General features: G+C 32.7%; 1 protein-coding gene and 1 long non-coding RNA gene across 2 annotated transcripts; one reads left to right on the top strand and one right to left on the bottom strand.

Annotated features, from left to right (window-relative positions):
* Nucleotides 1–1,958: 1,958 nt before the first annotated feature.
* On the bottom strand, nucleotides 1,959–11,406 carry LOC143055702 (uncharacterized). The gene is made up of 6 exons (XR_012972139.1): nucleotides 11,249–11,406; nucleotides 6,169–6,466; nucleotides 5,436–5,509; nucleotides 3,370–3,454; nucleotides 2,949–3,170; nucleotides 1,959–2,021 (listed from the first exon to the last, which is right to left on the bottom strand). It is a non-coding gene; the product is annotated as an uncharacterized LOC143055702 (long non-coding RNA).
* Nucleotides 11,407–16,237: 4,831 nt separating this feature from the next.
* Nucleotides 16,238–22,342, top strand: LOC143054528 (uncharacterized). Its single transcript, XM_076227550.1, has 3 exons — nucleotides 16,238–16,324; nucleotides 18,179–18,275; nucleotides 19,909–22,342. The coding sequence occupies exons 2-3, from the start codon at nucleotides 18,201–18,203 to the stop codon at nucleotides 21,547–21,549; spliced, it is 1,716 nt and encodes a 571-aa protein (XP_076083665.1). The 5' UTR covers nucleotides 16,238–16,324; nucleotides 18,179–18,200; the 3' UTR covers nucleotides 21,550–22,342.
* The last annotated feature ends 49,747 nt before the right edge of the window (nucleotides 22,343–72,089 follow it).

Below are 72,089 nucleotides of genomic sequence, written 5' to 3' on the forward strand. Positions count from 1 at the left end.
AAGAACAAATTTATAAGATTATAACTTATAAATATTAATATATTTACAAGTGTCAATTATTTTAGCTTGATATTTAATGGTTTTTTCAATTGGCATTTAAGGTGAGATAACTCTGAAACAGTGCATTTTCTGAAGGAATCTACATGGCATTTTGCTATTTTGAATTTTAGCGGGATAAAACCGCACGATGACCCTAACTTTTCTTTCGATATTCTCAAAGCAATTTCTAAAAGCTATCTTTTCGTATTTTATTTTACAATTCTATCATTGAGTTTACCTTCTAATCACATACTGATTTTTTCCCTGTATAATCCATACAAAATGTGTCATTTTGTTTCAACATGTAGCTTGGGAAAATGCGCGGTGACCTATCATTTTTATTATATTTTTGAACATGTATCAATAGATACTACGTTTTGGCAAACTATGAATAAATTCTATCGTTTTTAATTTAGACTCCTATACCACTTTATGGATAATTTTACACAAGATATTTATGTTTTTTAACTTTAAAAATCTTCTTAAATAAATCTAGTATAAAAAAAATATTTTTTATTTCCTTGTACGTCAAGAAACATAGACACTATGGCTAAAATGGAACATATGGGTAAAATACGTTTGTTTGCTTTTGGAGTAAATATGACAGATTCAATGAACATGCATGGAAATGTCATTTTAACGCCACTCATTAATATATATTGAAAAGCAAAAATAATCCTTAATGAAAGATTTAAGCAAAAATAATCCTTAATGAAAGATTTAAGCAAAAATATAACAGGTGAGCCAGTCAGGCTCCTGTTATATAATCCTTTAAAAAAAATCTTCAAAGAATAAACCTTCCAAGAAATAAATGTCAATATTATGTGCTGACAACTTTAAGAAAATATTAAATGTATGTGAGCATATGCTGTTTACCAATCAAGAAAATAAATGCAACAAATTGACCAATGTCCTCTTTTTACTTGTAATTAAATATAACAACCATTTTTATATTAAAAATGGCCTGTAAAAATGGTGAGCACTTTATCAAAATCCCAACTGTGTTATTCACTTCCTTCTCATTCAAGATAATGTACACGAATATCACAGATATAGACACGTGCATTATATGTCAGTTTTAGTTTGTAACCCGGACTTGTTTTTTTCTATCGATTTATGAGTTTTGAACAGCGGTATACTACTGTTGCCTTTATTTATATGTATATTATGTAGAAATGGATGATGAGGGACAATTTAAAACTATACGCACAAGAGATTTCCCCTACAGGAATATTATTTTTCTATTGTAAATAACAACGTCGGAGCAGAACCTGTATATAATGTGGATTAATCTATTTTAGCTGATACCAATTGTCGTGGATTTAGGAAAAAATGTATTATCGTGGATATCTGATTTCGTGGTTTTGTCAAAATGTTTGCGATGGTCAATTGAATTCGAGGTTCACCTTTATCAATTAAATCGACGAAATTGGTATCCAAAGATAATAAAAAATCCACAGTAGAGAACATGTTTTTCAGATAAAATAGTATTCCATGCTTCTCTTTCATGATTTCTGTGTTTAAGGGGTTCTGTTCATACAGGATTCATCGATCCCTTGATTTTAAATGGTAATATTCAAGTCATTTGATTGATAGTATAACATTCAATCATGTTTAGTCTGACCGTTTTTGAATCACAGATGACCTAGGGTATATACCGTTTGTTAGTGCCACAACCACACCTAATGCCAGTAATGTAGCTATAATTAAAAATATTTCGGCGCACTTGATTTCAGTACAGTTTTAGGCGAGGTTCTTGTTGCTCAATAATTAGGTTTCTGTGTGAAGATTTAAGGCCTATGGTGTGTCTTTTTTCTTAAAGATTTATGATTTATTATTACCAATTGCGAATGTATCATACAAAAGCAGCAATATTCCACTAGCAATATTATTAGAAAAATCAAAACAATCAGTATTTCATAAGCAAATTTTAATAAGACTATTGCATGTATCTCTACATCTTCTTTCTAATCTTTAAAAACCTAAAAAAAAAAGTAAAAACAAAAGCATAACCATGTTATCTATGATAATACCTTTTCAACATGCAGATAAAATATGACTCAAGTGTATACCACTGACGAATTGTGTGTGCTATCAACCTTATCGAATGATATTTAATTCTAATGTTTTATGCATCTTTATCATATGTTTAGTAGTAAATACAATAGTTTTGTATATTTGATAAATAGCCTGCTGTTTAATCCATATCGCGCAACTTTGATGCGAACCCTTTATCGCATACCCTTTATCACACCCTACCCTTTATCGCACCCCTACACAAATAGAGACAATACTAAACAAAACATTTTTAAAACAACAGCATGCAAATTGTAAGGTTATCCAGGTGCTTCGGATAAATAATTGAGCAGTTCTTTTAAGGCCTTTGAAACAAGACAAAAGTAGAACTGAAGGTAACCCAGTGCTATGGATCAGAAAACAGTTCATATACTATAATACTCTTCTGTTGAAATATATGATAAAGCGTATAATACATGGCAAAATCCGTATCACATGCCGTATCACCCTCGACCAGTATCATCCCTCGGGTCTAAAGGCCCTTGGGCTGATATTGATGTCTCGGGATGATACGACATATGATACGGATTTTGCCATGTATTATTCTCTATTTATGATTTTCTATTTTTAAAGATATTTATTCTCTATATAAAAATAGTAGTAATACATTAAATGGACTTACAAAAGTTACGTTTGAAATGCATTTGATTGAAGTTTCTTTTGCACTATAGCCACTAGCGTATTTTTTTTTTAATTTCGTTATTTGTGTTTAAAATATGTTAAATGTATCCCATATGTCTTTTGCATTTTCTTGATAATTAAAATCATTTCTCTCTATATATATACATATTCTATATATATAATTTGTATCAATAAACGTTATGTGAACTTACAAAAGTTACTTTCACAGATGTAGTAATACTTTGTCGAGCAAATATGATCAAACCAAAGTCTGAGTCCTCTTGATCCATAATTGTAAGCAACACAATTGTATGAAGTTCCCTTTGCACCATAGCTATTAGTCCATGGTTTGTACGTGGCACGTGACTGATCGAAAGTCCAACGCCAATCTCCTTCCTTCAGGTCTGTCAATCCGATCCAATAATGTGCAGATTCTATAAAATAAACATTGACAAAATTAATAAATGAAAATTATAGAGCAATGTTTGAATAAACTGTTGATTTAGCGTATAATATTCGCACTACTTTATCATATTTAATTAAGATATAAATTTAAGAATAAGGTGTAAGAATTAACTATTAACTGTTACAAAAGTAATGTTTAATAACGTATATTATCAGTTATGCACGCACTGTTGGGTTTATTATCAGTAATCCAGGTATTTTCGGAAGAATCGTCGACTTTTACGATGTATCCACCAATTTCCCTGCATCGACGCTACAACGAAAACAAAAGGTATAAGTAATTTCATTATTTTCTTCAAAGCTACAGATTAACTATCGTGTTAGTTAGGTTTGATCCAGTTCAATTTGTTTTCGACATAATTTGTCTTTTTATACGAATAAAAAGATATGTACGTATATGTCCCCGAACCAAAGATAACATTAAGGGAAATATGTTTTGTAAGTTAGTTTAGAATGAACCTGATTGCACTTTGGACATTGAATATCAGAGTGCAATGCTTTTGTCATAGAGGTAGTTTGAAATGATCATGGGCGCAATTAGATATCTTGACTGAACACGACCAGGCGTACTCTCTCCATGCAAACTAAATTAATTTACATCGACGGAATTATGGATATTTCTTCTGTTTTTGTTTTAACTATGCGTTTTATTTTGTCGTTACTGTTTTTCTACGTTTTGTAATGATATAAATTGGTTATATACTAGTCAAAAAAGGAACGATATACATGTTTGAACACTCACTTTTTATATTATATTATATTATAAATAGGAAAAATGGTTAAAATATCCAATGAAAACCATTCCTAAGCAAATCTAATGCATATGATTAAAAGAATCTGACCTAATTGGAAAGTTAGAAAATACCGGGTTATGGTACAAGTGTCACATTTATTTTGCAGAAAATGAAGACAAAAGTCGGCACTTAATTTCGAAGATGAGACTTAAGTATTCAGATATCTGTAAAGGCATCCAAAATTTTAAGCAGACCATGTTTTAAAAGTTTTAAGTTATAATATCTTAAATCATTTTTTTTTAATTTTTTGGGTGAATATATGGCTTTTTAAATAACAAAAATTGTAAAATAATAAACGTATTTGGCTTACATCACTGGTTTTATAAGAGGAAAAATAACACTCTGTAAATAAAAGACAAATTGAGCGATTATTTATCTGGCTAAAGTGCATCTATTTTCATCATATATGGGAAGTACATTGCCTTGTATCGTTTCTTTTGTTGACTAGTATATACCAATAAATATAATGTTAAATAATTTGTTTGGTTTTTTTTTTTTTTTCTTTTGCGAGGAAACTTTGTTTACAAGTTGGCAGCTTCGACATTGTTTTATGATGATATTTCTTTGATTATAAATTTGCTTATGATATTCTGTTACTTCACAGTAATTGATTTTTTCGCGTCTCTCCATTTTAAGTGAGATTTTTTTTTGTTTCTTTAAAGGATGTGATGCGATGTAAAAATTTCTGGATCACTTTTATCAAACAGTTTTTTACAGGTTTAGTTGATCAATATTGGTTTTTTTCTGTTTAAATGATAATGAATACGGTTCTTATCAATAGGTGTATATATGTATGTATAAAAGGGAAATGTGGTATGAATGTCATGAGAAAACTTTTCATTAGACACCAAATGAAACAGAGATTAACCACTATAGGTCAAAATGCGTCCTTCAACAATGAGCAAAGTCATACCGAATAGTCACCTATAAAAAGCCCCGAAATGACAAATGTAAAACAATTCAAACGAGAAATTTCTGTACAAAACACTGAACGAAAACCAAATATATTACACAGCAACAAACGACAACCACTGAATTACAGGTGTATGTATGTTAATCAGTTGTTGGCATGATATATGTTATGCTATTATCTTGATATATGATGAAGATTTAAATAAATATGTTAATCAGTTTAATTGAAGTCTGGAGAAAATTTCATTGTTTTAGCAATACAGTAATATATATCTTTTGGATTGCGTTGTGCGTTGAAGGAAACGACTTATATTGATCCCGTTATCATAAGATGTATAATTATGTTATTATTGTTATACATATTGTTCATATACACTGAGTTTGTTTATAAGGACTGGTTACTGTGAAAGATCCTTGAGTTGGCTTTAAAGGAATGCCATAAACAGCACACAGTCCTCTGCAAAAGATTGGGTTGATCAAACTGTAAGCTTTTGTAAGAACCAATGCTAGCTACAAATGATAACTTACTTCTGCTGTAAACCAATCAGATTTTTCGGCACTATAAAAATAACAATGTCCGTTATGTTTCACCCACTTCTTTTCTAAAAACAAAGTTAATTTTATTCGAAGAGATATACATGACGAAACCGGCACCAAACGACCCAACGACATCAAAAAGTCAACACATAGCATTCAACAACAAAATGGTTTATATGCAAAACCTAAATATTAAACTAAGTCTAAAACAGTTGAGAACAATTCATAAGGCGGCCGCATATTAGGCAAATACCTTCAGTAGATAGCAGAGATCGGTCCTATACTTAGTTATGTACGAGACTAAACTTAGTTCTGTTCCCAAGCACATCAAATAAGCGACTACATTTTTTTGTATTTGCTTCATAGCTGAAGTCAGTACTTCTATGTTAACATGAAATATTGTTCATATGGTCAGAACTCTAAATTATTAATTATCAAACTTCGAAATTTTTTACATAGTCTGGATTTTCTAAATACACTAGGTACACATTATTTTAGCTGAATTTTCCAAACCTTTTTGAATTTGGGTTCTCAATGCTGTTCAAATTCATAATTTATTGACCTTGTTCACTTGTTTCATACGAGCGACACTGAAGAGTCTTGTGTTCACGATCCGTTTTTATAATAAGTACTTGCAGAAAGGGTTTTTTTACACTCCTCTATACCTTTAATGTACCTTTTATGTTTGATAGTCTTTCACCAAATGCACAAAGCTAAAACTTACTTTTGAAATCTCCCATTAGAACTTGGAGGTCACCATCAAGGTTCTTTACTTTGCTCCCAACATTACTTTTTAACGTTCCTAAATGACTCTTTAGGGTATTAAGGGTTTTCTGAATGTCGCTCTCAATTGTATTTACGGTACTTCCAAGATAAGTTTCCAGATTGGTCAGAGCTGTTCTTGAGTCGTCCAAGTCGTTCTTAGATTCATTAGTCAAACAAGGTAAATATAAACCAATTGCATATGTGCATAAACAAACGAGAAGAACGGGTGTTAATGCATACATTCCTGGTTCTTTGCTCTACACAAACAGAAACAAAATAAATATACGATGAACAACATAAACTCCGTTGCGCATTTTCTAAATTATTTAATTGAACTTAGGGAAGCTCAGTAATAACAATTCTTACTGATCCCCTATAGGATATACCAAAAAGAAAATATGATCCCCTACAGGATATATCAAACAGAAAATATGATCCCCTGTAGGATATATAAAAAAACAATTATACTGCACTCGTTCTATTTGAGCAGTCAAAATGCGTTGACTGTATATTTCTATGTCATATACAGTCACTGACCCGATATCACTTTTCCTCATGAATATTTAAATAGAAATTGCCGAAATAATATTGAATTATCCATACGACCTCTTCAACCTGTTCTTGTTTCAAATGCATACAACGATGCGTGGAACAACTCAACATTGTTTCTTTTGCAATTATTGGAAAAACATATTTAATTTGTTAATATTTTTTGTTTGCAACCTATAAATCATCTGTCAGTTCAATGTCTGTTGGTTTTGGTCACACATCGTTGTCGATATCAATATACATATTGTAATGGATTTTGATGCGACCGTCAAATAAGTGAGAGGTTTTGCTAGCTTTAAAAATAGGTTTAATCCATCATTTTATACATAAGAAAATGCCTATACCAAGTCAGGAGTGTGACAGTTGTTATCTATTCGTTTAATATGTTTTAGCTTTTGATTTTGCCATTTGATTAGGGAATTTCTTTTTTGAATTTTCCTCGGAGGTCAGTATTTTTGTGATTTTACTTTTTAAAAGGACACAGTTATAAATACTTAACCTGGTATGATAGACAAAAAAAAAAGAACACCTCTGGACTCGCTTAGCATATCCCCTCTTGAACAAATTTAGGAATCTGACAAACCAGAAAAGTGTTCATACGTTGCAACTCATTGATTTCAAACTGATGATCAAACATAAAGTCATTATGTAAGGTAGTTTCTGAGAAAAGTAACAGTAGTTAGGCCGTTAGTTTTTACGTTTGAATTGTTTCCTATTATTAACCATGGTTTCAATTATACAAAGGACCGACATGACAAAATGTGAAACAATTATAAAGTGGGACGATATAAAAATAAGGACATTTGGTTTGATTGCAAATGAGACAATTCGTCACCATAGTTTGAATAACGAAAACAAAGGCAATAAATTAAAGGTCACAAGACCGCCTTCAACAAGGAAAAACCTTAACGTATAGTCAGCTATACAAGTCCCCGACCTAGCTGTGTTGTCTACATTAAACAATCCATGACTAATGTCGGACAGAAATGCAAATAAATTCTTTTGTGAGATTTATCTTTTGTGTTTCCTTTAAGGTGGTACCCAACACTTTCACTAAAATCAATTTGGCTCGTTTAATTTTCATAAAATTTTCACAAAGAATTTACCTTGACCCTTTAACAAAAATATAAAAATTTCAAAAATTTTGAACCAACCATTTTATCATTAATATCTCAAAATAATTTAGTAGAATACTATTTAAGATGCTATTTTTTTTTATTATGTAGAAGTTTCTGTCCAGGTTTTGTAACATTTCAGAGAGGTTTGGCCAATATTTTATACTATTTTACAAGTTACCAGTTATATAAATTTTGATGATCAATATCGTTGCATTTCCAAAACACTGTGGCTGAACACCACTGAACTTTACAGCATACATGTAGTAGTAATTGGGTTTAACATTAACGTGTTACAGCATGCACTGCCATGGACCAAGGGAACATTTTACAAAACAAATGGTTGAATTACGACTATTTGTTCAAACGTATTGCTACTTCCCTTCAAAGTGCTCAACTATGATTTTCCAGTATTTTATATCATATATGCACATATTTGTCTTTGCATACACAGAAACCGGACTTCTCTCAAAATTTCAAATGAAATCACGGAGAAATCTCTACTGTATCGTATGTCCTTACCAATGCCGTTTTCTTTTTTCTTTTTTACATGTTTGGATGTGTTGTTTTGCAATTTTATGTTCGGACATTAAATAAGAAGGGCTTTGAAGATATATATTAAAACTGAGCATATGGGTATTCTAACGATGGCCTTCGAATGACCAAAAGATTGCGCCTAAATATTGGAAAAAGACATTAATAAAAAAAGGATTCCCCTCTTTCGACTTTCTAACCTATCAGTTCAGGAATCCTATGGATAATTCTTGTTATCATACCTTGCGTTAAAATGTTAGATTGTAATTGGTTAAACCAAATTAGGCCTCAATCATTATAAGAGTATCTGCAGTGATTATTATCTATTTTTACATGATTTTCAAATCCGAAGTAGAATCAGGAGAGCGACACAGGCTCTAGAAAGCCTCTAGTTAAATGATACAATCGTCTTTTTCTGTGTTTGTTCATCAGTTTAATGTTAACATATAAAAATTTAGATACATTTGAACTCTTTGATAACTGTTTTTATCACCAACATATTTTGTTTTAACTTCCTGATACTTTAGTGTTTAATTGGAATATCTATAAAGATTAGGGTAGGCATACGGGCCATCATGGTCCTACAATTAAACATAGTGCAAACTATAAGCGATCTTTAGAATTGTATTTTGAATGTATGTACTTAATTAATATAATTCTGTTTTGGTTTAAAATAGTATTGCTTTTTATTAGTTGTACAGCATTAAAATACACCAAATTCAGCAAAATTACTAAATTGCAAAATTTTACTTTTTGACATACACATGTTTGGAAATAATTGCTTCCTAAAATTCATCATTTGCCGAAGTCTTATTATTTTGCTTAGGGTATATTGTATATAACCATGTTTATGGGACCCTTCATAAACCGGTCATAAACATTTGTAGACGTATGTAATTGTGTGATCTCAACGGGAATATGCATACCAGTTTAAATGCTTAGGAGACACATATTCTAAAGTAAATCTGAAATGTCATCTATATGCTTATAGCCTTAAACGTAAATTCAATGGTTTAAAACTACTGAACGTGCTGGCAATTTGACAGCATAAGATAACACATTTAAATATCAAACATTTCTAGAAAAACAACATTATTGTTAAATTCCTGCCAAAAATGATGAAACAGTTATTGTTTTTAAACCTTAAAATCCCGAACCTTGATGGAATTTGATCGTTTGAAATTTAAAAAATCTTCAATCAATTTGGCTTACAGCCATCAAGTAAGAAAGGTTTTTGGTAAAAGACCCGAAAGTGAATAGGGAGATACTCCTTTTTACCCGTTTACTTGCTTCTTCAATAGGAAGATTGGAAGGGCGACCAATTATATGAACCTTAACAGAAAGAATGAATGTGACATTGTCGATCTGGTATGATATGCTTTTACGCTAACGATTCAGGTCGTGCTGGATCACGAAAGAGGGGTCCCTATCTCGAACGATAGAGACAACATCTTTTATAATTGTGCCTGCACCTAAGGCCGAGCTCAGGGGCGGATGCAGGAATTTTCGAAAGGGGGGGTGCTAACCCAGGGCACCCAGGGCAAAGGGGGGGGGGTGCAAAACATATGTCCCGATACAAATGCATTGATCGGCAAAAATAAAGGGGGGGTGCGCACCCCCGGAACCCCCCCCCCCCCCCTGGATCCGCCACTGGAGCTGGGTACATTGTGGAATTAAATGTGCGAAAGGTTTTCTGCAGAACGCCAAAAACAATTATGGTCGGATTCTGAAGTATTTTGGACTTGTTCGAGTAAAAACATGAGGCGATTAACTGACACCACTCTAAGATCGTTGATATATATATATATAAAAAAAAGTCCCTAATGAAATCAGAAGAGGAGACACCGTAATCAAAAGAAATTAACATATTTGACCTAAATTGGATATGTTACACAGCATGTTTGGAAAAAGTAAATATGAGCTAAGGAGTTTCCCTTAAAATAAGTTTTAACAACATTTATATCTTTGAATAAAACCTCTAGATAATTTTACAGAACATGTTTGGCAAAGGTAAACTTGAGCTAAGAGAGTTACCCTTAAAATATGTTTTACCTACATCCTTATATATCGTTGAATAAAAGCTCTAAATATTTTTACACATGTTTGGCAAAGGGAAATTTGAGCTAAGGAGTTTCATGTACCCTTTAAATATATGTCACCTAAATCTATATCTCTTAATAAAACCTCTGGTAGCAAAATATATTTCTTAATAGCCTTGGCTCAAAACTTAGTATTAATGCAAACTCTGAAACTCTGATTATTTGGCATTTTTCCCAGTTCTAGATTAAACACAAGAAATTTGAAGCTACAAAGAAGACCTGAAGCACAGTTGAAGGAGCAAAAAGGCTGATCCAATTTCCCCCTTTTTGAGGCTACGAACAACGATATAATTTTTATCTTATATTTGAATTCATTTTCCCACACATATCAAATTATTGTTATGCGTTTACTTTTCTACATTGGCTAGAGGTATATGGAGAGGGTTGAGATCTCACAAATATGTTTAACATCGCCGCAATTTTGCGCCTGTCCCAAGTCAGGAGCCTCTGGCCTTTGTTAGTCTTGTTTTATTTTAATTTTAGTTTCTTGTGTACAATTTGGAAATTAGTATGGCGTTCATTATCACTTAACTAGTATATATTTGTTTAGGGGCCAGTTGAAGGACGCCTCCGGGTGCGGGAATTTCTCGCTACATTGAATACCTGTTGGTGACCTTCTGCTGTTGTTTTTTTCTATGGTCGGGTTGTTGTCTCTTTGGCACATTCCCCATTTCCATTCTCAATTGTATTATTCCTTTTTACCATTATTTACAAATAAAGAATTAGTATTCAGAATACTTACCAACGTCAGCTAGTTATCTATTAGAAATTACTAAAGATTCTGTGCAATCCTACTTCACAATGGTTTGAACTCCTGTTTTACCTGGCAAAATGTTGGGCAAAACTCCATTCTAGGAAGTTCATTAAAATGTAATTTTATCTGCTGTGATGAAGGTTTCGTGCAGCATGCACTTCTGCCGTCTTTTCTGAAGATATTACATTTCATTGCTATAAGGAAATTTTATATTTTCTATTGTTGTTATTGTTTTTATTCTGCTTGTTAAATTTGTTGGTTTGGTTGGGTTTTTTCTTTTATATAAAATATTCCTTTTCTATTTGATATTTAGGGGATAATGTGACAATATTATCAACCTGAATATAAATATTTATTATTAAGGTCTTTCCTTTTACAAAAGGGAAAGACCTTACTGTATTTCTTCTGTTTATTATTATTATTATTAAGGTCTTTCCTTTTACAAAAGGGAAAGACCTTACTGTATTTCTTTTGTTTATTATTATTATTATTCTTCCGTTAAACTTTGACAAATTTAGCCGCGTTAACCGTAAGACGTGTCGCTTTCATATTCACACTTTGTATAGATGTCATGAATACCTATCTGGAACTCACCCTGTGAGTCGAAATATTTTGTCGGTTCGGAGTAATCCCTCCGAAACCCAAAAACCTTGTTATCGTTCCAACACCATAACCGTAATAGGTAGAAAAAAAACAAAGGGTGAAATTTGTTCAGGACCAGACCCCGGTTCTTCGTTACATTTGGATCGAAAAGATTCAACGACTCATTGGTAGGGTTATGCCCCTATGAAAATTAACCCGTGTCGGTTGACCACCAAAACTCAGAAACCGCAAGTCGTAGACACCTAGGATCTTCACCATTCATCATGAATTCATGTATCTTTGAAAAACACCTCAAGGTCAAATGTGTATGTTGACCTTGATCTTTGACCTCACACCTTGTTATGGGATAATCTCAGAAACTATTATACTTACAGAAGTTTTAAATAGTGGAAAATGTTTGGGTCATTATGGCACAACTTTGTTACATTTTGACCGAAGAGATTTGACCTTTTTTTAAGGGGCATAACCCCTGTTTTAGGTTTCTGGAAAGACAAAATCAGCTTTTACTATATAACCAAAGGTCCTAGACCCTTGGGGTCTTCAGTAATGGCATTGGGGACTAATGACCTTGACAAAGGTCAAAAGGTCAAAGGTCAAGGTCATGTCCCAGATAGCGAATTTAGTGTTTTTAACCTTATATAAAGGATTTTTAGTGTGTTTTGGAGCTTTTTAAGGTTGACCTTGACCTTTTCAATACATTCTACGTCTGTTGGAACATGTATTTTACATTACAAAAGGAAAGACCTCTCAATTGTTCAAGAACAATTGACAGTTTAATTATTATTATTATTCTTCCGTTAAACTTTGACAAATTTAGCCGCGTTAACCGTAAGACGTGTCGCTTTCATATTCACACTTTGTATAGATGTCATGAATACCTATCTGGAACTCACCCTGTGAGTCGAAATATTTTGTCGGTTCGGAGTAATCCCTCCGAAACCCAAAAACCTTGTTATCGTTCCAACACCATAACCGTAATAGGTAGAAAAAAAACAAAGGGTGAAATTTGTTCAGGACCAGACCCCGGTTCTTCGTTACATTTGGATCGAAAAGATTTAACGACTCATTGGTAGGGTTATGCCCCTATGAAAATTAACCCGTGTCGGTTGACCACCAAAACTCAGAAACCGTAAGTCGTAGACACCTAGGATCTTCACCAATCATCATCAATTCATGTATCTTTAAAAAATACCTCAAGGTCAAATTTGTATGTTGACCTTGACCTTTGACCTAACACCTTGTTATGGGATAATCTCAGAAACCATTATAATTACAGAAGTTTTAAATAGTGGAAAATGTTTGGGTCATTATGGCGCAACTTTGTTACATTTTGACCAAAGAGATTTGACCTTTCTATAAGGGGCATAACCCCTGTTTTAGGTTTCTGAAAAGACAAAATCAGCTTTTACTATATAACCAAAGGTCCTAGACCCTTGGGGTCTTCAGTAATGGCATTGGGGACTAATGACCTTGACAAAGGTCAAAAGGTCAAAGGTCAAGGTCATGTCCAAAATAGCGAATTTAGTGTTTTTAACCTTATATAAAGGATTTTTAATGTGTTTTCGAGCTTTTTAAGGTTGACCTTGACCTCTTCAATACAGTCTACGTCTGTTGGAACATGTATTTTACATTACAAAAGGAAAGACCTCTCAATTGTTCAAGAACAATTGACAGTTTAATTATTATTCTTTTTGTTCCGCCAAACTTTGACAAAATTTCCCTCCGTAACCGTAAACCATGTCGCTTTCATGTTCACACTTTGTATCGGTGTCATGAATACCTATCCGGAACTCACCCTGTGAGTCGAAATATTTTGTCGGTTCGGAGTAATCCCTCCGAAACCAAAAAACCTTGTTATCGTTCCAACACCGTAACCGTAATAGGTAGAAAAAAAACAAAGGGTGAAATTTGTTCAGGACCAGACCCCGGTTCTTCGTTACATTTGGATCGAAAAGATTCAACGACTCATTGGTAGGGTTATGCCCCTATTAAAATTAACCAGTGTCGGTTGGCCACCAAAACTCAGAAACCGTAAGTCGTAGACACCTAGGATCTTCACCAATCATCATCAATTCATGTATCTTTGAAAAATACCTCAAGGTCAAATTTGTATGTTGACCTTGACCTTTGACCTAACACCTTGTTATTGGATAATCTCAGAAACCATTATACTTACAGAAGTTTTAAATAGTGGAAAATGTTTGGGTCATTACGGCGCAACTTTGTTACATTTTGACCAAAGAGATTTGACCTTTTTATAAGGGGCATAACCCCTATTTTAGGTTTCTGAAAAGACAAAATCAGCTTTTACTATATAACCAAAGGTCCTAGACCCATGGGGTCTTCAGCAATGACATTGGGGACTAATGACCTTGACAAAGGTCAAAAGGTCAAAGGTCAAGGTCATGTCCCATATAGCGAATTATGTGTTTTTGACCTTATTTAAAGGATTTTCAGTGTGTTTTAAAGCTTTTCAATACATTCTACGTCTATTTGAACATATATTTTGCATTATAAAAGGAAAGACCTCTCAATTGTTCAAGAACAATTGACATTTTAATTTAATTTCCTATTTCTAATAAAATGGTTGGATCCGCCCCTGACTTTTGTATGTCTGTACAAATACTGGATAAATTTTAAGCAATATAAATAATCCATTGGTTTAAAGTTAACTAATGTATAAGCAGTTTAACCACTGGCTAACACTATCCCAACGTCTTGAGCAACCCAGTCCAGCACTCAAAGCGAACACGCTTACATGAAAGCAACGAGGCGTATCATTGGTTATTGTTGCCATCGGGTTGTTGTCTCATGTCAGTCATGGTCTCTTTAATAAATATCCCGCTTCTCCTTGAAAAAGAAATGTTCAACTTAAATTTGATTTCCTTTCATAACGTCTACTGACTTCTATTGTATAGAGAGCAAATTATATAGTTCTGTAATTAAGCATATTTGAAATACTTTAGTAAATAGAATTATTTTGTGGTTGCAATCATGTTTAACATCGCCACATTCGATATATCTTCTTCTTCTTTTGTTACAGAAAACCATCAACGTACTGATGTTTACTTTCCGGTGTTTGTCTTAAGCTGGGGCTCTGTAATTCAGTAGTTGTCTGTGGTTATTATCTTGTTATTATTACATTGTTTCTCAATATTTTTTTAACACAACAAGGCCGTTGGTCATTGCTTTTGAACTGTTTCAATTTTTGTTCCTAAACTTTGCATAGCTTTACTTACTGTATGCCTAAAATATAAGGTTTATGGTATGTTCATTGTTGAAGGTCGTATGGTGATATCCATGTCCTTTAGTGTTTGGTGTATATTTACACCATTCCACCATTGGCAATCATAACATATCTTCTTATTTTATACAGAGTTTTCCTAAATGTTGATTGGGGATTTTTTTTTATCTTTTCTTTCGGGAGGGGGGGGTTAATTTATATTTGAAGGCCGCACACCTAGCTAAATCTTAATAAAGTTGATTAAATCCACGTTATTTGAATATAGTCGTTTCGCTGGCAATCTCCTTATTTAACATCCATGACAAACAAAGCAACTGAACTTGACGAATGTATAGTTCTCTACGAGATTTGCGGATGCTGAAGTATATTTGATCAATTTTAAATACAGCCAAAGGGCGACAATTCAGTTTCAACCATGAACACATAACTGTATGTTAATTAATCATTAGGATAAATCTGGATTGTACAAAATATTATTAAAGTCATAAGAAACGACTGACCGGTGAAAAATCATGTTATTCCTATTCTTGAACAAATGCATGTATATATCATTAACTTAAGTCTTCTGTGCACAATTTTATCCCTATTTGCATAAATTTCGTATTATCGTCAATTTTTTTTTTCAATCGGTCAGTGTTGTTGTGAAAATATGGCAGGTAATTAAAGTTCGTGTTTTGAAGCCGAAGTTTAACGATTGTCACCTGTTTGTCAACAATCAACAAAAAAACATTGATATTGAGCACGTGTTTAACATGTACAATCAGATAATAGTTTATTTTAAGGACATCCATTCGTATTGCGATCACCGGATTTTTACGAGATGGGGTCAAACTGAGGTCACTTTGCATACGGAAAATATGTCCTGAAGGAAGCAATCCAAAAAAAGTAAACCTATTCTAAATCTGAACAAATTAAAGAATTTTCTTCAGAAAAAAAGTATATGTACATAAGTTTTATAATGAAAACTACCCTTTGATGTTAACTTTTGTTGATTTTCTAATGTTAAATGTTTGAATATTTAAGCCAAGCATATGTTTTTAGTTACATGTATCGGGTCAACATCCGCGTGTATAGACAGTGATCCATTATCTTCGTTTTCGTAATTCTTTAAATAGTAATTCCGCTTACAAATCGGTTTAAATCATCCGGGATTAGGCAATGTCTGCGTACGAAATCTGTTATTAACAATTAATGTAACTTTGTTGAAACTGCAGCAAGTAAGTTGAAAATATCTTTTTTAAATGACAATTATATATCATTGGGGATATGTGTTACATATATAAAGCATTTCACAATTATTAACTGCACATTTTCACAATTAATTTGTTGTCCAAGATTTTCAAAAAAATGAGTTGATAATTACATACTTTTATAACTGAAAGTCACGCTCACATGAATAAGAACCTTTTATCTTTTGATATTTTCATTTCTCAAACATGTTTGTCATACCAGAGACATATATACACATGTGTATATATGTCTCTGGTCATACATATATATACTTGTAATATCGTATCCATTTTTTTAAAGAAATAAATAGAGTTTTATGAAAGTTTTCAGAGAAAAATGTTTATATAATATATAATATAACAAAATTACTCTTAACATTTTTTTTTCTGACCTTTCTAAAATAAATAATGTTTTTTCATGTTTTTCTGTGTGAAAGTGATGCTATGAGATCTCATAAAATCATGTCATTCGGCAATCCTCGGTAGAATCCGCTAGATGAGGGTACGGAATCGGCCGAGTTGAGACGAATGAAAATCATGTAAATCTATTCTCTGGACCCTTTTGTAACTTTTTCCTGTCTTCTGTCTTCTGTATTTGTAAATAATTTAATTTTGGATGTAACACGTCTTCTGATTGGCTGACGTTATTTTGTTATGAGCCCATAGACATAATTTTGTCATGTGACCGTGACGTCATCAACGTTTTTTTTATGGTTTTCTACGGTTTAAAATGGAATTTAGAATTAAATTATAAGAAATGACTGTAATATTTTTTCTGTCTATTCGAATTAACATAAAAATTGTTTTTTTATGTTATTTCTTCATAGACAGAAAAAATATTACAGTCATTCATTAAATATATTTTGATAAAGGCGAACTAAAGGGACTTTCAAACTAGATAGGACAAACATCATGTAAGACACAAAATAGAAAACTAAAGACTAAGCAACACACACCCCACAAAAAGTGGCACCGCTTTTATCAGTGTAATATTTATTTATACTGATATTCTTCTAAAAATGATTAAAAGTCGTGATTACTATTTATATTACTTACTTACTTACTCCTTGCTATGCCTTATAGCTAAATAAAATGATATCTTTTTATAATTTCTTTAACATAAATATAATATATAAATATTATTTCTCTTCTTTGAATATTTGACATAATTATTTTAACATAAATATAATATATAAATTTTATTTCTCTTCTTTGAATATTTGATTACGTTAACATACATATATAATGTTGATTCATGATATAATGATTCGCTGATTACTTATTTTCGTTGATAACGTGGATACAGGTAAACCACGAAATTAGATGTTCAACGAATGAACAATTATAACAGGTTTGTATACAGACTCAGTGGCGGATGCAGCCATTTTAAAAGGGGGGTCCCAACCCAGAGTAAAAGGGGGTTTCCAACTATATGCTCCCATTCAAATGCATTGATCGGCCAAAAAAAGGGGGGTTGCAACCCCCGGAAACCCCCCCCCCCCCCTTTGGATCCGCCACTGAGACTTTGGAAAAAAACCATGAAATTAAATATCCACGAACAAATAAGTTTCCGTAATGCAAAAAAAAATGGTACCCACGAAATTAAATGAATACATAGTATATAAAATTGAGAATGGAAATGGGGACAACAACCCAACCATAGATCAGACAACAACCGATGGCCATCAATGGCCATCAATGGGTCCTCAATGTAGCGAGAGACTCCCGCACCCTGAGGAGTCTTTCAGCTGGAATATATGTGTATTTTAGGCTTGATAAAGTGTTTGGCAATCGCAATGCGAGATTACTAATAATTATTTATCTTTTATTTTGATATTGTAGGTAGTTTGTACAGACACAGACGATGCCGCGTTTAATTGTCATCTTTACCATCACATTTCTGTTCCTCGATATTGTCGTCTCCAGACCGAGGCTTAAGGTAAACTACCTCATACTTATATGATTACATTAGATGTATGTTTCATTATAATACGTTATTCTGATTGGCTACACTGCAATCTCGCATTATTCCTGAATCAACTTCATTACACAATAATTTATCATTCACGATGACACGAAGTCCCACTATAAAGTGCACATGTAAATTAATTAAAAACTTGATAAAAATCGTGTTTTCATGATCCTAGCTAAAAAATGTAATTATAAGTATTGAATGCTTCTTTTTTTAAATTCATTTTTTAAATTGACCGTGCGCACATCTTTAGAATGAAGCGCCTGCGCTTCATACAAAATGTACTTCGGTCAACGCTTTTACATCCCAATGAAGTTACAAAAAGAAGCATTCAAATCTTAAATGCTGTGCATTCCCTGTGGTCTCAGATCTCATGTAACAAACATCATACAACGCGTTTAAAAATATCGTTGAAAGAAGATAACTTTCAGACTAAAGGTCAATATAACGGTCTCAGATCTCGTGTAACAAACATCATACAACGCGTTTAAAAATACCGTTAAAAGGAGATAACTCTCAGACTAGAGGTCAATATAACTATTGGGAATAGTTTGCTACTAGTTCACAAGTGAGAACGAGCTAGTTTTTTAATAATGACACATGATACCAAGCAAGATGTGATTTTGATTTAGGGTGTCAGACCAATAATTCAAAGTCCCTATCATTTCGACCAAAAACTGAATTTTTTACAACTTTTAAATATTTTACATAAGTTTAAATTCATAGAAACCAAGTATATCCAGGTTTTTTTTTGTGAGGGAAAACTACTTTTACATAGATTTACATTGAAGTAAGTGAATATAATATGGACGGATCCATATGGAACGTATTGATCCAATCAAAAGTTCATGTTCTGGGGATTGGGTGAGGGGGATCTCTATGGATTTTTTTTCCGGACAATTTTTTTCTCTCAGGGAGCTGAGGGTAAAACAAACATTTTTTTCTCAGGGTAAAAAAACTAATTATTTTTTTCTTCAAAAACTGGAAACAAACTTTTTTCCATAAAAAATCTAAAGCCCCCATCCCCCGAAAATCAAATGGTGGCTGCCTAATTGATAAATGTCTACCTATGTTATAATGAACTCTGCGTTTCCTCGACGCACTATTACTTCTACTGAAACAAACATCACAATATGATTTCCTGTCATAATCAAATCATTTATAAGTGTTTAATAAGACGTAAATATTCATAGTATAAAAAGATAAGTAAAAGGATGTTACAAATAATAACAACATTGTATAAATACATCTAACCCGATTATAATCCAGTCGTTATTTTCCGACTCATTACCGATCGCTGCATCGAAGGACACTAACCCATATAGGACTCTGAATTATTCCAGTTTTAAATACATCCATCAGATTGGTCAAGCATAGAGGGGTTAACGAGATTTGTTTCAATAAAATGAGCTTTCTGGACTCCATTTTGCAGTAAATATTTTTGGCAGTATTCCTGTTTTAGAATGTATATTTCTTTTTGAATAGCACCCCTTGAATCGTATTTTTTTATTTTTATTATTATTATTAATTCTGTCAGTGTACTTTCGTAGTTGTAACTACCACAAGTTTTAATTAAAATGCATTTTTTTTTTTCATCCAGAGAACCCCGGACTTTGAACCGATGCATCTCTTTGTTGAAAAACAAGACGAAGGCGAAAACAATGGCGAACAATTGCAAGTGGCTGTCACTTCTGAACAAAATAATATAGATAGGCCGATACGTTATGATGACGGACCTTTATTTCCACGTGACTTCCGGGTTAGCCAAGAAGATGAACCTAGTACCGACGATCCTGTACGATTTGATGATGTACCATTGAATCCAAATGATAACCAGTTACAGCAAGTAGAGCAAAACGAAAATACTGACCCAAACTATAATGAAACGCCGACACGGTTCAATAATGGTGGATTGACTGCTGACCTTGAGCTAAACAGGCCAGAAGATATACAGTTAGATAATGAGAATACACATCTTAACCAAGTTGGGGACGACTCGCATTCGCAGATAGACAACGGTGGGTTGTATCCAAGTAACTTGCAAACGAATGAAACGGACGATAGTCAAATAAATGAAACAAAAGAACAACCTAGTACTGACGCTCCGGTGCGATTTGACGATGGACCACTGAATCAAAATGACAATCAATTGCAGCAAATAAGGCAAAACGAGAATACTGACCCAAGCTATAATGAAACGCCGACACGTTTCGATAATGGTGGATTAACTGCTGACCTTGAGCTAAACAGGACAGAAGATATACAGTTAGATAATGCGAATAAAGACTCTAATCAAGTTGGGGACGACTCGCATTCGCAGATAGACAACGGTGGGTTGTATCCAAGTAACTTACAAACGAATGAAACGGACGACAACAAATTGAATGAAACAAAAGAACAACCTAGTACTGACGCTCCGGTGCGATTTGACGATGGACCACTGAATCAAAATGATAATCAATTGCAGCAAGCAAAGCAAAACGAGAATACTAACCGAAGTTATAATGAAACGCCGACACGGTTCGATAATGGCGGATTGACTGCTGACCTTAAGCTTACCAGTCCAGAAAATCAAGAGTTAGATAATGAGAATAAAGATTTTAAGCAAGTTAGCGACGAAACGCGTTTCCAGATAGATAATGGCGGTTTGTACCCAAGTAACTTGCAAAGGAATGAAACGGACGACAACAAATTGAATGAAACAAAAGAAAAACCTAGTACCTACGCTTCTTTACGATTTGATGAATTAAGCGAAAATGATAATAACGAAGATGCTGTTTCAAGAATCACTGACATTTATGGAGAAAAAGCTGACAAGTCCGAAAATGACGACATTGATTCAAATGCTGATAATTTCAACAGGATGCGAATGAAACGATTTATCAACCAATTTGAGGAAGATGATTTGAATGATTTAGATATCGATGGCGATAAAAATAACGATATACATGTATCATTAAAATTCGATACAAATTCAGCCGATCTCTATGACCAAGGGAATAACCAAATGGACAATGAGGTTGATCCTAATGCGAAAGTATCGGATAAGGACGATACTGATGATTTGAAGGCAGACGATACGGATAATTTCAATGAAAACGATATTGATAATCCTGATGAAGAAGATATCGACGAAGATGATGTCAATAAAGATGATATCGATGAAAATGATATTGACGAAGATGATATCGATGAGGATGATATTGATAAGGATGATGTCAATAAAGATGATATCAATTAGGATAATATCGATGATGATGATATCAATGAAAATAATATCGATGAAGACGATACTGGTAATTCCAATGACGAAGATAATGCTACCGAGCCTAAATAAAGAATTATTTTTGTATTGGTTAATTTTGTACAATCTTGGTTTTTTTTTTTAATCCATTTGACTCCAGATGCTAATGATCAAACATACTAGATGCTTTATAAATGTTATTTAATGAATACTTATGTCATAACACAGTACTACTGAACGTTGCATTAAACGCCAACCAATCAATCAACCAATAATAAAATTGTTGTCTTGTGTTTCATGTCTTGTCGAATAAAGTAGAGTTATCTTTCCTAGAACTAAAATATTACTGTTAAGTTAAAAAAAATCCTGATACCAGGATTTAAAATGTGATCGCCGGACTTACGCTTTGTCTACAGCGCTATTGTTGTAATTAAACATATCTAGACACCAGGATTAAAATTGTGTACGCCATACATGCGTGTTGTCTACAAAATACTCATCAGTGACGCTCGAATCAAAACATTTGAAAAAATACTTTGGTTATTTCTTATTGTTGTAGTTCAACCTTAGTTCCTTTTTTGTCATAGGATTGTTTTTTAAGTTAACTGTTTAATTTTTTCGAGGTTTCCTTAGATAGATTATTAAAAGAAAAAAATGTTTGCGGTGTATAAAACTTAATACTTTGGAGGTGGCAAAATCAAGTTGGGTTGCAGAAAAGAAAGAAGCATGCAATTGTTTCAAGAATTGAATACATAAAAACTAATAAAAAAAAAGTTTCTGCAGACAAACATAAAGTTGTTAACGTATTCGTCATTTCTGGCCAAATTTCTATGGGTAGCTCCTCTAACCTTCCTGAATCCATCCCCCCTTTTTTATTACATCAATGTCTAGTATATTAAGAATCGCTAGTACTTCTTTTCCGTATAAACAAGGTTCACAATAATTTGCCACCATTTGTTCTTAATAAATCTACTACTAAGTAATAACATTATTGACAAATATGGACCTGTTGTTATTTTGTTCTTAATAAATCGACTACTAAGTAATTACTACACTGAAAACAAAAAGCAGAATGCTATGTGATAAAATCATGTTATGTTGTCGGCATGAGAGACACTGCTTAGTAAACCTCTCCACCCGATATCTTGATGCCATAACGACGAGATCTAGCATAAAAATATTACAATATTTACTCTTTTAATCTCCTTTCACTTTTTCTTGGGTTAAAGTGTAGAAGAGAAAATTAAAATTTTTACCATGACATATAACTATTGTACTGTATACAAGCTTGGAAACCCTGAGCTCAGGTGGGGAGTCCATTTTCAGAGATTTGTGATTTTGAAAAAAAATATTGAAAAATTGAAAGGCATAAAAATGGTGTAAAAATTATCCTTAGAGTAAATTGTGAAACATCTAGCATTGACTTGTTATCAAAACGTGTCTACGAAATAGAAATTTGTTTAGGGAGGCATAAATCACTAAACAAATTTAAGTTATACAATCGTTAACTATTATTTTATCGTAGGACATGTAGAAAAATCCGTGCGTTCCGAAAAAAAAAACTTAACGTAAGCCATTTTTTTAATATCAAACCTGGCTTTGTCAATACCACACTTATTTCTTTATACCGTTAAGTAGTCATACTTGAAAAATATCCATCTGTTTTCAATGTTGTCAATAAAGTAATGAAATGTTATGCTTATCTTAGCATGCTTAGGGTGGGAGGCATAAATCAGAAAACGCATTTGAAATATACAAAGTCAATCGTAGTATTAATATATCGTAGGGCATGTAGAAAAATCCGTCCGTTCAGAACAAATATGACTTTTTTCAATACCACAATTATTTCTTTATACCGTTAAGTAGTCATACTTGAAAAATATCCATCTGTTTTCAATGTTGTCAATAAATTAATGGACGTTTTCGTTGTCGTAAAGCAGAGTGTAACATTTTGACTGCTGCAGTCGCCAGCAGTCTAATGGCCGTTACAAATATCCTTGTATAATTTGTTATTATAAGATAAGTTTGCGTGTAATGGTAATTTTCTACATAAAGTGCCGTATAATTGACCATGAAGGAAAGTATTTAATTAAGTATGATGTTTGTTTAGTGAGGAGATGTTGTGCGGTCACTTTGACTCCACTATAGGCACAGAAAACAAACTGACTTGACATCGCGACGCCTTCTTAAGAGGGCCCTCATGGGGTTTTTGATTATGTGATTACTTGGCCGTTTTTTTAATGATTATTTGATTATTAAGCCAAATATTTCATGATTATTTGATTACCTAGGACTGTATTTTTAGTTTATGATTATTTGATTACTAAAGATAAGCAAATATTTAATGATTATGTAATTATATTGGCAAAAAAATGGTGATTATGTGATTACTAGGACCACCCCCCCATGAGGGGCCTCTCTTAACATTCCAATGTTTAATGTGTCAGTGAGAAAAAACCATTCGAATGTGATGTGAAATATATGCAATAAGACAGCGACCAAAAGACATTTCTGGATTTTCCTTTACCACTCTAAGACATTCATTTTTTTTACATAAATAAGGCCGTTAGTTTTTGTTTGAATTGTTTTACGTACATTGTCTTATCGGGGGCTTTTATAGCTCACTATGCGGTATGGGCTTTGCTCATTGTTGAAGGCCGTACGGTGGCCTATACTTGTTAATGTCTGTGTCATTTTGGTCTTTTGTGGATAGTTGTCTCATTGGCAATCATACCACATCTTTTTTTTTATTTATAAGCCCGAATTTCCAGCTACTTTGTAGCTGTGGTCTTATCAGACAGCATGATGATGTCAATTGCCCCCAGATCATGCATCATGCTGGGTTTGTTGATCTTAATCCCCTAGATAACTGGTCACATACATACTATATTACTTTCTATATATCATTTTCAGTACAGTTACAAATGTGTATAAATGATTCCTAGTGAACATGGTGAATATTAATATAGAAATTGAATAATAAAGTTGAACTAAGACATATTTTCTGAAACAAATGAACCAGTGTTTTATCGGGGCCTTTTATAGCTCACTATGCGGTATGGGCTTTGCTCATTGTTGAAGGCCGTACGGTGACCTATAGTTGTTAATTATGTCTGTGTCATTTTGGTCTTTTGTGGATAGTTGTCTCATTGGCAATCATACCACATCTTCTTTTTTATATTTTGGATGCAAGGTGTCTTTTGTTTAATTTTTCGTAATCTAGAAAGCTGTGAATAAATTTGAATGTAATTTTAAAAGATTTGCCTTTGAACCAAAATTATCTAATGGTACACAGGAAAACTTATATGACGACTGTTTATGACCCGAAACATACACACAAACATTTGGTGGCCGTGGGATTAATACATTTTTCATCACTATAACCTACAACTTTATCACTCGACCCTGACGGTAACTTTACCACTCGACCCAGTATGGTCAGCCATGAAGTTTTAAAACTCGACGCAAAAGCTTAAGCATTCGACCCTCTGCAGCTTTATCACACAACTGTTACTAAAGAATTCTAACCTTGACCCTTAAGCTTTATCACACAACTGTTACTTAAGCATTCTAACCTTGACCCTACAGCTTTATCACACAATTGATACTTAAACATTCTAACCTTGACCCTACAGCTTCATCACACAATTGTTACTTAAACATTCTAACCTTGACCCTACAGCTTTATCACACAACTGTTACTTAAACATTCTAACCTTGACCCTACAGCTGTATCACTCAACCCTATATATTTAGCACTCGATCCTGATGCTCATGCACTCGATCTTGCAACTTTATCACAAGACTAGCTGTAACTTTATTACACGACTAGCTGTAACTTTATTACACGACTAGTTCTATCTTTATCACACGACTAGCTGTAACTTTGTTACACGACTTGTTCTAACTTTTTTACACGACTAGCTGTAACTTAAGGTGGTACCCAACACTTTCCCTAAAATTAATTTGGCTCGTTTAATTGTTATAAAATTTTGACAAAATATTTTCTTTGATCCTTTAACAAAAATATAAGAATTTCAAAAAATTTGAACCAACCATTTTATCAGAAAAATTACACTGGTTATATAGCAGTTTGATAAACACCAATTTTGATCATTGAGAAGCTTAATATACTGTTTACAACAAAACGTAATTAAAACGTTTAGATGATTTTACAGAGTTATCTGCCTGTAGTGTTAGGTACCACCTTAAGCACTCGACCCTGCATCTTTACCACACAACTATTTGTAACTTTATCACTCGACCTGCAACTTTATCACACAACTAGCTGTAACTTTATTACACAACTAGCTGTTACTTTATCACACGACCATCTTCGCTAGCAAGGGTTACAATCCACTCCCGTTCTCTAAAGAGAAGAGACAGGGAGTGGATCGTGACCCTTGGCTAGCGAAGATTTCACACGACTAGCTATAACTTTATTACACAACTATCTGTAACTTTAGCACTCGATCTGCAACTTTATCACACGACTAGCTGTAACTTTAGTACACAACTAGCTGTAGCTTTATTACACAACTAGTTGTAACGTTATTACACAACTAGCGGTAACTTTATTACACAACTAGCTAAACCTTTAACACTCAACCTGCAACTTTATCAGACGACTTAAGCACTTTTTTTTAGAACGTCTTCGTCATGATAGTGATATTAAAAAAACATAACTGCTTCTGTCATATAAAAGATAAGATATAAGATGCTACAGAGTAAATATAGTGAAGAAAAGACTAAATATCTATTGCTTAGTCAGTATAATATACTAAACTGTTCACTTAATTATTTTGTTCAATCATGCAAAAAGCTATAATAACTAAATAATGCACTTTCAAATTTTTATTTTATAACATTTTAAGAACTATTAAGGATAAACTGCCAATAAATAATTAGCGAAAACTACTCATTAAGATCATATAATAAATGAAGCGAAAGACTCTCATGAATGGAAACACACACAAAAGTATTTTTATTCATAAAAGGGAAAAGTGCAATGCAAACAATCAATAGATTGTACGTGCGTCTGCGCAATGCGAAATTTAAGTGCATTACAGTAGTTTATAAAACGTTGCACGAATTTTTTTTAACGCAAGTTTGTCCTTTTGCATGATACTTCATATAAGGGTATAACATTGTATTATATTGACGATTAATTCACTCTTTTTCTTGAATAATGCACATCATTTTCCAGGAATTATTATGAAATATAAGTATTGATGTTCTAGATGGATGTGTCCGGTGCCTATACACAATGCAAAACGAATTAAAGTATAATTTATAATTAAGAAAATTTTATCTGATTGCAATTTTCATTTGTGTCATTTGTCATTTAGTCATTTGTATTATATCAAGCCTTTAAACTGAATTACTATATTCAATATTTGTAATTTATTGTTGTGTCCATGTGTCTGGACACAAAATGCATGTCAACTATATTTTGCACCGGAAGCTTGCCACTAATGACAATTTATTACAGAAGTATTTATGTAAAGAGTCGATTAGGTAAAAAAAAAAAAAATAGAAGACATATTAGCAGAAAATGCAAATCATGCAATATAAGATGGTTTAGAGGGGATTAAGGTGGTACCTGAAACTACAGGGAGATAACTCTGGAAAATCAGCTAAACGTTTTAATAACGTTACAACGTTTTGATAACAATTATTTCCGATAATGTGTCTGGTTCAAGTTGTTTTTAATTTTGATATTTTTGTCCAAGGATCGAAGTAAATATTTTGTAAAATATTATGAAAATTAAAAGAGCCTGATTAATTTTAGTCAAAGTGTTAGGTACCATCTTAAGAGAATAGAGAATATCGAACTAAATTGAATACTACAGAAAATTTGACCGACAAAATAAAGAATACTAAAAAAAAGTAGGCCAAAAGATCAAACAATTGGGAATAATGTGGTGCTAGAATATATAGAATAGATAAAATGGGCCAAAAATATAAAGATTAGAGAAAAAGCATGTGCAAACAATATAAAGAATATAGATAATGGGCAAAAAATATAAAGAATATAGATAATGGGCAAAAAATATAAAGAATATAGATAATGGGCAAAAAATATAAAGAATATAGATAATGGGCAAAAAATATAAATGATAGAGATAATGGGCAAAAAATAGAAAGAATAGAGTAAAATTACTTCAGAATTTAATACAGATTTGAAGCCCCCCGCCCCTTTCCACCCCATTCAGAACCTCATACACAGAGCCCATGTTTTAATTTTCCGATATTCGAAGTAGACCCGAGTTGTCATAGAAATCTTAATGATAACTATGTAAATTTTGGAAAAGATGATTTATGAAATCAGAGGCCCCGTATTATAGAGCTGCAACCATCAATCTAATTAAAAACCGATCTCTCATCGCTCCTGTTTCTGATATGTCGCGTGGGAGATCTAACGAAACCCGCTTTGAGGTCACATGTGAGCAACCTCGTAGGTGTGTCTTTTTCGACCAATGAAATTGAGTCTTCCAAGAAGTTTATCGTAAGGTATGTAACTCATTTTATTTACGACGAAATCGTCAGTCAAAATAATTCATAAACTTTTTAGATTGGCTTATTAATATGTCGTCAACTCATTTGCTTACACTATAAATTCATAACTTCCAGTTCACTCACATGTGACCTCAAAGCGGGTTTCGTTAGATCTCCCACGCGACATATATCAGAAAACGGGAGCGATGAGAGATCAGTTTTTTATTAGATTGAGCAACCATGAGATTGGTTACTTCACATGTAACTGAGATGATATGCGGGGGGATTATTAATAACACCCTTGTTTGATTGATTGTTGATTGATTGATTGATTGATTGATTGATTGATTTTTTAAGGAACATTTAGTTCATTGCATGGTTGTCGTAGGTTTCAAATTGGATTGTTAATTTTTAAATTTGTTTCTCATTTTTCTCGTCGGTAATTTCTATAGCCGATTATACGGTATAGGTTCTCATTATTGAAGATCGTACGTTGGCCTATAATTGCTTATATCGACGTATCCCAATAGTATTTGGTGTTAATTTTACCAGATCGATACATTTTCAATCATATTCATTAAAAGATGTAATTCCTGAATTCGTACTTGTGTCTATTTTTTTTTTTTTTTTAATAATTCATAAAGATCCGGGACATAACGCATATATATTATTCCAGTATCTTAAAATATTCAAATACAAGCATCCGTTATAGGAGACATGTTACTATTAACGTATACATAAAAAAATCCAATAAAATGAAATTGCGTAATTCAATATAGAAAATGCAGACATTACAATCTAGTATCAAAAACATATATAAGCATGTCATTTCCTCTTCCGGGATATTGAGTTCCATGATGTTTTGTGCGTCATTTTAGTATCTTACAATTTGACATTTCTATATATATATATAGATGCCTTATATTCAGTTTTGTTGGAACGAATTGCTGGTTGGAATACAAGTTAGCATTTTAGAGTTCCTAGTTTGACATGTTATGAATTTTTGTTAGCTTTAATTCAAAGACACAAAATGAATTTTTACTCTTTTAACTCTTCTGTGATACCATTTTCGGCATGGTCCTTTGATTATTCTCTGGGTTGTCAGATTGCGTCTAGTAATTTTATTGAACGGAATATGTATTTTCACACGGTCTTTTTGATAAAACAAGTTGCTTTCTTAAAAAAAAAAAGAAAAGCAATACATGAACCTAAGACCGCTGACTGGTCACCAAAAGATTGTTGCTGAATTTGTGTTTGCTTAGACGTGAACTTATTGACTCTGAATAGCAAAAAGCCAGCTGAAAGTGTATATTAACAGCTACTATTTGAAGATACATTTTAAAGTTCGACTATTTTATTCATTACTTGGGAATGTACATAATTTTTTCGATGATACACACCGGATGACTTATGCAAATTGCACAAACCAATCTTTGTTCGTCTTTTGAATATAGTTATTTTGGTCTCATAAAATATCTCAAATTTTACTGATTTGCTGATTTTAATTTACTTAAATCAATTCAGACATTCTACATGGAAATTTGGTTTTGCCGAAAAATAGTTTAATTTTCAAGTTTAACGACACTTTCAAAATATCTAATTTATATAAAACTTTATGTAGATATAAAAAGATACCAGAAATAGATTGATGTACACGAGATCCGAGTTTAGTCTACAAAAAAGCATCAGTGACGCTCGAATGAAAAAAGTTAAAAGGCACAATAAATTTCAAAGTTTATAAATCTATTCCTTGAGTAGAAAATTCTTAGCTTATCGAAAAGTTGAAAGTTTATAATAGGAAGGTGACTCAAAAAAGACACAAAAGAGAAACAGCTAGAGGTCAGAATATCGTTATTAATGATGACCGTGCTTGAAAGTCACATGTAAAGCTCTTTCTGTCGTATACTGAATTTAGATAAGAACAAGAATGTGTCCATAGTACACGGATGCCCCACTCGCACTTTCATTTTCTATGTTCAGTGGACCGTGAAATTGGGGTCAAAATTATAATTTGGAATTATAATTAGAAAGATCATATCATAGGGAACATGTGTACTAAGTTTCAAGTTGATGTAACTTTAACTTCATCAAAAACTACCTTGACCAAAAACTTTAACCTGAACTTCGCACTATCATTTTCTATGTTCAGTGGACCATGCAATTGGGGTCAAAACTATAATTTGGCATTAAAATTAGAAAGATCATATCATGGGGAACATGTGTACTAAGTTTCAAGTTGATGTAACTTTAACTTCATCAAAAACTACCTTGACCAAAAACTTTAACCTGAACTTCGCACTATCATTTTCTATGTTCAGTGGACCATGCAATTGGGGTCAAAACTATAATTTGGCATTAAAATTAGAAAGATCATATCATGGGGAACATGTGTACTAAGTTTCAAGTTGATTGGACTTCAACTTCTTCAAAAACTACCTTGACCAAAAACTTTAACCTGAACTTCGCACTATCATTTTCTATGTTCAGTGGACCATGAAATTGGGGTCAAAACTATAATTTGGCATTAGAATTAGAAAGATCATATCATGGGGAACATGTGTACTAAGTTTCAAGTTGATTGGACTTCAACTTCTTCAAAAAGTACCTTGACCAAAAACTTTAACCTGAAGCGAACGGACGGACGCACGCACGGACGAACGGAGGCACAGACCAGAAAACATAATGCCCCTCTACTATCGTAGGTGGGGCATAAAAACAAAAATGCGCTTTTACGAGTGAAATTAATATTATTGCATGCACGTGGTAAATTAGAGCATGAAATAGTATATAGATAGTATAGTACGCACTGATACTCAGGAAAATAATACGCCTTTGCGTCATTACATGTGTTAATCTAATAGTTAAATTCGAATGTCAAACTACCTACATCAAATGTTTTGACTCTAGATTCATCCATTTTATCCGGAATTTTTGAGAACGCACACCGATAGTGTCACATTTCAAACGCACACTGTGTGCGTTTGAAATGTCATAGATCTATAATGTGAATGAATCGAGACGTGTAGGATAGTTGGTCAACACAGTGAATACGATTTTCAAAGCCGTACCATTAATGTTTTTTTTTGTAGGTTGTAATGTATTCATATTCAATTAATTATGTTTCATTTACAAATGAATATTTAAAAATACCAAAGCAGAGTATCTTGTCATATAAAGTGCTTATTTCTTAATAGCAAATCTAAATATTCTGACTTCAATTATTGTTATTGGTTTCTACAGAAAAATAAATATAGTATATATTTTGTGTATCATGTATATCTTTTTTTGGTTTCGGTCAAATTAATCAAATTAAATGTGTTTGATAATAATATCATCTAATATAAATATTAAAACCAGAATGTTATCTCCTAAGTCTATGATGAAACTTACACATGTTCACGTGGTTAAATTTTCAAACATATTTTTCTTTCTAACCAAAATTTTGTAAACGTCGTGTGGCGTTTGTTGTTGTTTTCTAAACGCTACGAAAGTAGCAACAAATACAACGTTTAACAAGTCTTTACTGACCCTGTTTGAACTTTCAATTATGCATGCACCTGTTGTTGGTAAACATCAAGTTCAAGTTAGAAACAAATGTAGCGTTTGAACTAAAAAACGACGAACGACAAACTGTAGACGCATCTTTAGCGATTGCATAGTTTGTTAAAGTTTATGTAAACTTTGCAAACGTATGCAGTGGCGGATCCAGCCATTTTAAAAAGGAGGGGGGGGGGGGGGTCCCAACACAGGACAAAAAGGGGGGGGGGGGGGGTTCCAGCTATATGTCCCCATTCAAATGCATTGATCGGCCAAAAAAAGGGGGGGTTCCAAGCCCCGGAACCCCCCCCCCCCCCCCCTGGATCCGCCACTGGTATGTTAGAAACAAATGATCAAAACATGTGCGCGCTTAGTCGTTTGCATCGTTTGTGTTAGAAAGAAATGCACCCTTAGTTTGCATGTTATCGACACAACGCATAATATCTCGTTATAATTGACCTAGATATCGAGACAACGCATAATACCTCGTTATAATTGACCTATATATCGAGACAACGCATAATACCTCGTTATAATTGACCTAGATATCGAAACAACGCATAATACCTCGTTATAATTGACCTAGATATCGAGACAACGCATAATACCTCGTTATAATTGACCTATATATCGAGACAACGCATACTACCTCGTTATAATTGACCTAGATATCGAGACAACGCATAATACCTCGTTATAATTGACCTAGATATCGAAACAACGCATAATACCTCGTTATAATTGACCTAGATATCGAGACAACGCATAATACCTCGTTATAATTGACCTAGATATCGAGACAACGCATAATACCTCGTTATAATTGACCTATATATCGAAACAACGCATAATATCTCGTTATAATTGACCTAGATATCGAAACAACGCATAATACCTCGTTATAATTGACCTAGATATCGAAACAACGCATAATACCTCGTTATAATTGACCTAGATACACACAGTGTACATTGGTCGTTTCAAAACAAGATTAATATAATTGCATCGCCATTATATTTGTTTACAAATCAAAGCGATTATAAAGTTGAAACGTTCACATTATTAAAAACACATATGTTTTGTGAAAAAGCAATGGGTTATTATATTAAAACGATTTATTGACTGCAACTTAGTCTTTATTGTTTTACTTTCCAATTAATAACTTTGATTGTTACAATGTGCTTAATGTGGTAGCCTAGTCATAGAGCCCATGGGACCGTATCAAAGGCGAAGATAACTACTTATATAAATGATAGAAAAGGTTCGAGACGTTCCGAGAAACTATTCGGACTTCCGACCGAGAGATTTCGAGTGGCCCATACTCGCCAATATATAAGCATGAACCCCTTAGGCCTGAGGGGATTAATGCAAAAAATCCTTCTGCATCACCCTCTAATATAAAATGAGATTCTATATTATCGCTATTTTGTGCTTTTTTCCTTTGATCTTTTTTTTGTGATAATTTTCATATCATTCTACTAGCTTGAGATGGAAAATTATCGCTAGAAACTAAGCATACCCGTGGCGTTGCTATCGAAATTGACATGAAATTGACATGAAATTGACAACGTCGTAATAGGTAAAACACCGATAAAAAGATTATCATTGTTCTTCTCAACTCGATCGCTTTATCGCTTTCGCCGTCCCGGCTCAAGCGAGAAAAGCAATCTCGTTGAGATGATCACCGATAATCTATACAGTTGGAAAAAAGTATTGCAACACCAAATTGAAATTGAAATTAAAAAAACACTTTTCATTTTTTTGGGATATAATTTGGTAAAATAGAACTAGTTAAACATTATTTAAGTATCACCTGAGTTTAATCAATAAATATCGACTCGATATTTTTTTATCTGCACATGCAGCTACTGTACCCGTAAACAGCAAAACAGTTGTTTTTATCCTCTTTGTTTTCAACCCTTTAAATAACCAAATTTTTAAAGTTATGTGATTGACACCTTATAATGGGTCCTTGACAACTCTTAACTGCAGCCAGATGGCAGATTATCAGCACAAGGGAAGCAGGGATGTCGATGTAAAAACTGCACGTATTGTTGGTCATCACCATTTCACTATAAGTCGTTTTGAGAATAAATCAGGCAATAAACGCTGTTAAAGACATTTCAAGATAATGAAGACCCCCTATACCATTTTCTAAGGAAAATCAAGCATAATGAAGGTTGGTCAGAAGGAAACCCATTGCATACAGGACAATCCTAAAAAGAGAGTGGTGGCCATACAGGAGCTTTTTAACAAGAACTGTTCGAGATCGACTCATCGCTACTGGTGATCGTGCGATAAGACCATTTCGGAGACCTTTGCTAACGAACAGACACACAGTTTTCCGTATCCAATGTAGTGCAGAGCTCGCCAAAGTTGGAAATTAGCATCGTGGAGGAAGATTCAATGTTCAAATGGAATTCGGTTTATCTTCCATGGCACGATCGTAGCCCGGATTTCAACCATATCGAGCATATTTGGGACACTATTTGGCGGAAAGTGCGCGAAAGGACACCCCAGTTCAAACACATCATGAAATAAACAATGCCCACATCAGAAATGGTTGCTGCTACCTTAGCAACAACTTAGTCGATTTATGGCAGGATTCAGAAGACGTTTAGATGCGGTTATCCGTTTGAATGGAGGCTGCGCACAAAGTACTAATTCTTTGGCATATTACGATCAACCATGATATGAACAGTCATCTAAGGATTAATTTTGAAATGTCTGACATTGTAAAGTTCGACTACAGTAAAAGTTGTAAAATGCATTTTTTGGTACAAAAAACACTCCATTTTGGTATTAAAATTGTGATTATATAAATTATTTTTTTTCAAACATTTTTTGTTCGTTTCAATGCCAATGTTATCATAAACTATGTTTCAATAATATTGTACACATATTTTATTATATTTCATCCAAAAAAAAGAGGCTCATTTTTCAAATTTTAAAGAATCAAGGTGTTGCAATACTTTTTTCCATGTGTATATAAATATACTACTTTGGTTCTTTGTGCTATAACTCATGCGTCCTGGTTCGGCACTAAAGCGCTATCGGTCAATCAATGTTTGGTCGTGTCTGTCAATTTCAGTTTAAATTGATTTCGATTCCTGCGTAACTATGGTTATCGGGAACACAGGAACGTGATACAATATAATTTACATATATATAATATCAATAACATATGAAAACAAAATAATTGTTTGCAAATATATACAATTTTTCTGTAGATTAGTATGACGTCCATACTCACTGAACTAGTACCCTTTTTATTTAGGGGATTGTTGGGCTCGCCTTCGGGTGCAGGATTTTCTCGCTGTGTTGAAGACCAATCGGTGGATTTCGGCTGTTATCTGCTCTTTGGTCGGGTTGTTGTCTCTTTGACATACTCCCTAGTTACATTCTCAATTCCAATATTGATCTACTAAGTTTCAGTGAAAACAAGGTCAAATTCAATCCTACACCGACAGAAATTCCGCATCCATCCCTTTCCTTGCAATTTTCTGTCCTAGGTATTGACCTCCAAATGTACTATATATCGGGTTGGTGTTTGGTTTTCCCTTTCCTGCTTTTAAAATAATTAATGAAACTCGTATTTACATATGTTACAAGTTACAAGTTATGTCTAGTGTGTATACACCTTGCCTCCTACTGTGGGGAACCCACGCTATGATTTCCCACCAAAAACAATCATTCACGATTCCTTGAGATTGTCTTTTGTAATCCATTAGAGCAATGCTCCGTGGTAAATAGAATTCTATAATATAGTTTAATCGATTTTCTGTTAATTTTTAAACCAAAGCGATTCACAGAAGTTCATAAGTATTGAATATACATTATCGTTTCATAATATATATATATATATATGTATGCCTTTTACTTTAACTATATATTGTTTCCTTGAAATACTATTATTGATAATCACGCACTTCTGTGTCATTTGGTCTCTGGAAGCGAGTTGGCTCAATGGCAACTATACCATATCTTCTTATTTTTATATCTATACATACATATGCAAGAGGATGAGGCTTCTTTATTCCATTTAAATAAGATGTGGTATGACTACTACATAGACAACTCTCCATCCAAGTCACAATGTATAAAAAGTTAATAATTAGAGGTAAAAGTACGGTCTTCAACACAGAACCTTAGCTCGATCACACCGAACTATTTTTTCAGAGGCAATTGCCTTTGTCCACCTGATATAAACGCATGTGTGTAATGTAATTTTAATTAGATTAAGGGTATTTTTTCAAGCCATGCAATGCTTCAAATTAGAAGGTTCATTTGTAGAATGTTTTTTGTTGTAGCTTTATTCGAAAATCCACAACTGTATCATTAATTTCATACCGAGTTCAGATTCTAATAACATTCTAATACAACCGTTAACATATTTTGAGTTAAACCTCTTTCCAGGAGCAAAATTATTTGAACTCAATCCAGGTGTTCCCTTGTAGGATGACAATCAATGCAAAGGTAGTGTGAAGCATGTTTCGTATTTAAACAGTAATAAATAAACTATAAAAATACCATTAAATAGCTGTTCTTGATTAGTTTTCTTCGCATGTAAACATGCCTTTTTAGCGGATGAAAATTGCACCGAATTAACATCATTTCCGCTTTTTCATTAAACAGTTTCATGCACTCTATGTAAATTACTCCGCAATCTTAAAATTGTTAACGATGACTGTCAAAAATATGGTAGAAAATCATTTTCGTATTGAACCATTCAAAAAATACATAATTACTTCTTTGAGTGGGGGTCTCCAACTAGTGAGGCTCGCGATGGGGTTTAAAAAATAGAGATAATGGGCAAAAAGTTCATTATAAAACACAGAAAAAAATGGGGGGATGGGAAAATAGAGAACAATGGAGTGCTTTAATATAAATTACACAAAATGTATAGAGAATAATGGGCCCAAAATATAGAAAACTAGATTATAAAATTGAAGAATACAGAAATGGTGGACCCCTCATTCACACCCTCGTTTGTTTCTGTAGATTTGAGAATCTTAATGCCGAATTAGATAATGCGGTGTTGAATTAACAAAAACATAAAAACACACATATGATTACAAAAGCATGGATTTCAAAGACAAATCTCGTTTTTTTCTCATTCCATAACATCATTAAGACTGGTATACGAGACATTCTTCTATAAGTAAATAGAATTTAACGACAGCTATAGATAGTTAAATAGGTATTTTATGTGTACATGTTTTTGATGTCTTCAAAGAACAAATTCTGTTAATTATTGTGTCAACTGCACATCGAAGGCAAAAACGAACATGAAAAGCAATTAAAGCTTTTAGGAACCGAAAAACAGAATAATTCAAATAGTAAAAAATAGTATTTCTCTATTATAAAAGAGCGAATGAAAGTTGAAAAGTAACTTCATAACCAAAACTACCCAACATGCATTGCACATGGTCAAATCATCACATGCACTAAAAGTGATCTTTTGACCTTGATGGTCGTGTGTGTGGTCTTACTAGTTCATCTGTAGTAACTTCCGGCTTCTCGACTCTGAAGCTGTGGTTTAAAAACCCGCTCATTGTGATTTTTTCTTGTCAAAGGTCGGTAGATTCCTCTGGACGTTCCGGCTTCCTGATATAAACTGACAGCCATAATATATTCAAGGTCGTAAAAACAACAAACAAACAAAAATAAAAAAGCGACCTTCAACATAATAGTTTCACATACTACAAAATGTAGTATGTTATCACTAGATGCCCTTTATTTAATTATTTGTGTCTGTCGTGTGGACAAATAACTCATAACACCTTCTATTTATATATAATTAATTGATGAAAAATCTACAGATACACATTTTTAAACACTGATTTGCATAAAGATGCTTGAAATTGGATGTTGTATTTTTAAACGGTTGTCCCTATTACTGCACTTCTCATCATGAGCGCATATGAATCATACATAATCTTAAAAGCGACACATGTGCAGTTTCAATTGAGTAATTCAACCTCTCAAAACAATACAAAAGGCTGCTCATCATCAAAATATGGCAATCATGGCGTTCCATACAAAAGGCTGATGTGAACAACTGATATACAATTACTATCATGCTGGGTTAACGTAATGCTATACTGTTATGGACGCGTGTGGGCTGTGTACACGGTTGTAACAGATATATATATTTGTAATACAGTTATAGGTATTGACAATGTTAATTACGAATTGATTGATCAGGACAAATAGTTTTCTGATATGTGTCAAGATACAAAACCAATAACATGGAAGAGAAAATGAAAAACATTTAGCATTGTGTTTTTGTTTTACTGAAGCGGTAGCCATCCAAACAGATCTTGACCTCTTGCCCATGCTTGTCGGAACCATTCTATTCGTATTAATGTTTGATTTTGTGCTATACGGTATAATCGATTGGGGTAAATGATCAGGGGTTGAAGTCATAAAACTTTGCTCAGTGCTTGGAGCACAAGGATCATGCTCGAAACATGAAATCCAACATTTTGATTGGTTGATTTTCGAGTACGAGTACAAAAAACTGACTCGAAAGTTTTATTACCGCAAGGTCAGAACACGTCTTGCTTTCTTTACTATAGGGGTTCCAACTTTTACAGAGCTACATATTAAACTAATCATAACCTTTAACCTACTCCTAATCCTAACCAATAAAACTAATATTCCCTTACACCCACTTAAACATAAACCTAACCTAAAAAAAAACTAAAAAAAAAAAAAACAGAATTTGCCGTAAACTTAACCTTATTATAGAAGCACAGGATAAAACATATACAAAGTAAAACAATCGACAATTTTGCGTCAGTTGTATAAAATAATTATTTCAGTCGGTAGGGTGGTCGTAATTTCTGTAAATTTTTCTGTAATTTTCCTTATTCCTAATATTTTTGCCCATTATTCTCTATTCTTTTGCGGTCTATTTTTCTCTATTCATTATTTTCTTGATATTTATTATTTTCTTGACCACTTTTTTTTTTTTTTTTATAGTATAACTTATATACGAAAATAAACCTATAATTGTCAATTATTTTCTCATCTTTAAACATCGTCCAATCAACTCCAACCTCCATCCCCACCCCCTGATTGTATTGTCATTTTTGTCACATGACTCTGGGATAAAACAAAAAATAAGATCAAAAGTTTTTAGAAAGTAAGAAATATTTTAAGTATAAGAGCACTGATGTTATATACCTCTATTTGGTATTTCTGGTTACCGGAAATGTAGGACATAATTTATACTGTTTATTGCATTTTACGGGACTGTATACCTTTTTTTTTATGCTTGTCGGCGGCGAACAGTTAGTATCGTCAGCCATACATGTGTTTGTTAAATGGCAGTAAAATAAAATTTGGATAACGAAAAGCGTGCCTTCAATCCCATAGTCCCTCCAGACAACAAAAAGGATTGAGGCCCACGACACTGATGAAAAATTAAAACCGAAAATGGCTTAAACAGCATATTTCAATCTGATGAAATTCGGATGTATTTTAACTCGCGTGCTCATATATATATATGGATATATCAGACTCATGACTTATTCGGATACATATGAAATATTAAAAAACTCGAATATCTGTTAGCCATTTTAAAATAGTTCCTGCATAAAATTCGAAGATCTCTATAGCTATTTTAAAATAGTTCCTGCATGTATACAGACGTTACGTCACCTACAGATTTGAAAAAAATGGGAAATACAATTTGACCGATAATATATATGAATATGACTTTTTTATATTTGGCACGTGCCACTTGTAGAAGTCAACGCTCGTGTAAAGTTTATGAATTTAGCATTTGCATTCTCATAAACATAACTGTATGACGGATGGAATAATTCCAATACCAGTATACGTCATATCTCTTTTTCGGTTTGTTTTAGATAAAAGTCAACCCGATAAAGCATTCGGCAATCCTCGTTAGAATCCGCTACTCTCCTTAGATGAGGGTGCGGAATCGACCGAGTTGAGACGAATACCTGATAAAGGTCAAACATTTCGTTGTTTGAACTCATCTTAAGGTTATAACGTCTTAATCTTCCCAATTAAGCATTTGCAGGTGCAATTCTGATATCGGTAACAGGATAGACAAAAAGGTAACAGGATAGACTTTTATATAGTCAATGAGATGTTTTTCTTATTGAATACATAAAATAACCATTTAATCAAAATATAATTTTTTTATTTTTATTCATTCAGATATACAATCAGACAAATAAAAGTAATTTCAAACTGAAAGTCTTTAAGGGAGGTAATTCAAGAGTAATGAATCTGATATGAGGGTATGGATGTTGGTTTGCTGGTAAAGTATTGTTTATTCTAAATTCCACCTTCTGTTTTCAAGCTGTGTCTTAAAACAAAACCGAAGGGTCTCACTTATTTAAACATCTTTTTAAATACTGACAGACCAGTTCTATAAAATTGGATTAACGTACAAGTACATAATTTCTGACAGGTGGGGACGGATGGGGAGAAATGGTTTTATACGTAAATGAAAAAAAAATATCTTGAAAAACTACCTATCAGATCGAAACTTTATGACCTATCAGATGTAGAGTTTCTGTTCATATTGGGTGGATGGGCTTTCCTGGGAAAAATTGACATCAGTGGCGGATCCAGAATTTTTCATAAGTGGGGGCCCACTGACTGACATAAGAGGGGGCCCGCTCCAGTCACGCTTCAATGATTCCCTATATAAGCAACCAATTTTTTTCCCAAAAAGGGGGGCCCGGGCCCCCTGGGCCCCCCCTCTAAATCCGCCTCTGGACATATCAGAATGTTTTACCTCAAGGGGTGTACCCATCAGAATTTTGCTGACACTTCAACCTGTCAGAACACAGAGGTTTGTTACAATTGCCGGGTTTACTATCCATACGAACCCCTAAAAAAGTTACAATTGCCGGGTATACTATCCATACGAACCCCTAAAAAGTTTTTTAGGGGTTCGTATGGATAGTAAACCCGGCAATTGTAACAAACCACTGTGGTCAGAAGATACCTTTCATCCCTGGTAAAACTGGTTAAAAATTCTGAGACAAGTGCCTGTGGTGTTTTTGTATAAATATCCATTCCAAAAAAATTAATTCATTCATCAATACAATACCAGTTAATGTATGATACGAAACTGTCTAGATACCAAAGCACCCCCTCAGATCTGACATAGGCATTTTTGTAACCCCTAAGATGTAATTATTTTTACCTTGCAAACTATTTACTGTTGCAACCCCTTCAGAAGTTTTTTGCGTATAATTGTACGTGTCAGATGAAAAAAAAAACCAAATTACACCCCCTAAGATGTATAAATTTTACACCCCTCAGAAAGGACCATCCATCCCCCTTTATCAGACATTAACTGGAATGGCCCATTATGTATTCTAGGGGGACGATTTGCTTTAAAGCAACCTAAAAAATCATGATTTCAAAAGATTGGAGAATTTGTTTTCATGGTATTCGTTTTGATTATAAAACATTGAAAAACTATCATAAAGCAGACTCAAACTGAACAAATTTAGTTGGCCTTGTTGAAGATAACTTATACCTATAGTATATACTAACATTATGCATTAAATGGAGAAACATTTAGATATAAAATGCTGATTTCTAACTTAATGTGGACGTATTGTATTTTATGATGCCAGACCACAAAAATAACGTCTTCTTCTACATTCAATGTAATTTAAGTATATATCTCTGATTTCGTTATACTACATATGAGTATGTATAGTATAACGAAATTAGAGATCTAAATTTTAATTAAATTGCTTCTATATTGTGACTATTCAAAATTGTGTCTCTTGTACCCATCCCCACGATCATATTCACAATCACCCCATAAAACTAATGTGGGTCTTTTTTTTTCCTTTGCCTATATAATAGCATGGCGTTGTAACCACATTTGTATCGTCTGACGTCTTCCTTTGCACGTCCAGTCATATCTTTAGGAATATACTATATTGCAGTGGGGTAAAGTTGGTTGAGATCCCGCTGACATGTTTAACCCCGCCATATTCTGTATGTATGTCACAAGTCATGAGCCTGTAATTCAGTGATCTTCAGTGGTTGCCGTTTGATTATGTAATACATATTTGTTTTTCGTTCATTTTTGTAAATAAAATAGACTGTGAGTTGTTTCACATTGTCATTTCGGGGCCTTTTATAGCTGACTAGGCGATATGGCCTTTGTTTATTGTTGATGACAGTACGGTAACCTATAGTTGTTAATTTCTGTGTCATTTGGTCTCTTGTGGAGAGTTGTCTAATTGGCAAAAAAAAAAAAATCATACCACATCTTCTTTTTTTATTTTTGCAGAATCTTTTTTTGTCAACCCTTATAAAAATAGAGAACTCTAATAGTGAAGGTTGTATTAAGAGACATAGAATATGTATTTACAATCTCTGGTTTTTGTCAGCACATATATTATCTGAAATATAATATTAATTTTCCAAACTCCACGTGGACGTATTGTATCTTATGATGCACGACACCACATCTGCATATATAATAAAATGACAGCATCTGTATCTCTGTTTTTCACATCGGTATTTGTATCTTGAACAGATCTTCACTATCACTATTCATTCAGACATTCAAACCGCATACTACAATTTTTATCATTTTTTCTGATCCAATGACGTTATTAGAAACCTTTGTTTCGTTTGTCGTCTGCGTATCGCACGTGCAACCAATTTTACAAGAATCTAGGACATTTGCCGAACGTCAAAGCAGGCATAGATATAATTGTGGTTTTCGAAATTCATACCGGCTTGTGGTTCATGTATTCTGTAGTTTTTCATCTTTGAAATATATGATATGTTTTTTATTAAAGTTGTATATATATATATATATATATATATATATATATATATATCATTTCATGGTTTTTGCGTTGTATTCGTTTGTAATAACTTTATATATTAAAATGCAATATTAGACAAAAAGCACAATGCCCTTCTACAATGCACAACACAGAAAACGAACGTTTGGCTACACGAAACTCATCAAAACATTTTGCTCAACTCACGTATTCCTGGTAAGCAGTTCTTACTACACTTCACATGTGCACCACCCGTGTTCCTGTATATAAGTTATACTGGCTTTCGTGCACTCCGACGTTTATATTTTTTGCATTCCAATTTTTTTTTTTTCGATCGTAACTATTATTTCTATTAAACAGGAAAACGAATGGTGCGCATGGAAATTTATTTGTAAATTAGGAGATAACTGTATTGTATTTTAAGCTTGGCCTTCGTAAAACGTAGATTTTACTGTCGCAAATTGAGTTTACCTAGCGACGCGGAGCGGAGATAGGTAAACGGATATTTGCGACAGTAAAATCAAGTTTTACGAAGGCCAAGCTTAAAATACAATACAGTTATCTCCATTCTAATGCCACATATTAAATCAAATTTCATTTAAAAAATATTTTGGCTTAAAAATGCCATAAATGAAAAAGTCCGCGAAACTGTTGCATCGTCTTTAGCATCTAAACAATGTGACGTCATATGTATACTCTGGATGTCAAACATGAATACTAAACGTATTTTTACTTTTCGTACGCTTCAGAATGGTTTCAATATAGACAAAAAGAAGATTTTAAGGCTCAAAATGTGACAATCTTGTTTATTTTTTGAGAAAATATATACCCCAAAAAAATCGGAATTCAAAATGGTGCCTTTCTTAGTTACGGACTGGTAGAACGTGGAATCTAACCCCTCAAAATATTTGTCAACGTCCAATGAAAATTATCGTTACAAACTAATTGCATTAGAATATATGTTTTCTGTTTTTGTTCTTATCGACAATGCGAAGTCTTTCTTCGATTTGTGCATGTTTTTTATCTGATAACATTTTGTTTTCGCCTTTTCACCCGAAAAATCATTGCACCCTCAGCCAAAGCCGCCATCTTGATAGAAAAGGTGGAATCTTTTAATTGCAAGTAAGACAAGAGAGTTGTCTAGTGTTGTCCCGAATCTACTTCAGAAAATTAACATTATGCCTATAAACAAGTGACTTGCCTCTTAAATTTGCATCATAAGACCATATCTAAAAGACATACTACATTTTACAGGCTGCCCAAAAGAAGTTGATGTACTTCATAGTAATCTTTCTTCAGTATGACGCAAGTTTGTCATTACATCAAGTGAACATTTTTTTTATATGTGACTTGGAAATGTACAAAATGCTCTTTCCAATCCTCCTACAAGACACAGATATTTGCCAACTGCCATAATAATTTTGTACTTTACTAACAGTGTAGTTGGATATATAAAAGATGTGGCATACCCGTAGCAAACAAATAAGCACTATTAAAGTCAATGTTCTGTTCGAATTGTGACTTAAAGTTGAGTTCGTGAGTTTAAATACCACTCCCCCTTGGAAACTCCTGGGCTATGGGCCTGTATTGCCATTATGGGGGCAATACTTTTAAATTGCTCTTTTTAATAAATTATCTGATTTAGAATATTTTGGAAACCAGATATTATTTTAGAAGGGAAAGTGGTACAATGAAACGAATAGTGCTTTTTAATTCAACAGAGCGTTAATTGTAGAAGAAAAAATATTTAAGTTGCATTATTTATTTGACATAAATCTGTGTATGTTATTAATAATTGGTTCAGAACAATTGCTATTAAATCATCAAATATAACCTATAATTAGTCTTCCTGTTTAACAAATTTTAAAAGTATTAAACACTTAATTCTTGTATATTTCACAATTAAAATGATAGCTGCATACATAAAACATCTGCATATTGGTAAATTAAGATCTATAGATACATATTTAACAATATCAGAATAACAACACGTATAAATTGAACGTTGAATTCATACTAGCTCTTTGTCAGTCTAGGATTTTACCATACCATACAAAAAATAAGAAGATCTGGTATGATTGCTCATGAGACAACTATCCACCAAAGTTCAAAGTACAAAGGCAACTGTACGACCTTGAACAAAAAATGAGAAAAAAACCTTATGCCGGCAGTCGGCAATAAAAATTATTAAAACATTAATGAAAAAAAAATAATTTCGAAACCATGAATTATATAAATCCCTTACTTGGTTCTATCATTCTTTAACCAAGATTTTATTTAGAAGTTTAATGGTTCCTGTAGAAACATATCATCGCTAGCTAAGGGTTACGATCCAGTCCCTTCCCCTCCTAACTCGAATAATTCTGCGTCCTCTAGCGGCCTATAGCCTATAAATGTAGCAATCGGAGATTAGACGGAGATCGGCGGAATATAACGACTGACATTATTCGGGTTATTCCCCTCCTATAGTAACGGTTTAAAGATGGTAGAACGCTATAAGTTTAAATTGAGATTTCACATCCTTATTTTGACTTTGATGATTAATAGACGGAATCAGATTCTGAAACATGTTTCACTGGCCACTTGCATGCGTTAAAATCTGGCACCAAAATTATAAAATATCATGTTAAAAGTCAATCTTTACTGGTTGTAAATACAATAAAAGATTATTAACCCATGTTATACTTATCCTGTCTTTAAACACACGATTTTTGAATGTCAAGTGTTTCCAGGTTTCAATTCATTCATGTTTCTTGGTATAAGATAATGCCATGCACAACTTATGTAAATTTATCGTTTTTTTTATTATAATTATTACGTCAATTATATCAATAAAATTCCGGCATCGTTTCTTATTTTATAATTATTACTGATATTTACATGTATATAGGGAAAACGGTACTATTTATTCTGCCATTGGCGACAATACTAACATTTTCTAAATTTACCTCTTTTTATAATAAAAACCTGGATAAAACAGTTATGTGTTGTGTTAGAACTTTATTATTCTACTTTAAAAAATTGAAGCCAAATAGTATCATGACCAATTTCCAACGGAGCTTGTTTATGTTATCCATGCCTACCATCATTTTGCACCAAATTTAGGAAATTTTGAAAGTCTTTTCGAATAATTCTCTAGAAAATATTTCAAGAAGTTTCAAAATTTATATTGTAAAATATACACACTGCAGTTATTCATAGATAAATAAAAAAAAATATATTGTACCCTTACATCCAATCACAGCGCTTCTAATTTGACTTCCTTCACCTGTCTTGGGTACACAAAATGTCACCCTAAAGCTGGGAAAATGTAATAGTACCGTTTTCCCTATAAAGTTCATCGTTTTCTTATTTTATAATTATTACGTAAATTATATCTATAAGTTATCTGGTTCATTGTGTATCACTTGACATTTGTACACGTCAATATATCTATATCATATTTTATTTGAAAGGAAAATGGAGTAATTGGTGGTCTGACACCTAAAGGTGTCCGGATATTGTTCCGTCATTAGACCAACTTTTAAGTCAGACATGACTACCGGTTTAATATTGACATCCAATCGTATGATAGATAACAAAAATGAAAGAATTAAATAAGCCAATCAGAGCGTTGTAGAAAAAATCTTCAACAGCGTCATTTTTAATCCAGCTAAAATAATTTACGGGGTATGTTCTTTTCGTATAATTTACTAGAACTCACCCGCGAGATCGCGGGCATTTAGAGCTTGGTTGAATGTATGTTAACTGTTGAAGGGAGAATTTGTGTAAAATATTTTGTTTCTGGAGAATTTCAGTAACTTGAAGATTTTATCTCTGGAGAATTTCAGAAAAGGTATCAAAATTTATAGGTAATTGGAAACAGTTTAACCCCGCTCCCTTGTTTCAAAAGTCTGTTATTATTTTATTTCTGTTAAATTCTATTATTTTCGCGTTTCTGTATACTTTGAACACACGTATACTATAAGTACAGCAGTGTATGTGCTATTAACTATCAATTTCAAGATCTTCTCCTAAGCGATCACTACTATATTATATGTAGAGTCTCTATCAACGCGATAAGTATTGTCCGGTCCCCGAGTACTCTTATGAACATTATATTTAGTTTAAAACCGGAAGTCCTGTTTGACTTAAAAAGCGAAATCGCGGCCATTTTAAGCTTGGTTGAAAGTGTGTTAACTATTTTAGGATGAAATTTTGAAAAAGATTTTAGGTCTGGAGAATTTAAGAAATGATATTAAAAGTCATATATGTACATGGAGGCAGGACAATATTTTCTAGCCCTCTCTTTTTTTCAACGTCCGTTATTATTTTGTTTTCTGTTCATCCATTATTTTCGCGTTTCTGTATACTATGAACATACGTAATATATTAAAGTGATATAATTTTCTATTAACTATATATTGATTCTAAGTTTCTTCTCCTTGGCGATCGATCACTGCTATATTATATAGAGAGTCTCTATATTATTATAGTAGTATATTAATCACAGTGTACATGCAGATAAACGTGAAAATAATTGTCCTGTCCCCGTTCGAGTACTAATGAAAATTATGTGTAAGTTAAAACCGAGATAAAAAAAAAAAGGTTGTCGTTTTTATGATCTTATAAAACCACGATATGGACAACGCTCTGATTGGCTTATTTAATTCTTTCATTTTTGTTATCTATCATACGATTGGATGTCAATATTAAACCGGTAGTCATGTCTGACTTAAAAGTTGGTCTAATGACGGAACAATATCCGGACACCTTTAGGTGTCAGACCACCAATTACTCCCTCCAATTTAGAACGTATGTAAAAGTAGCCCTACTCTGACACAAAATAGTGCTTTTGATGTCCTTGTTTACTTAAACTAACCAACAAATTTGCGGAAATGAAACTTTTGGTGAAAGAGAAATATATCTAGATCATTTTGAGCCAAAATTTACTTGTCTATGAGTTTGCATTAAAAATTGAGGATTAATGCGCTCCATAGTATACTAATTTTAGATTTCCAAAAAACCAGGTTTTTGTTTTGGGGTACCTCTGTTTAAAGGTCAGTTATTTTGTTAGAAGGCTTTAAAGGTATGGTGAAAATTGGCATGTAGAAAGCTGATACATGTACAATTAAGGATATACCTGGTTTCTATGAAGTTAAACTTAAGGTAAAATATTTAGAAAGCTGTGAAAATTGCAAAATTTGGTTGAACAGATAGGGATTTTTAATTGGTGGTATGACACCAATTAAAAGTCCCAAAATATTTAGAAAGCTGTGAAAATTGCAAAATTTGGTTGAACAGATAGGGATTTTTAATTGGTGGTATGACACCAATTAAAAGTCCCTATCTGTTCAACCAAATTTTACAATTTTCACAGCTTTCTAAATGTTTTACCTTAAGTTTAACTTCATAGAAACCAGGTATATCCTGAATTGTACATGTATCAGCTTTCTACATGCCAATTTTCAACAGATGTTTAAAATCATATAAAAAAGAAAAGGTCTTCCGAATAGAGGTACCACTAAAAATAACCCCTGGTTTTCTGGAAATCTTAAATTAGTATACTATGGAGTACATTAATCCTCAATTTTGAATGCAAACTCATAAACAAGTAAATTTTAGCTCAAAATGGTCTTAATATATTTCTCTTTCACCAAAAGTTTCATTTCTGCCAATTTGTTGGTTAGTTTAAGTAAACAATGACATCAAATGCACTATTTTTTGTCCGAGTAGGCCTACTTTCAGTAATTGGTGGTATGACACCTTTATTTTCGTTTTTCTCCCAAAATAACCTAATCTGAATAGTCATAAGAATGGATGACAAATGCGACTATGCATTGTACCTATAGGACACAGAGATGGGATGATTTATTTATTATGGGAGGAAGAGAAGCGACACACAAAATGAGGCCCACGGTCTTCTTGTTTAATAGTATAGATGATGCTAAACCCCTAGCGGGAGGGGTTGTCCTTGACTTTCATATGATGAAGACATAATCGTTCAATCAGTTTAATTGAGGCCTGGAGCTGACATGTTAGTAACTGCTAGTAGTCCCTTGTTAATTTATGTATTTGAGTTTCTTGTGTTTTGTCTCGCTGTGTTGAAGAGCCATTGGTGGCCTTCGTCTGTTATACAAGTCTTCGGTCGGGATGTTGTCTCTTTGACATATTCCCTCATCACCATTCTTAATTCTAATCAAATTTATCGAATCGTGACGTAAATCAGATTAATAAATCCAAAATAACGTGATTTCATATTCGTCTCATGCAGCAGACCCGTGGTCACTAGTGGCAAATATTTCATACATATTCAAGAAAAGAAAAATTAACATAATTTACCATTCTAAGCAAAATTGTTATTGAATACTAACATTTCAATCGGCATTCAGACATGTCAGAATAAAGAACTACTTGTTGCATGTTTTCAGACAAAATTAGCCGGGAATGATATACTTACTGGTAGTAATGCATTGCATTATAGTTTTATATCAATGGACGGTTTATTCCTTGAATGCCAACATCCTTTGATCTACCGACAATTTACCTGTAAAATTATGTTGGCGTTCAAGGAATAGGTGCAAGTAGTTATCACAACAAAAGTGCATGCTTATCAAAACAGTCATACTAATTAAACAGATAGGTAAATACAGGTAGCTAAATCTAGTTCATGTTTGTTAAGTTGTTAAAAATCATATTTTGCTGCTCCTGCTTGAACAAATAGGATTCTCTTAAAATGAAACTTTCAAAAGTGTTGCATCACAAAATCAATATGTGCATTTTGTCAGGACTGTAAGGAATTCCAGTTTGCACAAATTCTACAATAGACTCATTGGACTTTGAAGATTTTTATACCCCACCTACGATAGTAGAGGGGCATTATGTTTTCTGGTCTGTGCCTCCGTTCGTCCGTCCGTCCGTCCGTCTGTGCCTCCAAAGTATAGCTTTGACCCCAATTTCATGGTCCATTGAACATAGAAAATGATAGTGCGAATTTCAAGTTAAAGTTTTTGGTCAAGGTAGTTTTTGATGAAGTTAAAGTTACATCAACTTGAAACTTAGTACACATGTTCCCTATGATATGATCTTTCTAATTTTAATTCCAAATTAAAGTTTTGACCCCAATTTCACGGTCCACTGAACATAGAAAATGATAGTGCGAGTGGGGCATTCGTGTACTATGGACACATTCTTGTTTTCAATATATCTATAGTTGTTTGTGCTGTAATATCCTACCATATTACTGATTAAATTTCTTGAAACTTTGTATCTCGTGTTAGATTACTATTTTGTTTTTTTTCAAATTGTTCAGGATATTTTTCTAGGTCATACAATTACACCTTTTTTTTTATTATTGTAAGTGATTCGTAAAATAACATTGTTTAGTTGTTTGTCATGTTTGCAACTCATCTGAATTCTTTTTAACATATTTTAAGAATTTTCTTGAAACTTTTGTAGAGTTTCCAGCTTAGAAGTTATCAATTAACTTAATTATTTTTTTTAAAATTTAATTAATTGTACAACTGAAATCTTCATATAGTTTATATTAACTAATAAAATATTTAAATTGATATAGAACTCAACAAATTTCGTATATCCTTTATTCAGTTTGAAATAATTGTATTAAACTAAAATTTCATTAATTTTTTTAAATATTTCTTATGTTATTAACAAATTCATTCCAAACAAATTTTTTTGATAAAAAGTAATAAAACATTTTAATTTTCTTTATTTCTTTAAAATTCATAATAATTTTACCCCAAAAATCTACTATTTTTCCGTATGAGAAAGTGATAAAATGTTGCATTTCTATAAAGTTCATTATTTTTTTAAAAAGTTAAATACTTACAAAAACACCTATTGTTATTATATAAACATCTATTGATATATTTTTGTTGGCATTCAAGGAATAGGTAACATATAAAATGTTGGCTTTCGAGGAAGACACCCAATGGACATTTGAAGTATACCAAGAACGAAAAAAAAATCTTTATAGATCAGTGCAGTTTGATGATTTTGTTGTTATACAGAAAACAGAAAAATGTTTTATTCGACAAAACAGTAAATAAACAAAATAAAAAGAGTTCAAGTATTTCACCAACATGGACTTTGCTTTAACAGTCCGATTATACTGGACAAACTATCAAATTCAGTAATCTCCATAGATATGCATCTTCTTATACAGACTGTCAGTTTTTATGGTCAAGCTCTCGCACCTGCACGCTTAATGTCAAAACACAAACTGTTAATTGGGCATCGAAACATTTAATTACCCAGAACAGTTCCACCGTTCGAGTCCAATTACATTCCTAGAGAACAAACGATATATTCTTTGGCAACGATGTATTTCTTGCTGGACAATGCGTTACAATTCTTTCAAGTAACAATTTCAAAGGATGTAATTTTCTCGTCTCACTGACATTTTACGACTTCCGTACATCATCGCCGGCATTTTGTTTTATGATTTTCAAACAATAATGTCTTAGCCAGTCTTGCACTGTTTTGAAAAGTAATTTAACACCTTGGAGAGAAAACAATAAATGAACATTTTAGAATGAAGAAACAATTAACACCTCTTTTTTAGAATACATTTTCCTGGCTGCTTTTTTAATTTATTTTAAAACTTTCATCTATTTAATTACACGTGCCCTCTGTCCTGACGTTAACAAGAACAGCACGCGCAAGTGATGACAACATTATCTTTAAAAATAATTATTGTTAATTTTATGTCATTCTTGGTTTTAAACTAATTAACTAATTCTTTGTAATCTGTAAAAAAAGAATGTATATAAACAAGGAAGTTGTGCTACTATGAACAACGAAACAAAACCAAAAAGACTCTATCGTTATACGATCTTCAGTAAACAAACTCATCATAGATACCAAGCAGGATTTAAATTGTGTACCTGGTACACGCGTTGCATCTACAGAAGACTCAACAGTGTCGCTCGAATAAAAAGATAAAAAAAAAAATGCCAAACAAATAGAAGAAATAAAGCATTGAGGACACATTATTCCTAAAAGTGATGTTAAATACATCTAAGGTATAAAATAAAATTGAGAATGGAAATGGGGAATGTGCCAAAGAGACAACAACCCGACCATAGAAAAAAACACAACAGCAGAAGGTCACCAACAGGTCTTCAATGTAGCGAGAAATTCCCGCACCCGGAGGCGTCCTTCAGCTGGCCCCTAAACAAATATATACTAGCTCAGTGATAATGAACGCCATACTAATTTCCAAATTGTACACAAGAAACCAAAATCAAAATATATACAAGACTAACAAAGGCCAGAGGCTCCTGACTTGGGACAGGCGCAAAAATGCGGCGGGGTTAAACATGTTTGTGAGATCTCAACCCTCCCCCTATACCTCTAGCCAATGTAGAAAAGTAAACGCATAACAATACGCACATTCTCCTATACCTCTAGCCAATGTAGAAAAGTAAACGCATAACAATATGCACATTCTCCTATACCTTTAGCCAATGTAGAAAAGTAAACGCATAACAATACGCACATTAAAATGTAATCTATTCCTGGGGTAGAAAATCCTTAGTAGAAAAGAAAGAAACGGACTCCTTCGACCGAGCCTTCGACATAATTACAGGCTGTAGAAGAGAGGCGAAAGATACCAAGGCACATTCGTGAATGGCAATTGGCCGTTTCAGAATCTAAAGCATCATGGGTAATTTCATTGTTCGTACCCCAAAGTGAAAATAACGTTACGTCATTGGTTGAATTTCCATTGTTTATAACGTTTTAAACCAATCAAAACGCTTTGGTGTACGCTTTTGAAAATATTACCCAGGATGCATTAGATTATGAAACGGCCAATTGTCGAAACCCTTTTTAAAAGTCAAATATGGCCCGAAATTTGCAAGCAGACACACATATTGAAATTTGAAAAAAGTGCAAGAAAAGCTTTAAAAAGGGTCAGAGGTCAAGCAATCACGTATACGTACCATCTCATTAACGGCAGAAAAGATAACATTGTAAAAATAAGAAAATGTATAGTATGATAACCACTGAATTAACTTTCCAGCAAAGACAAAAGGTAAAGGATGAATAATCAACAAGTCATTCTGCGTTCAACAATGAGCACAATCTATACCGTATAGTAACGATAGTTGTCTGTTCAAATTTTGAACATGAAAACTACTCGCTAAATCGGAACTTCTCAGCCTTTTTGGTTACATGAACAAATAAATGCGTAGCGAGAAGGGACGAGTTTTTCCGATTGCTACTCGCTCTCAGAAGATCTTGTATGACATTGTATGACGTAAAGGAGGCAATCGATAACATCATTACGTATTAGTTATTCTTGTTTTCATTACATAACACGTCTATAAATTAACGTTATATGTTTATTTATTAGTTGTTTTTTTTTTTTTTTTTGTTTTGTTTGTTTCAGCACTTTAACCTTTGTTAGAAAGAGTGACATGACAACCAAACAGGAAAACGATTTTACAACAACAGGCCATTACGCGGCCTTCAACAATGCATATAACCCATACCGCAAAATAAGTTATAAAGTTTCGGTTCTTATTTTGAGATGACAACTACTCGCTATCAGAACATCTTTTACGACAGTGTATGACGTAAAGGAGGCAATCACCATCAATAAAGATAACATTACGTATTATATATTCTTGTTTTCATTACATAACACGCCTACTAATTAACGTTATATATTTATTGATTACCTTTATTTTTTTGGTTTCAGCTCTTCAACTTTTGGCGACGTCTTCAGCATAGTATCATCTAAAACAAACATAACACTTGATTTGCAATGGTGATAACCTTTTAAACATCAAAAATGGTCCCATAATTTGCCTGCAGATGCACATTTGATGCCATCAATGCTATAAAAACTAAAATCTCAAGGTTAGCATACCTGCCAACTTTTCAAAATGCCCATTGGGGTTTTGCGTGCAAGATGGCTGTCATAGTCCTAAAAAAAACTTCAATGGGGGCCTTCAAATACATTTTAATGTTGTTTTTTTGGCTTCTTCTTACTTTTATAAGCCTCATGTCATTGTAAAATTAATTGTTTTGTTTAAAATTGTGGACAAAATTGCTCATTCAAAATTTCAATTTGGGAGCCTCCATGGGGGAAATCCCCCGCAAATAGTGACAGTTGGCAGGTTAGAAAGGGTCAGATGACAATAAAACAGGAAACAGATTAAAAAACCCAAAAATCAAAACATCTATAGACCATCGCGTGGCCTTCAACAATGAGTACAACCTTCATTGTATAGTAAGCTATTATTGTCGGTTCTTATTTTGAAGATGACAACTACTCGCTATCTGTACATTTTTTCCGACAGTGTGTGACTTAAACGAGGCAATCAGCATCATAAGAGATAACATTACGTATTATTTATTCTTGTTTATAATACATAACACGCTTTCTAATTAACGTTATCCATTTATTAATATGCTGTTTTTTTTGTTTTGTTTTATTTCAGCACTATAACCGATTTCGACCTCTCAAGAATAGAGCTTCAGCATAGTACCATCAAAGAAGTACAAAACACTTGATTAACAATGACGATAACCTTTTAAATATCAAAGATGATCTCCAAATTTGACCACAGACACATGTTTGAAAACCATGCCATTATAACTAAAAATTTCAAGATTAGAGATGGTCAGATGACAACCATATAATGAAAAAGATTAAAATAACAACTGCAGACAATCCTGCTGGCTTCAACAATAAGCACAACCTACACTGTATAGTTAGCGATAATTGTCGTTTCAAATTTTGAAAATGACAACTTCTCGCTATCTGAACACCATTTACGACAGTGTATGACGTAAAGGAAGCAATCAGCATCATTAAAGATAACATTACGAATTATTTATTCTTGTTTTCATTACATAACGCGCCTACTAATTAACACACTATCTTTATTAATTGGCTGTTTTTGTTTCTGCACTTTAACCTTGGCGGCCTCTTAAGAGCTTTAGTATAGTATTAAAAAATAAAACGCACATCAAACTTGAAAGTGTAATAACATGAGTAACACGACGGATGCCACATGTGGTGCAGGATCTGCTTAACCTCCGGAGCATTCAGAGATCACCCTCAGTTTTTGGTGGGGTTCGTGTTGCTTAGTCTTCTATGTTGTGTCTTGTGTACTAGTATTTGTCTGTTTGTCTTTTTTCGTTGTTAGCCATGGCGTTGTCAGTTTATTTTCGATCTCAGAGTTTGACTGTCCCTCTGGTATCGTTTCCCTATCTTGTGGTGCTGTATAGTTATGTAAGCTTTACAAGAGACTCCGGAGACTCGCGATGTTCTAAAAATGTGTTCTAGTATTGTGAATAGCATTAATTCTATTGGTCTGAAATTATTAATAATTTACTCCATTCTTATTATATAATTTGATCCATTAGCAGTGAAAGAGGGCATACATATAACTATTAACAATACACATAAATAATTGATAATAATTGAAAAAGACATAAATTCTGTCCAATTCATGCAACGCAAAGTTATCAATATATACCATCTGTCCAAACCCAGAAATAGTCGCTTACAACATTGCTGTGGCCGCTTACTGTCACATCAATGTAGGTAAAGACACAATAAGAATGGAAACTATTGAAGCGATATTAATGTTATCCATCTCAGTCAAAACAATTTTACTATTGTTTATAAAGATGGACATTAATTGTGTGCAAACATTGTGTTATTCTTAACTTCTAAGATATGACCGTCATTTTTTAGTTTCGGATTCCACACGCGATAAATTGTTTTGTCTCACTCAAAACAAGAAATATTGCAACTCAGCAAGAATCAAATGTACTTTTGAAACAAGTCCTTTCACAGCACATTGCCATTGACAGGGATAATATGTCTGCTTTAAAAGTTGATCGTTATTGTCCCACACACCAATGATGTACAAGGGCAGTTACTATAAGTAAGTTTAAATGCTGATAATATTTTAAAAGATAATTTTTGGATGAAAGTCAACTTGATGTGAGTTGTCCTATATAACATGACCGACTATTCGAGACCCTCGTAGGTAGTCAAGGTCGTTAAACACCCCCAGAAGTAGTAGAATATACAATATAGCGAACTATGCGAGACCCTCGTGGGTAGTCAAGGTCGTTAAACACCCCCACCAGTAGTAGAATTTGTATACATTAATACCGCTTGTAACATTGACGACTGTCTCGCAGAATCATCAAAAACCTTTTTATTACACATTACCATGGTTATCAAAAGCTTTATGATTTTTATTCATATACTAATTATTATTATAAGTTCTATTTATCAGTGCCATCATTTTAATAAAAACTGTTGACGCTGTACAAATAGCTTAGTACAAGTTGAGAAGATTGGCACTTCTGAACAAATGTCATCACGATTTGTCAATTTGGTGTAATTTGACATAGCAGTTTACTATACACTTTAACTGCATGCTTCTCGAAATAATGGATAACGATAGCGTTTTCTCCTACATAATTGGACTGTAGCGCCAATTTTACAAATTGATGGATGACTATAGAGTTGTCTCCCTTAGAATTGTACTGTAGCGCCAATTTTACGAAATGATGGATGACTATAAAATTATCTCCCTTAGAATACTACTGTAGCTCCAATTTTACGAAATGATGGATGACTATAGAGTTGTCTCCCTTAAAATACAACTGTAGCGCCAATTTTACGAAATGATGGATGACGATAGAGGTGTCTCCCTTAGAATTGTACTGTTTCGCCAATATATGATAGATACATTTCTAACTCCTCTTAAATGTAGCCTATTGTAATTAATTTTTGTCAACTACACCCGTTTTCTATTTACAACCCACTATACAGAGGCCACATATTTTATCTTTTATATATGTAAATACTTACCACTCTATGCTTCACAAATCAAAATTAAACAATCAATCAATCAAAGTTACACTTTTAATCTTGCAAGATTTGGATTTGCTGTTGAATTTAGGAACCACTTGACTGTTTCCCTATCCCATATGAAATAACAGTGCCTTTACAATGTTCTCAACCAATTCACTTAGTGTGTCTGTTTAAAGGCAATAACTCTATTCTATATATTATTGTGTATTAGTTTACATTACAATTTACATTCAATTTCGTGTTTTCAAGAAATAATAAAGATTTGATCGGCATCAAATTTCAAACTTATACTAAACATCGCTGATATAATCTTTCAAAATTAGTTTTATTATAATCATGAAAATGTATATGCGCGTGAGAACGAACGCTTAATGACATACCGGATAGAAAGAAAAAGGAAAGAAAAAATGCACATTATACATAAATTAATAAAATAAGATACATCGTAGAAAAAATAACTTGAGAGAGAAATGGAGAGTATAAAATATGAAATTAACACAGTTGATGGAATGGTATTGACTCATTGGAACTAGGGAGGGGCAGGACTTTTTTCCGGACGTCGGGATTGGGTGTTTTTAAGCTCGGGATTTCGGGATCCGGGAATTGTTTTTTGTCGAATTTCAGATGTCGGGATTGAAATTTCTTTAAATTCGGGACCTCGAGCGGAATTTCATGTTTTAAGCCCGCGATTTCGGGATCAGGATCCCTCCGATTCCTCCTCAACTAGGACATTGCTTTGACAATGTTTGTTCACAATTACAGCTGTTAACCTAATAGCACTCTATTATTAGTGGGCTCAGATTACCAATTATATCTTTTAAATTGTGCACTCATAACAATCATTTATAAGAAGTGTACAGTCACGCAGATGCACTCAAAACAATCATTTATCAGAAGTATACAGTCATGTACGGAGAGATGATTAAATCTTGGAAATAAGTGACAAAATTGTGCCAATTTACCTGCACGATTAGTATATATATTATAAGAACAATTGCAACAACTCTATTAAGGTACTTTGAAAGACAAATTTACAGCACTGATCCAATAAACCATCAGTTTCCAGTAACAGTTACAATTTACCACCCTTTATCCCGATCGAGCTACGGTAACCGTTGGTATTGTTATTTTGTCTGGTCCTGAATAGTAAAAAGATAGCGTTAAAAGGTTTCACTTACTGGCAGGATGATTATTTCAAAAATAGAAATCGACCTTATTCAAGTGCACATATACAATACATGTATAGAATACTTTTATTGTTTTAAGTTTTGATGATTTGATTAAAAAAAAATAAAAGATGTATTATGGTTCTTTGTGGGTTAATATATCAACTCAATTTTCAAAGAGTTACACACATTGCATAGATAATTTTTCAACCCAAATAAAAGTTAACAGGTATACTTCTTTCGATTTGCATAAGACCAATTTTTATAAGCTGCGCTCAGGGGTGGTGTTCTCGAAAGTATCCTAAGATTCGTCGTAAGTCATAGATAAGACCGATTTTAGGATGGACTTAGGATCGACTTAGGACACTCTTAAGTTGCGTCTCGAAGCTATCTCAGACACATCTTATGTTAGGACGTCCGAAACATATCCTATGTGCGAAATCCTAAATAGTTAAAGTAATTGTTTGATAAAACATTTATCACAGACGAAACAAATTAATAAAAAATTTTACAAAATTTTGTAATAACAAGTATTTAATGAAATGCATGATTTCAAATGTATTTATAAAAAAATTATCAAAATAGGATCTGATATAAACTGTAAAACAATTTGTTTTGAAATGAGAATATTGAATTCGTAGCGTCATCGTATCGTAAAAACACGAAGTTCAAAGTTTAAAATCATGCACAATTTCTTTAAACGAGTTAATAACCGACGGTGCGTCTCTTTCCCCGTTCATCTTCACGTAAAAATATGAGAAAAAAGCATGCACAAAGTTAGGATGAAGATATGATGATCTTAAGACACCTAATTAGGTGTCCTAAAGTTAGGACGAAAAATGTGATATATACTAAGTTAAGAGAGCTTCGAGAACACGACTTAGGACAAAGACTTGCCATAAGATGGTCTTAGGACACGTCCTAATCCTAAGATAGTTTCGAGAACACCACCCCAGGTACTTAACTTTATTTTCTTGAAAAACTTTAAAGGTACTGCCGCTAAATTCAAAAAAATATTAAATAAATTTTAAAAAATCGATAAAGCGTCAAGACCAAATTAAAACCTAAAAGACAGAAAATTGCAGCCTAATTTCTCGACCTAAGCGTTCTGGAGCTGAATAAATTTGTTGAGGGACCAGTTTTTATAATTGGTCGTGCGGGATGCATGAATATGCAGCCACATCCGAAATGAATAGGGACATTGGATCACTTGTTGAATTATTCAAAGATTTGAGAAAATAAAAAAGTTCCAGTCGAAATGGTCGCGCAGACTACATTCTAGACAATTTTTTAGGAAGATATTAAATACATAAAAAATGAGGGTGTGGATGGGGTTTACGGAACAGAGAATAATGGATAAAAGGTGCAGAATAAAAGGGGGAAAGAACGACTTAATAAAAATAGGGGGAAAAAATATTAGATAATAATGTGGCGCTGAAATATAAATAACAATAATTGACAAAGTAAATATAGAATAGAGAAAAACAATATAGAAAGTTAACGAATAAAGAAATAAGATCTCCCTTTCAAGAACCTCATAAATTAACTGAAATCATGCAAATAAGCAAGAAGCTGTGGATATGATTACATCTATTATAATTACTTGACAAATATACAATAAAAAAAGTCATGTGATATTGAGTATAATGTACTTTTCAATCTATAAATAAAAGCAATAAGTATACGTCTAATTGCCAAAAGTAAGTCTCATAAGTGAGTCTCACTGGTAAATTAAGAAATAATTTGTTTTACACAAAAGTGTGATTATTACATAATGCGACATCTCCATTAAGACATACTATTGTCTGTAGATCTAAAGTTCGTTTAGGAATTTTGGTATTTTGGGAGGGTTTTTAATGGCATATTGGAAAATCAAAGACGATATAAACCCAAAATTTTAGCAACAAATAGAAATTGCTTTTCAAAACAATTGATTAAATCCATCCAAAATTGTGGTAAATGAGAATTTAGAAATTGCATATTTAGAAATAAAAAAATGCCAAAAAGCGCGGGAAAGATCAAAATCAACAGTCTGCTTAACATACCTTAGATTTATTACTAACAAAATAAAGAAAATATTTATATTTGCATTATCTATTTAGTATGAATGACATCTCTTAACATTTAACATATTTGTTTCATTATAGATGACTTTTGGAAAAGAGGAAAAAGTTCGATCAAAAGAAAATGTGTTTGATTACATTACTTTGATATTTCAAGTAAACTGTCTACTGAACTTTCTGTGTTGATTTTTCTTGTCGAATGTGCAGACAATTTTAAGCTTAACATTTCTAACTTAACTGAAAATAGCATTAATTATATGCATATGTTTAAAAGTGTGTTTGAAAAAAAACATCATTGTGTGGTCTGTGCGCGAATATATGTTTTTTTAAACAATGCGTTTAAAAATACCATCGTAAATTAAAATTCCAATTGAGCATATAATGTCATGAACCATAAAATCGTAGTGCTAGATACTTTTTCTACGCTTATTTTGAAAAGTGCCAAAATTCAACAAATGATGATGTCATTTCACCTTTATCTTAGTGTAGACAAAAACAAACAAAATTATAACATGACGTTTTTCTTTCGCTTTAAGAAATAATTATTCCCTTTCACTTTGTATTTAGTAGACAAAATAAGTAGCTTTCTTATTATTTATTCTAGAAAAAGTGTTTGTATCAACACACTGTCAATGGTACTATAATGTCTGTTATGTTTTTGAACTTTTTTTGTCTATTCGTTTTTCTCTATTTTAGACTTTTTTGTCATTCATTGATCATTGATTTTTAATGTCCCTTGTTTTTCCCTTGTGTTTTCTTTTATTGTAATAACACTCGTAGTTATTATTTTATTGCAAATTTACAGAGACAATTTCTAAGAGTATGATTATACCATAACTTTACATCTATGACATGACGTCACATTATGACAACATTATGACAACATTCATAACTTCAAAGGGTTCAGTTGAGATAGTTAAACAGGTTTTTCTGTTTATTTTCTTTTTTTAGAAAAAGAAGGCAGTAAGAGTTATAGTTATAATATAACTTTGACAAACGTCAAAAAGTCGTAAAATAATTCTCCAAATAACATTTGAAGAAAATGCAAATAGAACATATTTTTGTCAGGTTTATTTGATCAGAGTCGAATTCCCCATGATAAGCAATATTGCCGGTAAATATATATCACACAGTAATGTACTTATTTTTTTTCTTTCAGTCACATGATACTAGATAAAAAAAGATGTGTTGTGATTGTCACTGTGACAATTCTTCGCAAGAGACCCAAATGACACAGAAATTAAGAACAAAAGGTCAGCATACGGCCTTCTACAATAATTAAAGTCCATACCGCATAGTTAGCTATAAAAGTCCGCAAAATGACAAATGTAAAGCAATTCTAACGAGAAAAATAACAGATTAATTCATGTGCAAAATAATGAACGAAAGACAGATATATGTAACACAGCAACAACCGACAACCACATGCTCCTGACTTGGGACAGGCACATACAGAATGCATGTGGCGGGTTTAAACATACACGTAAGCGGGCGCCAAACCCTCATCTAACCTATATATATCCTTTTTACTAATAAGCCTCTTAGGGTCTTATACATATTTTATCTATATTACGTCATCGACGTAATTTATACATTAATCGTCAGTGCTTCGTAGATTGTATACTAGTACAAATATAATGTATAGAAGATCGTTAACTGATCAGGTCCCGTATGCATCAAACCACTTCAGTTAAGAAATTTAATCGTAGTACTATTTTATCGTTGGACATGTTGGAAAATCCGACATTTCGGAACAAATCTTAACTCGAGTAGCTTTATGCATACGCGCCCTGTCCTTTATACAGTCCTTCAAACTTTTATTCATTTAATGAGATTCGTCGATCAATTAAAAAATATTTAATCCCATACGTAACCTAAATAGGACTATGTAAAAGTTTCGTCAAAATGCTATGTGCATCAATTAATTTATTCTCATTTAATATTTATTCTTAAAAGAAGGACGAAATATACCAAAGGGACAGTTATAATCATAAATCGAAAACAAACTGATAACGCCTGGCTAAAAATGAAAAAGACAAACAGACAAACAGACAAACAACAGTACACACGACACAACACAGAAAACTAAAGAATAAGCAACACAAACCCCGGCCACCAAAAACTAGGGGTGATATCAGGTGCTCCGGAAGGGTAAGCAGATCCTGCTCCACATGTGGCATAATTTTTAAATCATCCACTTTGTATAACATACAACTGTTAATTTATTTGAAAGAGCTAACACGTCTTGTCCATTAACATTAAAAATGTTTGAATGAAAATGAAAGCGCGTAAGTCTTGGATAATTGCATATTTACAGCAGTGAAACTCTCATTTCAGTTTTTCATCTATGCTGCATGGAATGATACATTAACATGACTGTTTAAACAATATTTTACACATTACAATTAATCATTTATGTTAACAAGAAACAAATTGCTATGTAATTCAAGGATTATCACGAGACAGTTAAAAACTCTTCACTAGCATAATGCAAACATGAAACTGCGTTGAAGACCCATTGGTGTCCTAGTTCTGCGGTTTTCTGCCCTTGCACCTTCCCCATTCCCATTCCAAGTTTTATGTTCAGAGAAAACCTTTAAAAGTGAATTGACTCATATTAACTATCTCCTGAAAAAAATTATTAGATCTGCGAAACGGTCGTTTTTCTGTTTCCATTTTGTCCTTTTCATAAAATCAGGATAATAGCTTTTATGTTTGAGTTCTGACGAATATACTTTTTAATATATGAAAAAAAGATGTTGTATGAATGCCAATGAAACCTGAGACCAAATTACAAAAATTCCGTGGTTGGAAAAAAGGACGAAGGAATAATATGTACATATGTTTGCATTTCTTCCTTTTTACGAGACATCTGGTTTTTTTTTAAGAATGGTCTCCATAGTGATTCATCAGCAGCAAAAAGTCAGAGTTGATTCGAATTTAGAGTAATAAAAGAGTTATTCCACTAGGGTCAAATATAATTATAAACGCATTATTTTCTTGTACAATTTTTAACATTATATATGTAATCAACTGGTTAGAAATGGATAGCATCAGGAAAACTGCAGTTATTGGAAAAAAAGTCAATAAACTTGTGGCAACGAAAAAATAAATCGTGGCCGAAACTATTTTAATTGTTATTATTTTTTAAAGGGTAAAACGACTCAAATAAATTTTCATAGTTTTGATTCCCACTTCGGCATCATCCGCTCTTTATCATGCGACACCACAATATAATCGGTTACAATTTTCTGTTTTAGAAGTTATATATACATTGTATATGTAATCTGTTTCTGAAGATTTGTTTGTAATAAATAATCATTAATTTTTCATATTTTGAAGCCTTGAAGTGGACGCAGGGCGCAGTTCGGGTGTTACTAATAAGAGTTAATATCATTAGTATATGTTAGCAAAAGATTTTATGCTAATTTAAATGTGGATTTAGAATTAATTGTTAACTTCTAAGTGGTTAAATGTGCGATAACACTTGAACTAAGAATTAAAGGGTAACACATCTTTAAAGACAGTCGATTAATTACATTGCAGCGCTCGTTTTGGCACGACCGGGCTTTGAAATTATATATGTATGATATTTAACTGCATTTTATGGTGATCAGTTGAAATTTTGTATTCATTACAGGAAATATTAAGTTGAAGGAGGCTTAGTTGTTTATGTAGTGTACGTTTCCGAAAAGTGGTTATTATAGAAGTGATACAAATAATAATAAAAAAAGGACGAAGGAATAATATGTACATATGTTTGCATTTCTTCCTTTTTACGAGACATCTGGTTTTTTTTTTAAAGAATGGTCTCCATAGTGATTCATCAGCAGCAAAAAGTCAGAGTTGATTCGAATTTAGAGTAATAAAAGAGTTATTCTACTAGGGTCAAATATAATTATAAACGCATTATTTTCTTGTACAATTTTTAACATTATATATGTAATCAACTGGTTTGAAAAGGATAGCATCAGGAAAACTGCAGTTATTGGAAAAAAGTCAATAAACTTGTATTCTTCTATCAACTATAAACAAATCTTTTATCCAAAAAGCAATGAAAAATGTTGAAACACTTTTCCCGCAGACAAAACATCCCCAAGAGAGAGCAAGACCTGAAAATCTCAAATATCCGACCTTAGGATTTTATATCTCGGTTGAGATTATTCCGCGTCTGACATCGATGTCGGTGTTTTCACTAAACGATCAAATCGAATAAAAAAAGTAACCCTAATAAGTCAGTCGTTATATTCCGTTGTTCTACGTAGGCTCGCAAGTAGGAGAGATCGATTAGGGGAAGCAATAATAGTTATTCGGGTTAAAAAAATGTCAAAACATCGCACAAAAAGGTGCATGTCCAATAATCCACCAAGACAAAATACCGGTACCTACGACAACAACAAATAAATTACATTGGTTAACCAAAAAAGAGCATCCATTCCGTTCGCTTCTTTGGACCAATTTATCAGTTCGGTACATACGGGTACCTGAGTCACCCTTGTTTTCAAGATATCTGTTAGAGCCTTTCATATAAAGGATAAGGAACCAGTCTCTTTTATTCTGAGTATGTCCTTGCTCGTAACCTTTTATATCTTTGGTACTTAAGGTTTTTCTAAAATGATGTAATGTCATACAAACTGAAATATATTTATATATGTATTGAGGGGTGACATAGGGGCTCTCATTTCCCAAATCCCGCTTTTTTCACGCTTCCAACATTAAATTTCTTCTTTTTTACCCCTACTCCACTTTTTTAACTCCTATATCGCAAAAAAATATACCCCAAAAGCATGTTATCCCCACATATATGAATTATTGTGCAACCAAATGTTTTTTGTATAGATATAAAGTGTTTTCTTTTCAGTTGATTTTTACTTTGCGTTTTATTGCATGTTTTGTTTACATTGACTAGAGTTGTAGGTGGAGGGTTGTGATGTCATAAAACATGTTTAACCCCATGTCATATTTTGCGCCTGTCCTATAAGGAGCCTCTAGCCTTTATAAGTTTTGTATGATTTACTTTTATTTTAGTTCATTGATATGTTTTCGAGTTTAGCACATGGCGTCTATTTCACTGAACCAGTACACATTTTTTTTCGGGGACAGCTGAAGACCTCCTCCGGGTTTTGGCGACCCTTGTGTGACCCTCAACTATGTTGTGCGCTTTGGCCGGGTTGTTGTCTTTTTGACACTTTCCCCGTTTACATTCTCAATTTAAGACATGCAGACAACAAAAGAAAAATAAATAAAATCACTTTAGTAATAAATATGAGCACTAACACTTGTTTCTGAAAGGAAAGTTTAAGTATTTTAAGAAATAACACCAAAGTTCAACAGTAGGAGTTGTAAAACTTGACAGCTGCCTGTTTTAAACTAAGTTTTATTGCTTCCGTTTGTTGTATTGTTTAGTTTTAGCACTTAACTATCTTTTTATGTAATAATTAGTTAATTCAAATTCAAAGGTGTGAAATGGTTTTATTTGACGCACATTTTTATATTTTATTTCAGTGACGTTATTCAATTCCAATTCCATTATTAGAAGTGTGAGGTTCATGATGGGGATTATAGAATATAGAATAATTGATCAATAGAAAAGTGAACCAAAACCGCAAAAAGATAATAAAAAGTTGACCGAAAATAAAGAATACAGAGTATCAGGGTGCTGAAATAAAAATATAGACAGTAATGGTAAGAATAAATAACAAACAAAAAAAGAAGTGAAAATGACATAAAAAAAAGAATACACATATAAGGACCCCTACTCAGATACTCAATCATGGTACTGTATATTTTCGAAAAAGATGATACTTTGCTGACGCTGTCTATACTGCGTCATATTACAAAAAAAATCATTTGTCTGTGAGAATCGTTGAAAACAGAAAAATTTGAGTGTTTCCAGTATTAAAAAAGTTTATGGAATATTACTACGACGAAGAAGCGTAACTTCGAAAGGTTGTCTTTTCTTGAATTTGAGGGCTTTTCTGTTTTCAAGTTTTAAATTCTTTCTATACCCTTAATGTCTCAAATTGAAGACTTCACGATTTTATCACGACCAGTACATATGTCTATGATATTATCAATAAGAGTTTTTGTTCGACCATTTTGTCTCTGTGCAAATTAAATAAATTCCATGATTTGAATCTTTTAATGAGTTTAATTTAAATCTGATTGTCAAAAAAGTAATCATTAAATTGCTTTGTTTTCAAAAGTTAGATATAATTTAAAATCTGATTGATACAAATTCCTTAATCGCTTTGTTTTTAAAAGATATATATGATTTAAAACAAGTTCATCTTTTTTAACAGGGTGACAGACTCTGTTGTATATCATAAAGAGAGTCTTTCGATGTATAAAAAATAGATTTTACATATGATAAAACAAAGGATCTATGTAGTGGAATATCAAAATTCTATATCAGTTTTATTGATAAAAAACAAATGTCACCAGTCGGATTCACAAAGTTTCAAGTTACAATCTATTTTTCGAACCGATTGATCATTAGTTAAATAAATTATTAATTCAATTTAAACACGTTCATCAGATAAAAAATAGCTGACTTGCTGCTTTTTTTTTGTGGTTATATCTGGTTTATCGAATATTAATCAGCCGAGGGATTCGAATGATTCTGAAACATTCATGTATTGTAATTATATGATCAAGAAGCTTGGATTTTAAATGCTAACACTTTCTTACGTGGAGGAAATTCTCGTGTTATGTTTTGGAATTTTGTCCAATTTTCGGAATCCTCTGATTTTATCTATTTGAATGCCTTACAAAAAATTGCCGATTGACCCCCATTATTCTTTTTATAAATCTTTTACATGTATAATGATAAGCCATCTGTAAAAGTCTTATTAAATTTTAATCAATTTTTAATAGTTTTTGAGAACTTAAACTTGTCAATGATAAAGCTCTGAAAAGTCAAGACAATATTTTCCAGCCAAAATTTCAAAGGCTAATATCTCGAAAACAAGCACATTGATCTAGTATATATTTTTTTTGTTTTTTTGCTTCCTTTATTAATCCCTTATCAATATAAACTAGTGTTTTGAAAAGTTAATTATTTTGAAACGGGGAAAAAACTCCCTTAAGCAAACAATCAGCATTCCTATTGGAACCAACTGTGCTCGGCTTCTTGTCAACTAGTTCATTTATTTATTACATGCAGAAGCTTAAAATGCTGGAATTATAAAAAAAAAAGAAGCTAGCATTATCCTTTGACTTTAATTCCCGATTTATAGATGATTTCCTCTCACGAAATAAGTTGAACGCATTTATCATAAGCAACTTGAAAGATTAAACCATCGCAGAATCAGTACTGTCTACCTAGTACATCTTGATTTGCCTTTTGAATTCGACAGTGGGGATCGGATGCTAACTAAACCTTAGCACTAGAGATTATCAATGCTTTCCTATTGTGAAATTTCCATTTCTATGTAATAACATACCAGCTGCCACTGCATATGAAGAGTGTACATCTCCCAGTTGATACAATATTGCTCAGCTTGCTTAATCTAAATAGAGTGTCGCTTGAACCCAGGGTTATATAGTAGTAAAGTAAAAGTCATTCAATCGAGAGTATTACTGATGAGATTCTGATGGGTTTGACCATAATGGATTATTTTTTTAAAATGTGTTTTTCTATGTTGTGATGTTATGCTATTGTTTCAGAAAAAGGGAGAAGGTTTGGTACCATTAAAACGTTTAATCCCGCTGCAAATGTTTATACCGGTCCTAAGTCAGGAATCTAGTGTACAGTAGTTGTCGTCTGTTTATGTAGTTCATACGTGTTTCACGTTTCTCGTTTTTATATAGATTAGATCGTTGGTTTTCCCGTTTGCATGGTTTAACCCTAGTAATTTTTGGAGGCCTTTATAACTTGCTGTTTGATGTGAGCCAAGACTCCGTGTTGAAGGCCGTACCTTGAGTATATAACCTATAATGGCTTACTTTTATAAATTATTATTAGGATGCGAGTTGTCTCATTTGCACTCATACCACATCTTTTTGTATCTATATGCAATATACTTATTATCATATCAAGGACGTATCAGTACATGTGTTTCTGATATTATCAATAAGACTTTTTGTTAGACCATTTTGTCTATGTGCTAATGAAATAAATTCCATGATTTCAATCTTTTAATGAGTTTAATTTAAATCAGATAGATATAAAGTAGAGTCAATTGCTTTGTTTTCAAAAGACATTATATAAAAATCTGATTGACACATATTCCTTAATCGCTTTGTTTTTAAAATATATATTTGATTTAAACTAGTTTATCTTTTTAACAGGGTGACAGTGTCTGTGTTGTATATCATTAAGCGAGTCTTTCGATGGAAGTTCTTTTGTTTTGAAAAAAAAATAATTATAGGATGGAACGAAGTGATCTCTGTAGTGGAAATTTATTGATAGAAAAAAAAAAACAATGTCACCAGTCGGATTAACACAGTTTCAAGTTACAATTTATTTTTTCAAACCGATTGATCATTAATTAAAAAGAAATTATTTATGCAATTTTAACACGTTCATCAGATCAAAATTAGCTGACTTGACATTTTTCTTTGTTATATATATCTGGTTTAACGAATATTAACACGTGGGATTCGAATGATTTATTTACAAATGAATAAATTAAAGGAAATGTGGGATAAAATGCTCTCTATTTGATCCCAAAAGTAGGTGTCCTTACAAACAACGATAAGCTGCTGGATCGGTTAAATACTCCACGAAACTTCTTCCCACATTATAGCCATCCATTTGCAGCAATCAAAACCGGGCAAGCATACGCGTCAGAAGTTTTAAAGAAGTATCTTTATTTGTAGCAATGTGAATCAAAAGAGATTACTAACAATTCCAACACTGAAATTTCCTCGCTCAATAACATTTAACAACTGTACTCTTTAGTATAATAACATTTAACAAGTGTACTCTTTAGTATAATAACGTTTAACAAGTGTACTCTTTAGTATAATAACATTTAACAAGTGTACTCTTTAGTATAATAACATTTAACAAGTGTACTCTTTAGTATAATAACGTTTAACAAGTGTACTCTTTAGTATAATAACATTTAACAAGTGTACTCTTTAGTATAATAACGTTTAACAAGTGTACTCTTTAGTATAATAACATTTAACAAGTGTACTCTTTAGTATAATAACATTTAACAAGTGTACTCTTTAGTATAATAACATTTAACAACTGTACTCTTTAGTATAATAACATTTAACAAGTGTACTCTTTAGTATAATAACGTTTAACAAGTGTACTCTTTAGTATAATAACATTTAACAAGTGTACTCTTTAGTATAATAACATAGAGTTCGATACCAAGAATAAGACTAATTTTGTTTCTCAAATTAGTTTGCTATAATTATTGTTTTAGGAAGGGGAAAATCATATTTTGTAATTAAAAAATCCCTGCAAATGACATGACCAAGATATTGGGTTTTTAATGAAAACACATTTGTTACGTTTGGGGGACGTGTTCTATGATCCTCTTGCAAACGTGTTTTCTTTATTTGTATGACCCAACTTCATTACGAGGCTTACACAGAGCTTTTTTGTTTTGAACAGCTGTCTTTACTTGACTATATTGTATTTTTATATTGTTGTTTGTGTTTTAATTTTATATGTCCCTTTGGTATCTGCTGGTGCAGTTTTATTTCCCCGAGGGTATAACCAGCCCAGTAGTCAGCACGTCTGTGTTGACTTGAGTTGTCATTGATATGTTCATAATTATAAATTAACTCGGTTAACAAAATTTTGAATTTTTTGAAATACTAAGGCCTTTCTACCTCAGGAATAGATTACCTTAGCTGTATATTTGGCAAAACTTTTAGAAATGTTTAGTCCTCAATGCTCTTCAACTTTGTACTTTAACATGTTTTGATTCGAGCGTCACTGATGAGTCTTTTGTAGACGAAATACGTGTCTGGCGTAAATATAAAATTTCAATCCTGGTATCTATGATGAGTTTATTTACTCACTTTCCTATTGAATTCGTATCTAAATATCGACGGTTTATCTTATTGCATGATAGGTTTACATATACTTGAGCATTACGATATGCAAGCCTTAATAGTTAATTAACAAGGGAACACTGCTCAAAATATGATATAAGTATTCTTGATTATTACTTTAATAACTTAAAAATAAGAAAAACAAGAATTTTCAACTAAATGCTTACTGAACATTTGTACGCAGCTCGACTTATATTGCTTTTACAAAAGAATTATATTTGAAACACTGTTCTAGTGTTCAAAATTATACACGTACACGTGTATTTTTTTTGCGTATAACTATATATATTCTATATCCATATTTGGAAGAAGATTAGTCTCCCTTTGACGGTCGGTATAATGAATTATTCAAATAAATTGCAAACATGCAGTCCATTGCATTTTCTAAAGATTTATCACAATGTCTGTATCTGATGACCTGAACAACGACCTCAAACAAAATCTCGCAGTGACGAGATTAATCAGTTGATGCCGTTACTAGGAATAGGGTAATTTTCCCGCCATTTATAATCACTTATCAAAGTCATACTACTCTTTATATGTGTGATATCTTTCATTTGAAACATATCGCCAAACAAACATTATTGATGTGCATTTAAAAATTTATTTTCAATTCAGAATTTATTTCCCTTATCTATAGACCAAACAAGACTTTAATTTTTCTGATTTTCTTGTGTAAGATTTGACCTCGCAAATCTATGACACAGTCCGCGCTAACTATTAGAACTTAATAACTTTAACCATTGAGTATTCTGATATGATGTTGAACTAATACTGGGACAGGAATTTTTGTGGATACTAGTACATGAAATATCATAAGTCCATTATTATTAAGTCTAGAAATGTACTTCTGGCAATATTGAATAGAGAATTGAAACGCGGACTGTATAAAAGAGACCACAACCCGATCAATATATATATATTGTTAATTTATAATCTATAATACAATGCCACACGATTGTAACATCGTATCTATGTTAGGCCGTGTTCACACCAAACGCCATGTACAGTAAACTTGTTTACAATTAGTTTAACGTACTGGCCATTGGTTTCACATTAAATTTGTTCACATCTATACACCTTGTTTAATTACCTGTACATAATATTTGTTCACACTTGTAAACTCTATGTCATTTAAATGTTCATTACGTAGAACCGAATGCAAAGTTTTCGGACAACTTTTCTAGCAGTAAGGGAACGACCATTTGACTTCAAATCGGGGGAGGGGGGGGGGGTGTATCGATGGAAATATTCCGAACCCCAATTGGATAAAAATAAAAGGTCCTGCAGATGATACAAAAATATTCTAAATCAAGGGTTTCCCCATACATTATAGTGTTAAATGTTGAAAAAAAAATTGATTACCAGCATCGAAAAAAAAAAAAAAACGGAATAAAACGTTTGCGCGGAAAACTTTCTGGCTCAGATAAATTATCAAAATACCCCCCCCCCCTTTTTTCCTTTTTTTAAGTTAAGTGGTTGCTTCTTTATGAAAGCCATTTTGCTGATTTGCAGTAGTTTAAAAATAATAAAGATGTCTTGTTTAAGCATTAGAAAACGTAGACTGCAGCAGCGTGCTTACAGGCGAAGAATATATATTTTTATTCTCATAAAGCCAATGCATTACGTCGGTATAGAGATTACGGTACAGAGATTGAAGGAGAAGAAGGAATGATATATTAGCGATCACTATATTCCTATTCGTTCTGTTTGTTTCAAATGGTATTTCTTCTCCAAGGAGTATTTGGTAAAGGAGGGAGTAATGTTAGTTTTTTTTAAGGGTAATTTAACGGATCCGAGATACATGTACTAGACAAACAATACATTTACCTCACACTTTTTAAGTAATGCATTTATGAGTGAACCGTTGTTTGAGTAAAGACCAGTGGCAAACATTTCTGTGCAAGTCAAGTCGATTCGGAAAGACCTTAATTCTCAAATGAATTATTTGTTCGGCAATGATGCTGCTTTGAGTCTTGATAAGGGCTTAATAAAGCTACGTAAAGTTTAAAAAAAAACCAAATAAATATATCAAGTTTAGACAAATATTTCCGTAAAGAACTTTAATTAATAATTGTTATAAATATCAATTTTATTCAAAAATTGTTTCTTCCTTAAATATACACGGTGAAACTAATGTTTCAAATGACTAGTTTTGTGTACACTTAATCTACACAAGGCCTACATCGAGTATCGACTGCATGTAGACAAAACATGTTTTACACTACATGTAAACATTGAATTTTATCAATGGGAACGTAATTTTGTTTAGTTTACGTGTGAGTTACACTTACACAACACCGAGTTTAGGTAAATGTGAACACGGCCTTAGATTAACTGGTTGTTGTTGTTTAACGCCACTGTCAATACTATTGGCTATAGTACCGGCCAGTTTTTGTTGATAACCGACCTTCGGTAGGAAAAACACACAATCCTAGTCAATTAAGATTCTGCCATGTGTCTCATTTGACTCTAATATACACCTGGAAAAAGTATTAATGCTACACTGCCATTGAAAACAATGTACAATGACATGATTTTAGAATGTGTATAATTTGGGTTTTACCAAATACCTTTAATCCGTTTATGT

This window comes from Mytilus galloprovincialis, chromosome 12 (genome assembly GCF_965363235.1).
Source record: "Mytilus galloprovincialis chromosome 12, xbMytGall1.hap1.1, whole genome shotgun sequence".
Classification (NCBI taxonomy): domain Eukaryota; kingdom Metazoa; phylum Mollusca; class Bivalvia; order Mytilida; family Mytilidae; genus Mytilus; species Mytilus galloprovincialis.

Coding starts and splice junctions, on each gene's coding strand:
- LOC143054528 (XM_076227550.1), top strand. CDS start 18,201: ATGCCGCGTTTAATTGTCATCTTTACCATCACATTTCTGTTCCTCGAT. Junction 18,276..19,908: donor TCTCCAGACCGAGGCTTAAG/GTAAACTACCTC, acceptor TTTTTCATCCAG/AGAACCCCGGACTTTGAACC.